At 39.0% G+C, this 72,089-nt stretch overlaps 2 protein-coding genes and 3 pseudogenes across 4 annotated transcripts; 2 read left to right on the forward strand and 3 right to left on the reverse strand.

Moving 5' to 3' along the window:
• Window positions 1-8,821: 8,821 nt before the first annotated feature.
• On the reverse strand, window positions 8,822-37,876 carry LOC137259727 (uncharacterized). Of its 3 annotated transcripts, XM_067797328.1 has the most exons (6): window positions 37,714-37,876; window positions 37,099-37,162; window positions 35,613-35,695; window positions 20,772-20,940; window positions 11,893-12,002; window positions 8,822-10,487 (listed from the first exon to the last, which is right to left on the reverse strand). In XM_067797328.1, exons 5-6 carry the CDS (start codon window positions 11,994-11,996, stop codon window positions 9,425-9,427), a joined length of 1,167 nt encoding a protein of 388 aa, XP_067653429.1. In that variant the 5' UTR covers window positions 11,997-12,002; window positions 20,772-20,940; window positions 35,613-35,695; window positions 37,099-37,162; window positions 37,714-37,876; the 3' UTR covers window positions 8,822-9,424. The 3 variants fall into 3 exon arrangements, with proteins under 3 accessions (XP_067653429.1, XP_067653428.1, XP_067653430.1); XM_067797327.1 differs by lacking the exon at window positions 20,772-20,940 and having other exon boundaries at window positions 8,828-10,487; window positions 37,714-37,841; XM_067797329.1 differs by lacking the exon at window positions 37,099-37,162 and having other exon boundaries at window positions 8,828-10,487; window positions 37,714-37,814.
• On the forward strand, window positions 21,552-23,590 carry LOC137260382 (uncharacterized). Its single transcript, XM_067798053.1, has 3 exons — window positions 21,552-21,712; window positions 23,141-23,175; window positions 23,400-23,590. Exons 1-3 carry the CDS (start codon window positions 21,552-21,554, stop codon window positions 23,588-23,590), a joined length of 387 nt encoding a protein of 128 aa, XP_067654154.1.
• LOC137259728 (putative nuclease HARBI1) lies at window positions 28,578-33,550 on the reverse strand (annotated as a pseudogene).
• Window positions 37,877-52,387: 14,511 nt separating the features above from the next.
• Window positions 52,388-54,124, forward strand: LOC137260383 (ATP-dependent DNA helicase RecQ-like; annotated as a pseudogene).
• A 636-nt stretch (window positions 54,125-54,760) lies between these two features.
• LOC137260384 (uncharacterized) lies at window positions 54,761-55,623 on the reverse strand (annotated as a pseudogene).
• Between the last annotated feature and the right edge of the window lie 16,466 nt (window positions 55,624-72,089).

The raw sequence follows: 72,089 nt of genomic DNA on the forward strand, positions 1-72,089 counted from the left end.
ATTTCATAGCAGAGTGATTTTCCATATCCAGTGGGTAACATTGCAATGGTGTGATTTGTAATAACCTTCTCTGTGACCTTACGTTGAAGAATCCTTAGTTGGTTGATTGCTGCACCTAGATTACTGTTGTACTTCGTGAGGGCAAAGGCTGTTGCAGCATCCTGTGATAACGAAAGTACAAACAAGTGATGCATATTTCAGTACCAAATTACTTCCACAATTCAATATGTCCTTTCTTAGCATTCAATTTAACCCAAATATTTTTACAAGCACTGTCAATGTTCAAAAAGACTAAATTGTGATTATATCTTCCAAATTTATACACCTGTTTTTCATAGAGATTACCAGGAAAAAAGAAAATTACTGAAATATACATTTCGTTATATGCCATATCTACATATGTATCCTGTAAATAACTCCCTGAAGCGATGCTAAAGTTGAAGCAATTGTACATTTTCCAGTGCCTACATCTAAGAAAGAACTCGTGAGATTCTGGCAGGCTATTACAGAAAGTTTTGTCAAAATTTCTCAGATGTTGCATCACCACTTACCAACCTTTTGGGGGAAAAGGGTAAAATGTCAGAGGGATAACAGTTGTCTGGATGCATCTGAAAACGTCAAAGCCATGCTGATGAATTCTCCAGTATTACAGGCACCAACTTTTGAGAAAGTATTTAGATTGCAAAAGGATGCAAGTGATGTAGGTGCAGGTGCTGTCCTGATTCAAGAGGATTATTCAGGAATTGAACATCCAGTTTGTTTTTTTTCCTAGAAATTTGACAAGAACCAAGGAAATTATTCTACAACTGAGAAAGAGACATTAGGTCTTTTGTTAGCTTCACAGCATTTTGATGTGTACGTAGATACCACTACTTTGGCAACTGAAGTGTTGACTGAACACATCCCCGAGAGTTTTCGTCATAAAACGAAGAACAAGAACCAGAGACGTGTGAGGTTTGACCTTGCAAGGTTTGATTCTTGAGATCAAACACATTAAAGGCATAGACAATGTTTGTGCTGATGCACTTTCCAGACTGTAAATGCATTATGACTTGATGAGTATTTCACTCACGGAATTAATGTTCATGAACTTGGCTAAAACTGGCTGAAGCTCAACATATTATTTAGCCGAGTGGCGGAGCAGTCCCTGATTAGAATTGGTCTCCATTCGGTTGGTGGACCAAATATATACTGAGTCAAAAAAGAAACTTCACATTCTTTCTTCAGGGCACTATAAAAGAACAAGAGGTGATAAGATGGCTACATTGTTAATATTTCATAGCCGAGATCTGTGTGATGTACTCGAAACACATACAGTACCACAATCACTTCCATTAGGCTACACCTCCGTTCCAACACATGGGTATACAAAATGCCAAGTCACAAGAATAACAAATTTGAATTTTTTTAGTTCAATATTGTGTATGGCCGCCCCGCAGCATTCACCACTGTCTCCTCATCGACTGCCTGATGCTTGTGAATACGTGGTTGGGGATTCTGCGCCATTCCTCTTGAAAGGCAGCACGAAGGTTGACTCCTAAGAGCACGGGATGAGGGTGTCTTCTCCCAAGTGCATCCGAAACGTGCTCTATTGGATTACGGTCAGGGGACCTCCATGGCCAGTCCATGGAGGAAATTCCGTGTCAACATCACGGTCTGCGGCCGAGTTTTATCGTGCTGGAACTGTACTTGGGCCTTGAGTCGCTATGACAGGAATGAGTTCAGGGGTGAACACCTGGTCGCGGTAAGCTGTGAGGTTTCCAACGGATGACCAGAAGTCGGGAACGATTGTTCCCACAGAAAGCAGCTCAAACCATGCAACTTTCAACCCCGAATCTGTCGACTTTCTATACACATCATTGGGCCTACCTTTCACGACGTCATCTCTAGAGTCTATGCTTGCCGTCTTCGAATCTGAGGGTATACCTGGATTCATTGGCAAAGACGACTCGATTCCAGTCTCTCTGGGTACAGCAGACGTTCTCGGTGATGAAACGACGTCAATATTGGCCCACGATACGAACACCGAGAATGGAGATTGGTAGCAGGCAAACGATTTCGAATGGACTGTGAGGACAGTCGACCTCTAAACATCTCAGCCCTGGTTCGTGTAGCCGGCCGAAATCTGTCAGGTAGGTGGCGTAAGACGATTTGACGGTCCTCTGCTCGTGACGTCACACGTGGACGACCCGACCTTGGGCGATCAGAAGTGGTGCCAGTTTGTTCTAGACGACCTCGCAAGTCATACACAGTACGACGGCTGCTTCCCATTGCTCTTGCGACGTCAATAACCGATCTTCTGGCTTGCAACATGCCAACGGCGCGATCACGTTGCTCATTTGCACATAGTTTTTTATCAATTCTTGAGACCAATGCAAACACGTGCAAATGAAGAAAACTTCGATGCGAAGATCACGTGATCGACTTTACGGGTAAAACCTGATTTGGCACTATCGTCATTTGCACGACGAATGGATGGGCTTGTGTGGATTTTGCTAACGTTTTTCTAGAATCGAAAGATAGGGATCCCATTTTGAATACATAGATGTATCACCAGAATTATTCATCGTCTTTAAAAAAAATAAATTTAAAAATAGTTTTGTGAAATTTCTTTTTTTGACTTGGTATACACGCTGGTCCACACCGGGGGATTGACAATCTTTCAGAATTACCCAGCACCCACCACGAGCAGGTGGCTTGTCACGGGTGCCTTTAAATAACAAGTCCCTTGGACATAGTTGGGTATATTTCCCTTCAACAACAACCATGGCCAGATCCATGAAGTTCCAGGTTGGAATAGGTCTTCAGCAATATGATTGTTGTAGTAGGCGACTAATGGGATCGGGTTGTCAGGTGCCCGGACTTGCTTGACATGTCATCGTATCACATGTGTGTAGATCGATGCTTATGCTGTTTATCACTGAATGGTCTGGCAAAACGTGTTGGCTCCGTCAATGTACCATTAGAAATTGGAACCTAAAGTCTAAAGGGTATTGAAACCGTAACATGGTCATTTGTGTCAGGGAGTGTGGGTTGGCACGGATGGTACCTGGCAAATAACGCTGTAAATGATAATATTCCTGCCAAACATTAATATTTCTTATCATGTTATTATTTATTGTACACTTTCTCTGCAGCTGTAATGATCATGACGCTTCTGGGGATTATCTATTTGGTACAGTGTTTGTTATTCCACAGGGACTTCAACAAAAGCAGGACAGGTTATTATATAGCCGAGCTCTTGAACGCCCCAAGACACTGAAACCTCTTTCGGGAGACTTCAATCAATTTAAACACTTGTGGTATCGATGGCAACACCACGAAGCCAGTACCTTCATGTTGCCGGCGAAATGGTTGCCAGCGAATACGTTTATTTACCCATATCAGAATGGGCCCAACACGAGGCCGAAAGGCTTAAAAATGGACAGTTTCCTTCTTTCAGTGTGTTTTACTAAACATTTCCTGAATACATTTTTTCAACCACATATGTTCAACACATGTTGTTATGTTTCGCCCAATCAATACCAAATATCGATCACTAATCCCAAAAAGATAGATTGGGATTATTTACGCCAGGTTATCGACTGATACATAAGCCAGGTGTCTGTCAAAATATAAACACTCGCCAAGTCCTCATCACATGCGTCTGCAGTGCATGTATTTCTACATGAAAACTACCTTGGAATTGTACATTATTACTGATATGCATGACATCAATATGGCAAGCAGAATTTATGAGACTGCAACTTATCGGCGATTTGTCTATGGGAGGTTGAAATCATGAAATAGGAGTTTAGGTGAAAGTATAAAAATGCTGGAGTTATATATAATATATAATAATCAGTAGTTAGTGTAGTGAACTCACTAACATAGATAATTCTGTCTGGTAAGGAACTATGATCCCCCATGAGCTGTAAGTATTCCTTTCTTTAAACGATGAAACTACACCTGTTCTTAACGTTTGACAAGCTATTGGTGGTGTATCCTAAAACCTAATAACTACATCTTAATGGCGTGAGTGAATGAGTTTAGTTTTACGCCACTTGTAGCAATATTTTAGCAGTATCTCGGCAGAACTGGGTTTCACGCGTTGTACTCAAACCGAGTCCTGGGTGTCACCACCGAACACCGTAACTATTAGGCTTACCCACGGCCCCTTATCGTTATGGGAGCATGTTTCTTAGGCTTGACGAAAGACACTTCTGAAAACGATGGAAATATACGGTTTCATAGTAATCACTAATACACTGATACAAAACCACTCATACAAAACAGATAAGTTAGGATTATTTACACCACATTCCACTATCGACCAATACAGAAGTCAGGTGTCAAAGTAGAAGAAGGCGCCAATTCATCACCACATGACCTTCACCTGCAATACAAGCATTACTATATGGAAAAGTACCACGGATTTGAAAATTATTATTGTTATGCATGGACATAAATGTAGTACGCATAATTAGTGAGATTGCGACTTGTCAACTATTTGAGGTTGAAATTATGAAACAGGCAGTTAAGTGAATTATGAATGTGCTGGGGGTATATACAGTAATTAATAGACAGTGCAATGAACTCACTAACATGTATGTATTAGGAACTTTCATGGGCTGTAAACGTCTTATGTAGTGTAGTGTATTCTGAATCCTGGCAGGAAATGATCACACTTTAAAAAGGTGTGAGTGAATGAGTTAAGTCTCACGTCATTTTCAGCCATATTTTAGCAATATTTTTAGCAATATCACCACAGAGAACGGCATCACTCATTGTGCTCATGTCAAACCGAGTCCTAGTCTTCACGATCGAACACTTTACCCACTAGGCTACCCCACCGCTCCTCATCGTTACCTGGACATTGTATGTTTGTTATGTTTGATGAAAGATGCGTGTGACAACACTGGAAATACTGTATCACAAGAAGGGCACAACGTATAACATAAATGTAATCAACAATATTGTTTTAACTTTCAAAAGCCCGACATGTCCGTAAGGGCTTTGATATTGCAACTTAAAGGTTTGTTCATTGTTAATATGAAGTTTTGTATATAATATATAGCAATGTCCGTTTCTCTCCTTGTCATGTGCTATCCTTCCCTCTGTCACGCCCTGTCCTGTCATGTGCTGTCCTTTCCTCTGCGACGCCCTGCCCTGCCATGTGCTGTCCTTCCCTGGCCTGTGTTGTCCTCTTCTCTGTCCTGTCCGCTGCCATGCCATTCTGTTTTTTAAAGTTTGGTTGTCTAATGGCTTGCTCTGCCCTGTCGTTGGCCTTGTCCAGTCCCTGCCCTGCCCTGCCCTGCCCTGCCCTGTCGTGCCCTGTCGTAATGGCATGTTTTGTCCTGTTGTTCGTCCCGGCCCGGTGTGTCCCTGCCCTGCCCCACCCACGATCTCTTGTAATGACCTATCCTGTCTATTGTCCACCCGATTCTATTTGAACCCTTAACTCAATAGATGAGTGTATTATGAAATGACGATCCGCTTGAGTTTGTTCGAGGCATACACTACTAAGGTTTACTATTTATTTGTGGATTTATTATTTTCTAATTGAAGCTGTTTTAGGTTTCGTTAATGTCACAACAAGTATCCATCAAATACACTTGATATCTCGAAAGACATATCCTACAAATATGCCACACTCAGCATATGTCAGTTTATGGAATTCAGTTTCATCACGTCCCTATTATGGTCAATTTCCGTCACTTGAGGAAAGACCAAATTCTGTGGTGGAAATGATACATACAGTTGTAACATGAGGAATATATGAACATAGCTGCAAGTGTGCATATACAATTGACGAGGTTGAGCGAGTGAGTGAGTTAATATTTAACGTCACATCGGCAATACTGCAGCCATATCGTGACGAGAACGATCAGTTATAAACATACAAATGAATTAACAGCACATACATTGAAAAACCTGTCAACGAAGGACACTAGTGAGTGAGTTAATATTTATCGTCACATCGGCAATATTGCAGCCATATCGCGAAGGACGCTAAAGCCAACAAGAATATAACAGAGCATAATGTGAAACTATTGATTACACCTAAAACAATGTATCCATGGAGGACAATACAATATAACAATGAGCTATAGGGTGCCAACTGCTGAAGGTAGATAACCATACTAAGGAGACGAGGTTGATTTACATAGGATAGATTGTGAGTGACTTGAACAGAGAAGGGAGGTGTATAGAGTACTAGTGACTAAAACAACATGTTGGGTGAGTTTATACAATAGATCATTTGATGTATACTGACATGGTTGAATAGAGTAGGTTGATGTATATACTGATTGGCTGTGATTACAATGCACAATAGGGAGCACAGAAGCCAGTGGACGGGGTATGGGTGGATTAGTGGTGACCCTTTATGGCAATGGCAATTCTAAATTCCCCGAAGTCTGAAGTGAAGCTCTTTATTGTTTGGTCCATCCTCTGGCGACAAAATGAAAATACGGCTGAATCAGTGTTGTCTTTGGACAAATACAGAAATGATTTTGCACTTCTTGTTACTCTTGCGTATATGTGTTTCATTAAACGCAATAAGTGCATATTTAGCCAAGTCTTGAAGATACTGAGTGCTTGTGGATGGACCATCTGTCTGTGGTATGAATCGCTTTGAGAGGTACTTCTAAGTTGGTGCAGTAAGAAAGAAAACAAGGAATAACATTGTTATGACATATTTATATGTTTGTGTAGGTTTTAACGCCGTTATCAAGCAAGTTCTTCGCAATTTGTTGAGAAGAGGACGCGATATCTTAAATACACTACCAACAATATATACGGGAACTGATGACAGTGGATGTGAAATTGCTTTGAATGTTCAGTAAGTCACATTTGGGCGTGAATTCAATATCTGGTGTGTCCTCCATGTTGGGCAACACATTGACGACATCGTGATGGCGTATTGTTGATTGATTTCCGGATGGCTGCCCGTGGTGTTGCCCGCCATTCCTCCTGAAGACGCGCACCAAACAGGGCAAGGCTACGGGTATGGGGTCCCTGGCATACACCTTTTGACTACTATAAGTAGTACATGGTACTCATCCTCTTGCGATAGATTACAGAACGGAAACTCGATATCTATTGCATTTAGAGTTTTGGTAAATCGTACCGCTTGGACTTTAAAGTTGTGTGCAGTACACCTAAATGTATTGGCTGCACGCTTAAGTTGTGATGATTTAGTCTTTGAAAAGTAAATTTATATATTAATAGAGGAGTTATTTCGTTGTACCAGTCCTGTTGATAAATGACTTTGCATCTCTGCTTAAATACTTATTCTGCATTGCTTACATTTCGAGCCAGTCATACATTCCCCCCCCCCCCCCCCCCCCCCAAAAAAAAAAAAAAAAAAAAAGACGAAGGAAACCCAATAGCATGTAATTCCTGTATCATCTAATGTTCTAAGCATTTCATAACCACATCGTGAATATCGTGAAATTGGTTGTCTCGTCAATCTTAGCCAACATGATATAACCCGACAGCGGGCGTTAATAAATAGTGGAAAGCGTCCACATTCAGCTGAAATAACCTTGTTCGCGGTTCCGTAACCAACACGTAACAAAAACTTACAGAACTTTGACTGTACCTTTTTCAATGTTCTTATTTATTCTAGTGCCCCATATTTCAGAACCGTACAGCAAAATTGGTTGGATTTTGCAATCAAACAGTTTAAAACTTGTGTGGATCGGTAGTTCTTTGTCTTTACATGTAAATTTCTTTATGACATGAAGGGCTCGTTCAGCTTGCATAGATAATATTATATTTCACAGGCTCTGGAATGTATTTCTACAAGAAAATTTGATATCTAAATATTTATAGTAAGGAACCATTTTTCAATATTGGAAATTTTGCCTACCATTTCTAAAAAAACCCATTATTTTAGTTTGACTCATATTTATCGCAAGGCCTCATTTCAAACAATATTCATTTAAAGTATCTAACTGGAAACATCGTAACAGAATTAGCAAGGATCACGACATCCTCTGCAAATAGCAATGCTGTAGTTGAATGTTCTGCTCAAAATCCTGCTTGGCACTCTGACAGAAGTTCGCGTGTGGACACCCAAGACTTAATGCGATTATCTAATACAATGGTGAATGTTATATTTAGTGTATTCAGTAATGCAATGCCTCTATAATTGTTTGGATCACCTCTTTCGCCCGACTTATGCAGAGATCCTATCAATCCTACATTCAAGGCATGTGGGAAAACAACGCTGTCTAGAACTCGATTAAACAGACTATTCATAAATGGAAGTAATAAAGAAATACGTTCTGTCTGGAAATCTTCCCCGGGTGATTTTTAACATTTTAAACTTTTCATTACACATAATATCTCGTTATTAGTCATACGGTTGCCAAGGTATTCATCAGACATAATACAATCCTCACATTCGTTAAAGATGTGGTTATTAGTTTTGCACATGTTCCCCTAAAGGATTATCATTTTTAGTCGTATCTCAAGCGATTACGTTTTTGAAATAGTTAAACCATTCGTCAACTGCTATATGTTCAGATCTATTTTCCAATACGTTTTCAAAGGTTAACTTTTGTGTGCACGTGCACCACAGTAATGCATCCTGGGGATTCTCATTTATTCTCACTGGAAGTTGCGTTCGGGTGAAACGATATGGTAAGGCACCCTTTCACGTCAATGTTTGCTGCGTTCAGCTTTTTCGTTCCCTTAGTTTTTTCGATACGATGAAGTTTATACATATATAGTAAGTAAAAACTGAATAATAATAAATAAATAAATAATGCAATGGACTATTCTTTACAATTATCAAATTTCTACCTCGAAAATCCAAGATGAACAACGAAAGCACAGATAAGTATTTATTAAGGCTTAACATTTAGAACAGACCAAAAAAACCCCATCAAATATACTTTCTATTCTAACAGTTCTGTAAAAATATAGACAGCGCATTATATATATGAAAATATCACCAATCTTCCATGATTTTGTCTGAATAGGTGTCACTAATGCAGGTCAATATTGCCCGGTTTGAACTGTCAAAATCAACTTATCACATATGAGTAGATTGGTACAACAGAAACAGGACTGTAACTACATCTATAAGGCTTCGGGTCTCAGAAGACATGACATCTAGTACACCTACCCACCAAACGCATGAACAATGAAGGCGAGATAAACTTATTGTATATGGTTTATCGTTCACAGTTACATAACTTTTGAATATATTTCTTAACAAACCGTGGACAGAGCATGTAAATTGAAAATGTACTTTGTGCCTCAAAAGACATCTGTTTTGATGCCAGCACAACAGTCAAGATGCTTCAAAAAGATGAGAAACTTTAAGAAAGCCAAGTATGATATACCACATGGAAATAGCTTCCCACAAACAACACTGGGATGGTGGTTAATTTGTGAAACTAGTTGGAAAGTAACTTCACCTGTAGGTAACTCAAAACACCTTGGATTTTAGTCGAATATATGGAGTGACCATGCCTTTACTGAATTCATACAGTTCTTGATCCAGGTGTGACATCATGGCAGCCCTGACACTGAAGCCACCTTTAGAAACAACGAGAACCGGACAGCGACTGAGAACAGCCTGGTCTAGCAGCGCCATCTCAAAGCCCAAAACTGCATATGGCTTATTTCCCTGTTTGTCAACATGAAGCACTGGTCCATTAGTGTCAATTTCCTTGGCGCCAAAATACTTCCTGGCACTTAATCGTACTTCCATGGAGTCAGTGGCAATGAAAATACGACTTGCGTTTTGGAATTTAGATAGAAAGACCCATAAATGTTTGACTGAGGGTAGAGAATTGATCTGAGGTCCATCATTTGGAATAGTTGGATTTCTCCTCATTCGCACATGAGCACACACTAATTCATCCGGACTTGGTAATTTACTCATAAACATATCGATATGTTCCTCGAAATGAAGAGATGGCTTCATGAGAAGATGCCAAATTGTGTGAAACACTTTGCCACAGTTGGGATTTCTGAACGGTTCTGGAACAAGATGACCATATTGTGGACTCTTTTGAATCAGTGTGATAATGTCCATATTTGTTCTTAAAAATACAACATCACTTGGGTGCTTCAAATTGAAGTCATCATTAGGCAGTTTAGGACCCTGTCCATTGTCAAGCCACTGGAGAAATTCTTTACTTAATCCCTGAAGTTCGGTCTCACGGATGTACCAGTTAACAATATTCGGAACATAGAAGAGCTTTATATCAGAGGGGTGTGTCATTTGGATGCCAAACCGTCGTCCTGTTACATTTGCTAGAAGATATGCAGCTACCATGCCTCGCTGTCTATCTGCCCACCCCCCACACCATATCTGTACGTCACAGAGGTAGATGATGTAACGTATGACATTATTGGGTTGTTGGTATCCGTCTTTGGTGGCCTCCTTGGTGTCTTCATCCTTGAAATGCCTTGAAAAGGATTTATTTATTTCAATGCTTTTCTTGTCTTTGTAGATGTTCTGTGCTTGCTGCCGAACTTGAGTCCTGGAAATGAATAAATGAATGAATGAATGAATAAGTGGGTGAATGGAGTGGGTTACTATCTGTTTCGGACAGTTCAGCCTCTGTTTTATATGCTAGGCCATGTCTGAAATAACTTGATGTTTGGTCACTGATATGGGGTTTATGAACAAGACATCAGGCACAGAATGGGAATTTGGTATCAAGGACAACTGGATTGGATGTTTAATAAATCCAAATAGATGCACTATGTGATTTCCCCTAAATATGCCTAATGATGTACCTACTTTTCAAAATATCAGTCATAGACAATGACGATAAATATCAGAGAATGGGATGCAACATCCAAGTCATCTATATTTACAGGAGACAAGGCATTTAATGTCAGTCAACTGACAGAGGAAATTTGAGCTTGTGCAATGACAATACGAGACTTTTCTTTTCCTGAAATAAACAGGAATTCCATCCACTCTCATGAACTTTTTTCAGTCAGAAAACATTGTGCAGGCCGTCTGAATGCTAACAGTTTTCTGTCTGTTCTACCAACTGAGTGAATAGCTAGAGCTAAAAAGGTTTTCCAAATATAACAGTGTCTTTACCACAGCCAGCAATATTGTTCCTCGAGTATTTAAACGGTACCTTAGCATTTAACGTGTTGTCCTTGCATACAAGACCCACTGAATACGTTTGGGATGAAATGGGGAGATTTATACGACGTCGTGCAATTCCTTCCCAATCCTTCCTATGGCATGGAGTGAGATGTTGTGATTACAGCGACTTGCAAAATTTTCAGATGATACTGATAGTTGTGTAAGTGATTTACCATCAGTTAGGAGACCACAGCTGTCTTGAATAACCATCTGTTACGAATGTGTATTTTATGTATATTTTGGTATTAAGCAAGTAATAATTATCATTGGGTCACAACGTTTAGTGTTTTGAATAATTATTATGATGGGTAATAGATGGTCAGCACTTTTAGGAGCTTGGAAATACTTTGGAGTTATCTGCCCTTGGCTTTCTATTTGTTGACTTCCGGGAGATTGTTCTAGAGCTCTCCACGTGAGTGGCGATGGTCGTATGCGCTCGAACGTTCAGGAAATGACCCTAATATATATATATATATATATAATCTTCCTTGTAGATGAGGTTTCATTTGCTATAATTATTGACAAAATATATGTGTATAATCATTTTAATGATTTTGGCGGCCATCTTGAAACTGGCACCCATTTTGAAAATGCCACAAGGTAGAATTTGCAGAACTTTGTACTTTGAAAATGACATTGATGTTCTGAAGCTTTCCTGAAAAATTCAGCTTTCTTCTATTTTTTCCAATACTAGCTACTGCTTGTGTCTAATGCTCCTGGCCTACTAATTGCGTATACACCGCACACATATCGCACAATGGGACTATACAATAACCTACCTGTAGTGTGACTTCAGAACTCCTGGAAGCAGCAACGACACAAGACTGATGCAGGTAATTGCAAGGAGAGACAGAACCGTGAAGCAGTTGGCTTTAACAAACATGCTTCTCTGAAACCCAAATTTCAGAACCAGTTCTTGTGTGTATGTGTCAAACAAGATCATAGCAGTAATATAGCACTATTGTGTACTGACAGGTATCATTCGCAGTGATTCATTTAGTCGTGTTGATACACATGTTCATTATGTATATGGTGACCTATAACAAGTGCCACATGTTCAAATGCATTTACCCAACAGTCAGTTTTTCTCTTTCACAGTCAGTAGACGCAATAAGTCGGGACTATTCCAGCTATATGGCGGCGGTTTGTAAATAATCGAATCTGGATCAGACAATCCAGTGATCAACAGCATGAGCATCGACTTGCGCAACTGGGAACCGATGACATGTGTCAACCAAGTCAGCGAGCCTGACCACCCGACCCTGTTACTCGCCTCTTACGAGAAGCGTAGTCGCTTTTTACGGCAAGCATGGGTTGCTGAAGGCTTACAACGTATCCTACCCCGGACCTTCAAGGGTCAAAAATCAAATATAGTTTGGAGCGGCCATAAAAGTATCGGATGGTCTGGCATATTGGTGTTCCATGGGTTTCCTTTTTTGTTTCTGTGTGAACCATAGGTTATCGATTTTATTCTTTTGGTTAGGCACCCGTGGCGAGACACCTCCTCGTGGTGGGTGCTGGGTAACTCCAAGAGCTCGCCGACACACCCGTAGTGGACCCGGGGGTACATTTGGTCCATCAACCCGTTTGCCGTGGGTTGCGTCCCTGTGTCGGTGGAGGAGGGGATCCTGGTGGTTGAGGGCAATGGGAGCAGGACCAGTGTTCCTATTGCTCAACACACCACTTCGGCCCTGACTTCACCTAGACGGGTGGTAGAATCGGCCCGATTCTATCCATCGGCTGGTCACGCCAAGCCCTGTGTATGGACTTATGTCATTACACAGCTTTACTTTGGAAAAGAGTTACTTTTGGACTTGGCACATTTGTTTATATCAAATGTTAAAGATTTTCCGATATGATGTTTTGAACTTTGCCTAGAGTCTTATACCCAGAAGGCGGTGGTTCAAGGGCCAATCTGGTGGATGTGTTATTTATAACTCTTCTGCTGGAGTATATCATCCGAGTATCCTTGGTGCTGCAAGATGGAGACCCACTTGTTTTTAGCATTGTCCTTGTGATACTCCGTGGTGGGTGGGAAGCTCGGGTGATGAAAATATGTACATTAAACATGGCTTATGAAACCCCAACTAAGAAAACCAAACGTCCTCTTGAAACTGATCGTATTGATGATGACATCCGACCGTCCAAATCAATTGATTTCTGGCCACGTTTTCTAGTGATTGAAACTATTGACAAGACACCTTTCAAGCTGAACCCTTTTGCAATATCTAAGGGTATTCAGGGTATTGCTCGAGAACTCAAAAACATAAGAAAGTTACGTTCAGGTGCGCTGCTGGTTGAATGCTCTAAAAGACAGCAATCAGCCAACATTATGAGTACCGAATCATTCGTTGGCGTTCCACTTACGGTGTCTGCTCATAAGACCTTAAATACAAGCAAAGGCATCATCAGGGACCGCGATCGACTATTTGCTGAAATGTCAGAAATTGACATCGCATACGAGATGAAAGATCAAGGTGTGCTCTATGTCAAACGCTTTTCGACCCGTAAAAACAATGAAACTGTTCCCGCCAATACTTCTCTCTTCTCCTTTTCGTCTCCGGCAGCTCCAAAATCATTGAAGGCTGGTTACTGTAACATCAAGGTTGACATGTACATTCCCAATCCACTCAGATGTTTTAAATGCCAGAAGTACGGCCATGGTGTAAATACTTGTACATTGTTCGTTGTGTGTGCTCACTGTGGGGAGAAGTCACACACAACGGAAGATTGTACAAGTACCTTTAAAAAGTGCACCAACTGTTCAGGAAACCATTAATCTTTTTCGAAAGAGTGCCCCATTTGGAAAGAACACATTGAAATTAACAAGATCATATTTTCACAAAACATCAGTTTCTCGGATGCCAAAAAACTTGTTAAGAGATCTGAGCTTCCAGACATTTATGCTTCTGTAATCAAAACATCAACTGAATCCAGCCATAAACTATCTACTTTATCCACAAGCTGTCAAACAAATTTGGTCAAATGTGATTCTCCCCAGATGTTATATCCTACCACATCGTCTCAAACTATGGAGTCACTTCCTAGTCAGTCACAAAAGCTTTCAGAGTCTTCTTCTGATCTTAAGCCATCCTCTCAGTCGCGTTCACAATCTAAATCGTCATGTGATACTCAGTCAGCTGTATCAAGCAAAAGTAAACTGAAGCATGAGGCCTAAAAAAAACAAAGTGGAAGAGCCCCGAAAAGGTCGGAAAATAGAATACAGCTACACAACAGATATGGATCTCTGGAGGACATGGACGTATCTGAAAACGTCCATTCTAGGGCACATAGCCTGTCACCCTCCAAAAAGGTGCGGGGTAGATCCCCAATAAATCCTCCCAAAAGATAGTTTCTTCTTTTAATATTATACAGTGGAACTGCAGAGGGCTAAATAATAATTTCAATGATTTACAGCTATTGATCCAGGACTTTATTCCATCAGCAGTCTGTCTGCAGGAGACATATTTAAAGCAGACGGATACTTTTGACCTACGCCATTTCAATGCTTACCATTCTTTTTCACCCCCGGGCGAGAGGGCCACTGGAGGAGCTTCTATCTTATAAACCAGAATATTATTCAGAGCCCTATTATTCTTAATACTGGTCTCCAGGCTGTTGCCCTGCGACATACTTTACACGTTGCACTCACACTATGCTCTTTATATATGTCACCGTCTTCAACACTTCCGAAGACCGAACTTCAAAATTTGTATAACCAACTCCCGAAACCCTGTGTTATGGGAGACGTAAATGACCACAATCCACTCTGGGGTGGTACAACTACTAATGCTAAAGGTAAAATACTACAGGAGTTCTGTTCCGAAAATGATTTATGTATTTTCAATGATGGGTCGAACACATATCTACATCCTGGCACAGGAACATATTCAGCCCTTGATTTATCGGTTTCTGATTCAAGCCTTCTAATTGAATTTGAATGGTCAGTTCATGATGACCTCTGTGGGAGTGACCATTTCCCAACATTACTAAAACCTGTGAATCCATCTGATGTTCCTCCATCATCAAGATGGAACTTCAAAAAGGAACTTCAAAAAGGCTAAGTGGCGTTTATATGAAACTCTGTGTGCTCAGAAACTTAAACCTGAACGTTTTATTGACGTTCCTGATGCTATTAAATGTTTTTGTGATGAAATGAATGTTATTGCTCATGAGTGTATACCAAAGTCCTCTGCAGTTCCACATATTCGCAAACCATGGTTCAATGATCAATGTAAACAAGCTAGAAAGGAACGGAAAAAGGCAGAACACTATTTCCGTCGACACCCCATGGTACATAATTTGAATAAATTTAAGATTGTAAATGCTAAAGCACGGCGTACTTTTAAACAAAGCAAACGCCAATCTTGGCAACGATATGTACGAAACATTAATTCACGTACACCAATGTCTAAAGTCAGGAATATGATCCAAAAAATCAAAGGTAAGGACTCCAAATCCAGTATTCACCACCTTAAAGATGGAAACCAGTTATTAACTAATGAAACCGATATTGCTAATAAACTTGGTGAAACTTTGGCAAAACATTCTTCCTCGTCAAATTATGAACCTAACTTCCAAACATATCAAAAACAGCAAGAACAGAAAACTATTAACTTTAATTCAGATAATGGGGAAGACTATAATGAAACTTTTTCGTTACATGAGCTTCATACTGCTCTTGATCAGGCTCATGATACTGCTTCAGGAGCTGATAACATACATTATCAACTCCTGAAGCACTTGCCAGATACATGCTTAGAGACGTTCTTACATATTTTTGGTAACATTTGGACATCTGGGCAATTTCCTTCGTCGTGGCGTGATGCTATCGTTGTTCCCCTTCCTAAACCTGGATGTGATCCGACTGATCCTTCCAATTATAGGCCAATTTCACTTACTAGCTGCGTTTTCAAGACCATGGAACGCATGATAAATAATCGACTTGTTTGGTACTTGGAAACAAATAACCTTATCACATATATACAATGTGGTTTCCGCAAAAACAGAAGTACAGTCGATCATTTAGTGCGTTTAGAATATTTTGTTAAGAATGCCATAATTAATAAACAACATGCAGTGTCGATCTTTTTCGATCTGGAAAAAGCATATGACACCACTTGGAAACATGGGATTTTAAAAGATTTACATGACTTCGGATTGCGAGGCCGATTGCCTCAATTTATAGCCAACTTTTTAAATAATAGACAATTTCAAGTTCGTGTGGGTTCTACCCTGTCTGACCATTACAGTCAGGATCAGGGTGTACCACAAGGCAGTATTTTGTCTGTTACACTTTTTAGCATCAAGATAAACAGTTTATCAAATGTTTTAAACGATTCAATTGATGGATCACTTTTTGTGGATGATTTTAACATTTCATGTCGTGGTAAAAACATTCATACTATTGAACGGCAAATGCAGCTGTGTCTAAACAAGATAAATAAATGGTGTTTGGAAAACGGCTTCAAATTTTCTAAGTCTAAAACTAACTGTATACATTTCTGCCGTAAATACAAACCACATAAGGACCCTGAACTGTATCAAACGGCACACCTATTAAAGTTGTAAAGGAGGCCAAGTTTCTGGGTCTTATATTTGACTCCCACATGACGTTCTTGCCGCATATTAAATCCCTTAAAGTTAAATGTTTGAAGGCACTCGACTTGTTAAAAGTTGTTTCCAACTCAAAATGGGGAGGCGATCAAACCACCCTACTTCCCTTATACAGATCACTCATTCGCTCCAAACTTGACTATGGTTCCGTTGTATATGGCGGAGCCTGTAAAAGCAGCCTCAAAATGTTAGATTCTATCCATCATCAAGATTATGTCTTGGATCTTTCAGAACTTCTCCCGTTGACAGTCTCTGTGTCGAGGCAGATGAGCCATCTCTCACTCAGCGACGTATGAGATTATCTTTACAACATGCTACAAAACTATGCTCTAACAAATCTAACCCTGCACTTAATTGTGTCTTTAACCCTCTTTATGAGGATTTATATAACAAAAAGTCTTCTCTTATTCCACCTCTAGGGCACAGAATTAAACCATTTCTTTCTTCAGCCGGCATTCAGCTGGAAAACATATCTCCCTCCCGTCTTCTTTCTTCTGCCCCTTGGCAGATAGTTAGACCACAAGTTGACCTAACATTAACTACATTTAAAAAATCAGAAACGAACGAATTATAGTATAAACAAGAATATCATCAATTGAAACATAAATATAGCAGTTATAAATCCCTATTTACAGATGGGTCCAAGGAAGGTGGCGCAGTGGCTTGTGCCACCGTCATTGGATCCAGAACAAAATCTTCTAGATTGCCAGATAATAGTTCTATTTTTACAGCAGAAGCTAACGCCATATTAACAGCTCTTAAATATATTCAAAGACACCCTAAACGTAAACAATTTATAATCTATTCCGACTCTCTTTCTTGTCTTCAGGCGATTAAAAATTTATCATGTAAATATCCACTTTTAATTGACATTATTGAATTGTATAATAATCTTGCTACTAGCCAATACGACATCGTCTGCTGTTGGTTACCCAGCCATGTAGGCATTTCAGGTAACACAATGGCCGATCTTGCTGCTAAGGCAGCATTCAACAAATCTTTGACACCACTTCTTATTCCATACTCTGATTATAAAGCGAGCATTAGAACTTATATCCGTGATCTGATGCAAAAGAAGTGGGACACCCAGGTAGGTATAAATAAATTACATGAAATAAAACCGTATATTGGTTACACCTACTTGGGCTGTCTGTCCAGATTTGAAGAGGTTATTTTAAGACGATGTCGTATTGGCCATACCAGATATACTCATTCATACCTTTTAAGAGGTGAGGATCCTCCATTTTGTATCCCTTGTGATGAGAGAGTCACGGTCAAGCATATCCTGCTTGACTGTGTCGAATTCGCCATCACAAGGGATAAATATTTCAATGTCAAAACTATCAAGGATCTTTTTACCAGAGTTAGTTCTCATTTAATCATCGTTTTTTAAAAAGAAATTGATTTTTTGGTTGAATTATGAGTAATATGTTCTGTAAATAAATGTATTTTAATTATCGGCAGTTTAGATTTGTAACTGGAATTGTTAGTGGCTGTACCCTCAAAGGGGACTGAAGTACTGTAAAATTATTGTCCTCCTGAGAGGGTACGTAAGTCCAAAAACATTCACAGTAAATTTAAACGTTCCACTGTTCTTAATCGTAGCCTATTTGTATGTTTAATTTTTCGCTAGATATGTCTAAATTGCTAACAGCTGAGGGGATGATGTAAATCCAACTAGGGTCCATGCAGGTACCAAAGGTACTGTAAGTCCCCATGGTCCCTAGTATGGTGATCTACCTTCAGGTGTTGGCAATCCATAGCCTGTTTTTATATTGTCTTGTCCGAATAGTGCTATTAAATTTAACTTTCCACGCTAGTTTTAATCACATTTGTGATATTCTAGTTGTTTTACTGTCCTTCGCTGACAGGTTTTTATAATGTATATATGATCTTTTTCACTGTTGAATGTTCTCGTCACGAGATGGATGAGATATTGCCGATGTGACGTTAAATATTAACTCACTCACTCACTTTTGGTTAGCTTGTTACAGATACCTGTGGTGAGGCAGACTTTGATCGCGTTTTCACAATCATCTGTCACCATGGCTATTTCACAGCAGGTCACAAGCTTATTTAATAGTTGCGAATGAGAATACATACATTGAAGACTGCGGTATTTATCCACAGTTATATCGAATATCGATAATATACATTAGCCAAAATCGAGATAGCTTTCTGACATAATCGTGTTCCACTAGTTTAGTATATGTATTATTTTATTTACATGCGCCTTGAAACCTCAAAAAGAACGACTCGTTTTAGTGTGTACACCCCCGCTAGATGGGTCACGTGACACACTACACGGGTTGTACGAATGACATTGACCTTGAATGGAATGTGGCTGCCAAGTGGCTGATTGCTTCGAAATTTTAGATTTGGTGTACACGATTATGACTATAAACAGGGTAATACAATTGTTCCCATATATTTATATTTTTTTATATATTTTGCTTGCATCAATAAATATGTTGGAATAAGTTGTGCATTTCACTCGCTGTTTAACAACCTCAACCCTGAAATTCGATCATATTTATCATAAACTAAGCCATCCCGAGTTATCTCCCTGCATGACCGCTCAGGAAACGTTCCGCATCTAATTTTACAGAAGGTTGAATGTTGTGTACAGATTGCGAAATTAAAAGATCTCAAGGGTGATCAGTTCGTCACACGCGTTTTAAAAGGGTGCACGGGACTGTAAGACCCTTGAAAAATCCCTTATTCCTGAGGTGCCGTCGAAAGTAATACTGAATTTACAAGGGTCTTACAGCCCCGTACACCCTTTGAAAATACCATTTAACTAATGATATATAATGATATTTATAGTATGTGTTTTATTATATTAACGTTATGTTTTACAGGGTTCAGCATTCATTATGATTATTTATATTTGTGTAAATGTGTGAACAGTAGCAAAAGTAAGAATTTATAGTGTGACCATTTTTCACTCGACAGTATGGAATCATTATGATAATGAGAACGGTTGTATGATTGACTATACTTAAAACACAAACACTTTTAAAAATCACTACTGTTAATCTGCTTTTGAGTACTGATTACTGGTAACCATTACAGAAACAGGCGTATGGTACAAAGTAAACGATTAACCACTCTGAGATCTTTTTAAATAAACACTGAGACACTCTAGATCTGATATGTTTAGGGTTAGAACTACTGCAACAACATGTAATGAATTTCTAGTTATCTATTTTCCATTTTAGGCCCTTTTGGCTTTCCAATGTTCCCTTTGTCTTCCGTCCCTTCTAACCAGTTCCCATACCTTGTTTGAGGATTGCATCCGTCAATATCCACCAAAAGGAACGACCTACACTTTACAAGCAAACTATTCCACCTCACGTGACTTGTAAAAAAACAAACAATCTACATAAACACATATTGGATTTTTATTTTATTTTTTTATTTTGTTTAGGTTGGGTTGGGTTGGGTTTCAATACTAAAAATTCTAGTCCAGAAGAATACCCATTCTGACAGTACATTTCTCGCTGATCACGACGGCAGTGTCAACATTATAATGCATGAGTCATGTCTGAAGATTCAACAGCGGCAAGACTTGACACCATTTTGAAAAGATTCGTTAGTCAACGAGATTTGAAGCTGGCCAAAAGCCATCGCATCTGAGAGACGAATTCATCCAGCAGGCCAAAGGGCTGAAGTAGCTGAATACTGATACAGAATATGCATGGTCTCGAGAAGGGAACAGAATTCAGTTTAATGTGAACTCTGAAGTTTTAGATGACTCATTTAAAGCAACGATGATGATGTTACTGAGTATATTGAAGCTAAACTAGAGAAGAGGAATAAAATGATTAAAATTGCCGATTCATTGGAAGGGGGCTGGGGGACAGTAAAACAACTGTTTCTAAAGAGTTGGCTGAATATGGTGACGATGATAAGAAAATTGTGAAAGTAGAACTTAAGGCAGCCAAGAAACTTAAATCCAAACAAAATCGGAGGTCTCCGTACGGCGCTCGAGCATCTATCCGTACACCGAGTGGTACTACGCCCTTGCCGTACACCCTACCTTTGCCTATTGCTGTGCACAGTGTTCCAGTCGTGCAGCCTTTTCATGTCAAATGTTCCCGACAGGGTTCGTTCATGTCACCACTGCGAGGAGTTCTCGCACTTCGTCAGAGAGTGCCCCAACCACACAGTGCCACGTCAGGAGCCAGCATCACATCCACCAGTGTCTCCTAGACAGGAGGATACAGACTTGTCAGTTAAGTGTCATCTTGAAGTAGACTAAGACAATGATATTACAGATCCTGATATTGCTCTCACTCATGATTATTATAATCATGAACAGGGCTGCGTTTCACAAAATCCTCCTAAATTTAGGAGGTCGACCTTCTTTACGACCCTCTTCCGACCTCCTTTACGACCGTTTCACAAAGACGTCGTATCCATGTCGTACCACGGGGTCCTAAATCCATGTCGTACATCGTTTAAGAGGTACTTTGTTAAAGCAACGCTTAAAGCGAGACCGACTGGGCACCTGCATATCGTGTTATTTCCGAAAGTATTTCGAAATGTAAATACAACTAGAATACCAATCCAAATGTTGTGTTTTTGATTGAAAGTACATGCGACCTTATCGATAAAATAACAATCAATAAATTATTTTGAATTTTCCCATTAAATCCCCTGGAAACTATAAGATAAATATATAATAAAAATATGACGGATTCGAACTGGCGATATCTGCGAGAGAGAAAAATAGTATCGCTGTTAATTACGAGTTACTTCCCTTGGTATCACTCGCAGACGATATGTTTTTCTGGTCATCGCTTCTAACCTTCTAAATATGGACTCCAAGAAGAAAACGAAAACAACAAACTTCTCGTCAACAGAATTAGATGTCTTGATTTCTGGCATAGAGGCCAATACTGTCATCATCAATTCAACACTGACCAACACAGTGACAAATAACCTGAAGAAAAAAAGCTGGACGGACATAACAAACAAGTAAGACATTTTACTTTGAAGCGTTACTAAAATATCAAGCACTAATTGCCAATTAATATTACAATGTAGTATACATAGCCAGTCCCAATGTCCGAGACGGGTGAGTTTTGACGGGTTAAAAACATGCTAGTCCGTCCTCATGCCGTATCATTTCGTTCTTAAGTCTTAAAATGGCGTTTTATGTATTTTTGAAGGACAGGAAAGATTGGTAAAAGATTTGACCAGCCAGTCCTGTGGATAGACTAGCTTTTCTACATCTTTCCTACACTTTTGATGACTTACTGTGCACCGATATTAAATTTCACATAGCAAAAAATGAAAGTATATAGATATCAATTCTGTGTACTAAATTATTAAATTTCACAGAGTAAACTCCGTCAGCAAGACCGTCAGAAACGAGGAATAAATGCGGAAAAAATGGACCGACTTAAAGGGGGGAAACAAAAAAGGCAGAGGCAGAGAGGAGGGTCAGCATGAAAAAACAGGCGGAGGTGGAGGCCCACCACCAGAGGAGGTGTCTTCTATTGAAAATAGGGTATGTAAGTATAAAGGTTTGCAAACTATATGCAGTGAAAGATCTAAGTGATATATTTCTTTGAAAAATAATATGAAAATACTAGTAAGTATATATTTAGAAAAGCAAATATGAAACGCCCTGCAAAGAAATATGAAAGAAACACAAGACAAAAATGAGTATGTCAAATTGTAAAAGCGGTTCTTATCTCTTGACATTTATTGATGGACAGTATAGGAGAGATCTCTAAAAATCTATAGGGATATCTGACTTATGTTAGTTGGTGAGTGAAACTTTATAGTTGCAATGTCTTCATTTGAAGGAAGCACCATTGTTGAACCTGCCCTAGCCTGTGAGGCAGAGCCAGCACCAGGCATGAAGTAAAGGCAGTGATGGTAATGAACAGCAAAACTGATGATAAAATAATATGCAACATTCATACATTTATTGGCCACAGTAAATTAAAAGGTGAAGTGAGTCACATAGTATGCTGACATAGTATTTTGTTCGAAGTATAGACTTTATAATGTATTCTGCTGTTAATTATTTCTAAATTTGAAACTTAAGGCACATGAATTCAGATAGGTAGAGTGCAATGTCATTGTGAAATTTCAATTTCCGTATTGACGACTTCTTCACCCCTTATTCACCACTGTCACCTGAAATCAAGGGAGAGATGAAGGTGTCGGGTAACAAATTACGTTTTCACTTAATATATAATATTTATGGTGACAAGTTATACTACTCAGTTCTACTGATTTTTAAAGAGACAGTTATCAAACTGTTCATTTGGTTGGTATTATTATATATATATATTATGCATAAGGTTACAAGTCATCTCTATAAAGACAATATCATGTGGTTCATGATAATTAATCTCCACCTTCAGAGTAACTTGCATGTCCATTTTGTAGTGACTGGGAAAGCAAGAGGATCAAAGAAGAGACCAGTAACTGTGATTGAAGGTAAGTATACTTCTAGTTAAAATTGGATTGACTGTCAATGAATCAGTTATTTTTGTCATACATTGACATGAATATGATACAATTTCGGCCATAGTCAGCAAAGATGATTATCAGTATATTTAGTCTATATGTAGAGGATGTAATACTAAAACTGGATAATTAACATTGGTTCTTAATATGAAATAAATATTAAATTCCTTTTCTTCAGAATCCACAAATGAAATCTACAAAACTCTCTCACAAAATGAAGGAAAAAAGATAAAAATATTGGAGGACATCCTTGGTCAGTTGCGCCTGTTGACATCAATTCTGAGAGAATGCCTCAATCTGGAAAAAGTAAAAATTGAGTACAAACAATCAAAAGATTATTCCCTCTCTCCAATAATCAAATTTGATTGAAGGAATTTCTGTCACATATACAAGTACACTTCTTAGTATTGTTTGCATATGTTATCTATGACAGACCCTGTTTTTCATCAAATGTAATCATACTATTACTTAATTCATAGGTAATAAATCTTAATACTCCAGGTAACTTTCCATTTGATTTTTCTGTTTACATTGGCACATGAATTAAAATTTTAACCCTGCAGTAATGAGTGATAAGATACAATGAAATGCTGACACTTACTGTAATATAGAGAAGCAGACATAATAAACTCCTCACTGATTTCTGTAAATATGTATTTCATTATTTGTATTATCACTTGCATCCTTGCTTGAGCACTATCTTCAGACTACATAGTTCTTGCACAGTAATTCTTGTGGAAGATTCTAAAAATTGTAATGATTATCTTGCATAGGCAAACTGATTATTGTGTTGTTGTTCATTATAATTTCATTAAGTGCTAATAAACTCTGTAATACAGAATCAAGTGTTTTAAAATGTGTGACAGTTAAAAAGGTATACAAATAGAAGTTAATTGGACCAGACCTCATTGTCATAATTTACAGAGAATCGACTACTAGCATATTACTTACTAGCGAATCGAGATTCGATAAGGTGTCTCCTGACTGCTTGGCTATCTTGTGTAGAACCCTGATTGTCTTCTTCTCTATCTCCCTCACTTTCACCCTCCCCTGGGGGTAGTGGCTCTGTGGGCTGGGGCAACTTCAGATTGATAGGGAGGTTCTGTAGCTGGAAACTGGCAGATATCACATTAATGCATCGCTCATCCTGGAAGAGTAAGCAGCCACTGGACCTGTGAAGGCACCTGGAACAAACAAGCACAGAAGATTTATAACATATTCAGTATCAAAACAGCTGCAGTCCATAAACATTTTACAGATACTGCTATGTATTGTTATTATGCTCCTAAATCATCAGATATATACATTACAGTGGTCATGAAATTAATCAAGGCAACTAGGCATAGATGATGCTTGTGACAAGAACTGAATGATTATGCAAGCACAGTGTACAAGGAGATTTCTTCTTGTGCAAATGATAAACTGGCAAATAGCCAAAAAAAGTCATGATAAGATACTTTATTTTCTTTGCCATTAGAGCTCTCCGAAACTGAACATATTCAATACTACATATTACACAAATTACATTTCAATGCAAACCAGTACAACAATGTATTTGCCAACAGACAACTCAATTGCTTTTAATTGTTAATTGTTTCCTTGTAAAATCATGCACCTGAATCTTGATTTGCAGACTCCAAAGGCTCTCTCTATAACATTTCGGGTCCGCAGTGAGCTCTGTTGTTGTATTAGGAGAGGACAGTGGGGTGAGCAGATATGACTTACAGGCATACCTGTAAAACATGTAGATATCATATTTCAAAATATACAAGAATTAACGAGACCACCATTTGTGAAAGCCCAAAGACACAACACATAATATTATGCATACAATACCAGCAAAATCCAACTAAGAAAACAGACTTGGAAATATGATGATTTTGAACAGATAGATAACAAATGATGCATTTATTTTGATTTTACGTCTTGACAAAATCTAGAATTAATTCATACCAACCCTGAGTCACCACAGGATGACAGTGTTGGTGAATCTGTAAATAACACATATTTTTAACATGCTGATACATAAAAATGAATAAGTCAATGAATGTATCAATTTATTGATTTTCAAATGTTCTATGCAACATTTGCACCACTGATAAAATATTGATATGCATGCAGACCATAGCAAGTCTATGTCATGACAGCCCCAAATGTTTTCTTTTCATGTCAGGACGTTAATGCCTAACAACAACTGTGAAAAGTTATCTTCTGTCATAATTTCATTGCAGTGTCAACACTTGAAAATAGTTTTGTGATCGATTTTCTTAAACACGAATTCATGTAAAATTATTACAATATACGTAATTATTGTCGCTTCGAAACAACCAAGCTGGAAAACTTAAAGGTGAAGGTCACAACGAAGTAAACATACCTCAGTTTGGCGTCACACACTGCTTGGACATTGATGCAATGATATCCCTTTCGGCTAATATACGACACTTCATCCTTCTTTGGGGCCTGTATGGGGATAAGTGTGCCATCAACACATCCTATTACACGCGGAAAGCAACATATGTCATGAAATTCTTCCATGACCGAACGAGTGTCGGTGGGGAACTGAATCAAGTCCAGAGACTCGGCCAGAGCACCAGTGGTGTTGCGGAGTATTCTCTACACACTGGCTCGGGAAACGCCATGAAGATCACCGATTTCACTGAGAAAAGCCCCTTTTGCCAAATACCTCAATGTACACATCACGTTCAGGGAGATCGGAATAGCCTACGACGTTGTGTGGGTTTGTTAAGGTGGGGTTCTAAATTTCTGCACATTTCGAAAATGACATGCCTTGGAAATCTATATCGGGACATCAGGTCAACATCATCCAGAGTGTCGAGCACGTTCGACCTGCCTCTAAATATTCTAGGTCTTCTTTGTTTACGGGTTTTAATCACTTGCAGTAGCATAATCGCTGACGCCATCTTTGTAGTGTTTACGACCGCCTAAAGAATTTACGACAGGTCAACCGGGGTCCTAAATTTTGGGCTGTTTACGACACAGTGTAAATATACGTGGTCTTTGTGAAACAGGGTAAAAATTTAAGAGGTGGTCTACGACCTGCTTTCCGAGGTCGGACCGGTAAGAGGGCTTTGTGAAACGGGCCCCACGAGTCTGCGGAAATCATTGTGAAGGGTCTAGTATTGCTTTCTGGTAGTAGTATATGTTATAGACATTATAGACAAAGGATACAAAATTCCTTTTATTTCCAGACCACCAAGGATGGACCTACGAAACAACATTTCAGTCAGGCTATTTCAGAGTGGCATAAAACACATGATTGTTGAGTGTGATGCTCCACCCTATACAGTAAACCCACCTTCTTTGTCTACTCAGTCTTCGGGGAAAAGCGTCTACTCTTAGATCTGTCTTGAGTGAACAAATATGTTAGGTCAGTTAAGTATGTAGACTGGAAATATGTGCTTGGAAACATTAACCTAATGATTGGCTGATATTAGTGATAAAGTTCGATATATACACATAAGCATTAATTCAGCACCACTCATTTTTATGCTAGAAGATTGTGTTTAACAGAACACACTGGTCATTCATGATATAGAAACCAAACACATGGTTATAATTGCGTTAACCGATGTGTGAATCCATCACCTACCAAAAAATGCTGCTTCTTTCGGCTATAATTTATTTACGGTCATATGGTTCCCCAGATGGTTCCATAAATGCTCAATTGGGTTGGGGTCAGGGTTTCTTGCAGGCCAAGGTAATCGGTTAACTGCGTTGTTCTGCAAGTATGCGATAGCAGCTCTGGAACGATGGGGCCTGGCATTATCGTCCACAAATACAGGCCGACTGGCGAAGCGGTTATCAAAATGCGGGACACAGCAGCTCCCAGTACTTCCTGTTGGCCATTGAGTGTCCCTTGAATGGTGATACGATTCAGCTAACAGTCATAGGAGATACACCCCTACACCATTACAGAGCTACCGCCAGAGGGTTCAGCTGCATGGGTCATCCACTGTTTGACAAGCCTCATTACTCCTCCAAACTCGCCAACGACCATCAGTAACACGAAGAAGAAAACGGCTTTCATCGGGCCAACGGATCCTGCGCTATGTCCCACAAAACGTCGTGCCTTGTGTTTATCAGTGAGTAAGGGACGTCTGATTGGACGACGTGCACGGAGTCTACAGACTGCCAACAACTGAAGGTAGATCACCACACTATAGGGACTATGGGGGCTTGCATTACTTTTGCTACCTACATGGACCCTAACTGGATTTACACCATCCCTTCAGCTATTGGCGTTTCTGTGGAGAATTAGCCATACATTGAAATGACAATAATACTACGATTAAAAACCTGGAAAACTTCAATTTACATCAAATGTTTCGGGACTTACGTACCCTCTCAATACGTTTACAATATGACAATACCTTCACAGTACTTTAACCCCCTTTGAGGGTACAGCCACTAACAAATTGAGTTACTAATTTAAACTTCCAAGTATAAAATATTTATTTATTTACGCATCTATTTACAAATCGGTTAACAGATCTAATTCTTTCTAAAATCCTATGATTAAATGAGAACTAGTATTGTTGAAAAGATCCTTCAATGTTCTTGATTTGAAATAGTTGCATGCTTGACTGTGATTCTTTCATCACAAGAGTTACAAAACGGAGGATCCTCACCTTTTAGTATATATTCGTGCGTCTATCTTGTGTGTCCAATGCGACATCAAATCTGGACTGACAACCCAAGCAGGTATCACAGCAAAAATAACTTCGTTTCCGTTTTAGCGGAAACCTGATGGATACTAGGTAATGTAGGTTTCCTTCTCAGGAAACGCACAATGAGAGTTTCCGCATAGTTTCCACAACTGAAAGTAACAAGTATTGGTTTCTGTCATGTTTCCGTCAACTGAAACTGTAGTTGGGAGTTTCCACTTAGTTTCAGTTCACTGAAACCTTTACAGCCAGAATAAGTAAGTTTATGGTATTGCGGAAACCTTGTGGATCCTGGATAATGTAGGTTTCCGCTAGGTTTCTGTACAGGGGATATGACAGTGACAATGAGAGTCCCGCTTAGTTGTGTTATCTGTTATATTTATTACACATTTATTTGAAGAAAAAAACAAACTCTGGAAATGTTATGATTCAACTGTTTCATTTCTAAGAATAGTTCACATTTTAATGCAACAGGGCAACTGCAGTAATACACAATTCTGAGGCATTCTGAAACAGAATTCTATCCACACAAGCATTGCTCAGTTGGTAGGCACACTGAATGAAGACGATCGACTTTGCAGCGAGACACTGCACAAAGTGCTTTGTTCTTCTGTAGATGTTTGTTGGTGTATGCGAGTCCTGGTTGATATCTAGCAAAACATCTGAATCCGAATCAATCAGGCTCTCGGTCACACTTTGTGGCGGTGTTAGCTCGCAAACCATGAATGCGCTGCTAATGTCTTGGTCAGTGTCTGGAAAAGAAAAGGACATTCAATTTGAATCATCAACTCAACTGAGAAAAAAAATCACTGAAGAGAGTTTGTAAAATCTAATACTTCCAAAGAAACATAATTCACAGCAATATATATGATAACGTAGACAATATGTATTTAAAAACATCAAATACATATTACAACTTTCTCACTTTCAGTTACAGTTACATGTATGATACATACATTAAATATATTAAACATGGATAGCACAAGGCTGTGGAAAGTTTTCTGGCAACAGAAACTCTGCGGAAACTATGTCAGTCAGTTTGTAACTGAAACTCTGCGGAAACCTAATGGAATTTTGGTAACTGAAACTCTGCGGAGTCCCTAATGGAATTTTGGTAACTGAAACTCAGCGGAAACAACTAGAGTATCACAAAAAGAATTAAAACTAGCGTGAAAAGTTAAAACTAATATCACTGTGCAGACAATACAATATAAAAACAGGCTATAGATCACCAGCAACTGAAGGTAGATCACCAGCAACTGAAGGTAGATCACCAGCAACTGAAGGTGGATCACCATACTATGATATTCATGTCTATATTGCAATTCATTAGCTTCTGATTTTTTGTCAGTGTAATGTCAACTTGTGGCCTCGCCAACTCCTAGGAGGAGAAAAAAGTAAACCGGAAGGAGTTATAGTTTCAAGCTCAGTCCCACCAGCAGAAAGTAAAGGTTTCACTCTGATACCAAGAGGCGGAACAAGAGAAGACTTCCTGATATACAAATCCTCTTACCAGGGAATAAACACACAGTGATATGCAGGTTAATCAAGTTTAGATTGCACGAGTCATCGATATAGATGGAGAACGGTAGCTTGATCTCCTCCCCATTTACTCGCCAGCAGCTGAGGGGATGATGTAAATCCAGCTAGGGTTTATGCAGGTAGCAAAGGTACTGTAAGTCCCCATGGTCCCTAGTATGGTGATCTACCTTCTGTTGTTGGCGATTTATAACCTGTTTTATATTGTATTATGTAAATAGTGATATTAGTTTTAACTCTTCATGCTTGTTTTAATTGAAATAGTGATATTCTAGTTGTTGTACTGTCCTTCGTTGACAGATGTTTACAATACGCATATACATTTAAATATGCATATTTCATTTAAGTGTTCCCGTCACGATATGGCTGAGATATTGCCGACGTGACGTAAAATATGAACTCACTCACTCACTCACTCCTCCCCATTTAGAATTCGAAACCACTGTCAACAAGTCGTGTGCTTTCAGGCATTTAGTTTTAAGGAATTTATATGTGGTAAAAACGTTAAGTGTGAATCAAAGGTTAGACCCTAGAACTTGGCTTTCTTCTTAACTTTATAAATCTAGATATAGTACATTATTACATTACCACATAATGATTAGCCTTAGCTTATGGTAGGCGATGCCTATATATTGTTATATACTGTTATAGCCGTAACCAGTGTCAGGGGTTTACTCCAGTAAGCTGAGTATTTAGAAGTTCCTGCCAAATGTTTGGCAATATGACAATTACTAAAACCTTCAGTCTGTTGTGGTGCATTTACGTTTGTATATTTAGAAGAGGTAAGTACCCAATAAGGATATATAAAAATTGTGTTGAAGCACTCAATTCTTTCAACCAATGGGGGTAAAAAATGCCAGTTACTCCTGAACAAATGAAGTTACCCATACATACCATACTTAAGAGTAAATACCCAGTTGTTTTAAAGATTATCTGGAATTTCACATTTGTTCAATGAGCATATATGCACACAAACATTCAAATATTCATTTTTTTTTCATTTCTAAGTATGATACATATGAAAATATCTTGAACATCTTTAACTCAATAACAAATGTGTGTGTGTGTGTGTGTGTGTGTGTGTGTGTGTGTGTGTGTGTGTGTGTGTATACTGTATTTCTGAGCACTAGATTCGACATAATTATTGAGAAATCTACTTTTGAAGGAATAAATAATTACTTTAGTGTATTTTTCAGACTTAGTGAATATCTATGAAACTGCTGCAGCCCCTCATGAATGATGGAGCAACAACCATTGAAGTAGACCTCAACGCAGCTCAGGATATGAACTTCGGCATCACAGATCTGGACCCTACCATGCTTTCGAATTCCTTCTTGGGCGGTGAACCAGCTGTACATGTACAGATGTCTACTGAAGAAGAAATAGTAAAAGAAGAACTTGAAAAACTTAAGGATTCCAGTCAACTAATTAAAGCACAAACTGTAGCAGAAATTGACTATTTAACAAATTCAGAATATTGACCCCACTTTCAGCTTCAGAGAGTAATTAAAATGCAACATCAACAGCAGTGGTGATTTTCTAACTAGTTATTTGTGCATGCTGATTAAGCCAATTATGTTGGCGCAAAATCTGAAATGATGCGCAGCTAAAGTGTACACAGAGCCATGATTCAGAAACCTGTTCAAATGTCACGCAGTATATTTTAGATTACACTTTCTCCATTACGTACAGTTTTTAGTACTTTTCTCGGGTTGATTACCAACCTACAATTAAGTGCCGTCCTATGAAAGTTGAGTTTGAATCCAACATGATACTGGGTACACAACAATAGCACTAGAATCTGTGCTTGACTGAGAAAGTGTAATCCCACACACAGAATGTGTCACATACAAAGTTATTTTTTAACAATAGGGGTAGTAAATGGTCAAAACTGTCGGTAATAATATCTTGCAAATAAGGCAATTGGAACCAAAGTGCACTGAGTATTTTGTCATGTCATCAGAAATAATATAATCCACACCTCTAGACTGATTATTTTCATAGAATGACAATGGTAAGTACAGTAGAATACTTTCATAACGAACATGGATATAACGAACTGACGGCTATAGCGAACTGTTTTATAAGTCCCGAATTAACCTCTGTATATTATCATCTATAAAAGTCGTGCATAACGAATTCTCTATAGCGTAGTAATGGCTATAGCGAACTGATTGCAATCCCCGCGAATCCCAGGTAACACTAATTAAGGGTGTGAATAACGAACTGAGCGAACGCAATCAGTATCACTGCCAGTTAGCGATGCTCACTTTGAAATCCGCGGGAGGCCCGTGTCGAAACTGACGACATCGTAAAGGCTGTTTCCCACCAGCGCGACGGAATAGCCCGAGTTTATTCGGAATGCGATGATGACGACACGAACACATTGTAGCTCTGGGCCATATGGTCTCTGATACTGAAACCACCATTGCTGGAAGCTGTTACTGTTGTTGGTCTGGACCCTGTACTGTCAAATCATCTAAAATATTAATTACTGTATCTTGCTTCAAAATTCCTATTTTATGGAAAATTGCACACGAGACAATATATTTACAGACTGTGGTTGGATTTATTCTCAGTCCGGTAGAGAGGCAAGGAAAGCGTCTTTGTAAAATACCAAAGGGTTGTTCAGTAAGTACACGTGTCCTGCAGACATAATATTTGAATCTCTCCTTGTGTCATCACGTAGCGTCTGCACAGGTATCACGAGTCTCCAAGCAAGAATCCATCATGAACACCTGAAATACATATGTATCTTTATTAGTGTATAAAAATTTGCATATTTGTGACCTAATTCACACAAAGAGATGACAAGACTCGTTAAACAAGATTAGTATTTCAGCTGCGTCAAGGAAATCTTAGACCAATGCTGATACTTTACCGTAATTGATGAAGAATTCAACTTGGGTCACACAACATATTGTATTGTATGCTGTATCCTTCATTATATATTTACTAGTTCAGGTTAAGGGATATGTGCCACAAATGATTTGAGTGGAAGACACTCTTACACCATGTATGCAGTTGAATACATGAATGGGTTGCACACATGATATATGATAGGTGTGTACTTGTAAATAAACATATGTTACTACAAATGTTCAGGATCTTCATCACACTACACTGACCCACATGTGACATTTGATTTATTTCAGTGTGAATTGTCACCATATTTTCGAATGAAATAAATAAATACTTTAACTGACTTGTTGAAATTTTGGACCATAAGTGCATTTTACGCGAAATTAGTATATTTTAAATTTTATTGTCAATATTTCTGTATTGCTATACTCTGAGAACAGTACGATTGTTCTATAAGTATATACACTGTAACAAGTATTCTTGACAACTTTCATACTTGCCATTTTCAAAATTATGACAGAACTTACTCTCCCTGAATATGCGTGCATCATGGCATGATCCAGGCCAGTTGGTGATTCGAAACTTGGGTTCACAACCATCTGAAGAAAATGCATTCTTTGTTTAGAAAAAACCTTCTTTCTTCTTAACAAAATCCAAATGGAACTCTGACGTATGAGTTATTGTGTCAGTTACCTGAACATTTAGAGAGTGAAATCCCTTTCCGTCCCTTACCTTTGAAGATGCAATCCTTATTTGTGTGCCATCAACACATCCGAGCACATCTGGAAATCCTGAATAAGGTAAAGCAAAACTACACAGGCGACCATGGTCTACTACTACTTAGCACGAATACGGTTTTGTTTACTTTTACAGGTGGCATGCGCTAATTTTAGATCAAAATGGCTGCCTCCGTATACTCGGAAACACTTTGTATTTATCGTTATGTTTGTTATGGTGATAGTGTTAATGCTCAGATGTGACTCTTGGACGTAATACTTACCGACGATTGCATGGGAAGCACATTTCACATCAAGTGATCTTTGGCCAGTCGAAAATGCCATGAATCCGGGATGCGAGTCTACACAGTGAATCGGACACACCTCCCGGTTGTTGCCTTAATTGCTTACAGAAAATGACTGGGCAGCTAGGTAGTGAAAAGCACCAGTCGCAACAAACTGAAGGGATATCAGTAGTTCAATGATGGGTGGGAGACTGAGAACGCTGAATGGGATGTGCAAGTTCATCGCCGATTAAATCAACAATGAAAAAAACATGGTAAAACGACGAAATCTGTATGGTTCCAATAGTTGATCGTCGTTGTACAATTCCATGGGGTTGAAACGATCCCTGTCCTTTGACAGTGTAGTCTCTTTATCTTGGAACGAAGCCGACGAACGAGTCGAATCACTTCAGCCATGTTTATTGCCACAAATATTGTGTCAAATCCACTCAGGGACAGTCTTAGGAGTTATGATCACATTTGGTCTCAGACCTCAGAGATTTTCTCAGAGATTGAGCTATGTGATCCCCGATTTAAGTCACAATTTAGTCTTAAGTCTACATTTTGCGAGTTAACACAAAATATGAACTTAAAACACTATTATGGTCCCGGGCCCAGTCTTTTGGCATCTGCAAAAATACTGTTTCGGGTGAATTTTAGTTTGTTGATTTCCATGTGATACTTCCAGACAGGGCATTCTCGAGAAAATGATGAATGGGCACATTTCTTAACGTTACTCTCACAATCGCATTAGTCTTTTCGCCATAGTGAGCGCGAACAACAGACAATGTGCAATTATTAACCCCATGGCCGAACTTTTGACATTTGAAGCATCGATGAGGGTTTGGAATGTACACTTCAACGTTGATGTTAGAGTATCCTGCTTTCAATGATTTTGGAACATTTGGAGAAGAGAAAGAGAACAAATATATGTTTGTGTTTTTACAGTAGCATCATTTCTCTACGGGTTGTAAAACGTTTGACATAAAGCACAACTTGATCCTTCATCTCCGAGACAGTGTCAAGTTCTGACATGTCAGCAAACATTCGATCAAGATCCCTGACAATTTTTTTGCTCATATTAAGTGTTTTCTGAGCTTAGATCGTAACCGGAAAGCCGACAAAAGATTTAGCTCTCATAAGGTTGTTTTCTTGCTGCTTTTTTTGACCCTCAAACAGTACAGCACCGAAACGTAATCGCCTATTGTTCTTAACATCAACAGCGATGCCTTGTATACCTTTATCTACGGGAAAAAGGATTCAACTTCACAGGTGTCTTTCCAATTGTCTCAACGACAAGAAAAACGTGGCCAGTAATCAATTGAGTTGGGCAGTCTGTGGTCAGTTTCAGCGCGAACAGCGTCAAGTTGACGCTTAGCATTTTTTTTTTTGACAGGTTCCGTAAGCCATGTTTAGTTTGTTAGATTTCATCATCTGAGCTCCCACCACAGAGTATCACAAGGACAATGCTAAACACAAGTGGGTCTCAGACTTGCAGCACCAAGGATACTCAGATGATATACTCCAGCGGAAGAATTATATTTAACTAATCCACCATATTGGCCCATGAGCCATCGCCTTCTGGCATAAGACTCTAGGCAAAGTTCATATGATCATATTTCAATATCAGAAAAGTTACAGATCAACAGCAGAGCCAGTACCAAAATTCAAACAATTCCAAATCACATTTGTGCCATGATACGTACACAGTCCATGCACAGGGATTGGCGTGACCAGACGATTGGTTGACCAGGGACATTCCACTTCCCGTCTAGGTGAAGTCAGAGTCAAAGTGGTGTGTTGGGCAATAGGAACACGGTTACATACCATAAACCACCAGCATCCCTTCCTCCACCGACACAGGGCCGCAACCCACGGCAAACGGGTTGGTGGACCAAATGTGCTCCCGGATCCACACAGGGGGTTGGTTGGCGCGCACTTAGCGTTACCCAGCACCCACCACGAGGAGGTGGCTCTTGACACATTATAGAGGCTTAACTCTCACATCCTCCATCCATAAACTAACTTATAATGTCCCCGCTCGGGTCGAACCTGGCCGAACGCGTTAACCACTGGGCTACCCCACCGCCACATGGCGAACTGAAGCTATGGTGGATGTAAACAATAGTTGATGCGTGACTGCCATAGCTAAAGTTAAATATTACACTGTAAATCTCAAACACCAGGTTACATGAAAGCATATCTTCCAGAGACACTTCCGGACAACTCGGGTGAAAAGAGATTAAAAGAGACTGTCAACGCTGATTACTTAAATACTTTGACAGTATACAAACAGTGTACTTACGTGTCGTTCCAGATGAGGATGCCCCGCTGATACCCATGCCAGATGCACTATTTCACTTATCACCAGAAATGCACCAGCTGCGCCTGAAAGAGCATCGCGTAATAAGGCCCATGCTTTAAATAGTTGACAGTTACACCTCGAAACTCGCCGTGACTGGAATCAACCAGTACAATGAGGACTTCACGGTTAATATCATTGTAGTTCAGATGTATAACAGGGGACAACTGAGCGCCATTTTTCGCATCTCCATTAACTTTCTTATTACACAAAATGTAGTAAACTAAATATTGATAACAGTTATAGTGAGGTTCTATGTTTTGGATTAAAATCATTCAAACATTTACAAGGCAACTTTTACATTTACTCGTTGATTGCTACTTAATATGATTTAATGCTACCTTAATAATATATTTGAGTTCACTGATGTAAAATTTCTTTTGACAAATCATGCATTCATATGATACCATCACTAGATCGCATATCTAAAATATTTTGTAAATAGATTGCATACATACAAAATATGCAACAGTGTTGTCTCAAAACAACATAATTGTAAATACTCAGTGTGGCAACCAAACTAATGCATGAGGTAATGGCATTTAACAGTTATGACAGTGACCATGGTAAATATCAAGAGTTAGGCTTTCAGGTGACATTCCCTGGGACTGTGAAGAACTATTTTGTTACTTAGAATCAACGGATCATATTTAGATTATGGACTGTTACATGAAAATAAACCCAAAAAAAACCCATACAGATATCTTTAACGGTTCCCTCGTTTAGTTCATTGTAATAATGAATTCTCGTATATGATTTTGAAGCAATCTGTAAGTACACAGGAGTTCTGTGAATGCTGCAGTCTTCATTATAATAGACCCCCTGTAAAATATACGGTGCGATTGAACCACCCCACCTAGTCGCGCTAAAATGAGGCTAACAGCAGCTTGCTGAGTGCCTTGACAAATTTTCGTCCTGTAAATTTTTGTCTAAATTTTAGTTGATGGATTTTGCAAAAGGACTTGTCCAACTGTGGCGAAGTGTTAACCGACTTCAAATAAATATTTTCTTGCGCATTGATGTACACACAGTGTCTATTTTTTAACACTTTAAAGTGCTATTAATAAAATATTACCGTGTACACGACATAGAAAAAGCAAAAAACATGCAGTATCCAAAGACGTAATCCAAAGTTAACTAATCATTACAAAAGATCAATCTATGGTAGGACATTAGTTTGTTGTATGTTACTTCTACTCGGTACATTGTGGTACAGAGTTTGCTTGGCAGACCGATGTGACACAGTTCACACACATACAGCTATGCTAAAACTAGTTCATTCGCAATCGCATGCTTGTCTCTTAACTTGTCGTGACCGTCGATGAAGTTCAATCATGATTACGCCATAGCTACTCTGAACATACAGTACTGAAAGTGTTGGAAGAAACTGGTTCTAACCGGTTACATAAGAGTGTGTAAATACTCTTACCTGTTACGCAACAGTGTCTATTGTCGGACGAGACAGACGAGTGTTACAGTTGTGTGTCTACACCCTAGGTAAAGATTAAACACAGAACACCTTTACATGTTAACATAAATGAAGTGCTTTGATAACCTTATAAGTATTTAACTGCATTTGTTTCCCATAACCAGAGTGCACAGTTTAGTTCCCAGTTTTGTCAACTGGACATATACCAAATGCCTTGTGTGCAGAAGAAATTGCTTAAAATATCTTTCAGAATCAAGGACATTTTATTAGATTTATATTATTGTTAACTTTAGAATGGCAAGCAACATGGATAAACAGAAGTGTTTGAACACGGTGCGATCGGTTCAACACCTTGAGGAATGGGCTGAAGCTAACAATTGGGAAGATGGCCAAGATGTAGCCTTGAAACGAATTCAGTTGTTGGCGCTAGATTTGCCATCGCAACAACCATCAACAGTTCAACAGAAACAGGTTGAGATTAGATGTACTGAGCATGGTAAGACTACACAGCGACAACCCCTAATAAGACATATCCGGACGGTGCATGAAAATCAACGATTCACTTGTGAGCAATGCAACCACACCTTCACACGACGGGAGAATAGCAACACTCACAGCTGTCGACCAACAGGAGTGGAAAGAAAGTCTACAGATGTCAGCGTGACTCCCAAACGACGATGCTTTCATCCCGTGAACACAGACAACGCCAGTGTGACACTTGTTTTCGGAGACGGGAGCGCTACGAAGAGAGGTTTAGAATTCAGGTCGGCGGCGGGCCGGTGGAGGCTCTCGAGGGGTCGGTCTTCACAACAACTCTCACTCCCAGTGAAGGGAGCAGCGAGGACATTTTGCTATTTCTCGCAGACGAGAAACCAAATATTGAACCATTATTGCATGATTTCTGTTGAAAGTGAAATATATAAAACATGATGAAAATGCATTTTGGCAGAACCTGTCATGAGAAGCACGAAATTTCTCTGAAGTAGAAGAACAGATTGCAGGGGCCTATCAAATTTAACACTATATACCACTATATATTCCAGGCAGAAGGTAGTGGGTGGATACTGGATCACGTTATACAAGTGAACATGGCCGAGTCTACTCCCTTAGCAGCCAGTCACATTCCCCTGCACAGATATCTGAAGGACAATTAAGAATGCCAATTTGAATATTAAGGACGAGGATAATAAATGTTTTCTGTGGTCTATATCCTGTTGACTGGAACCAGAATGCTAACAGATTAAACAAATGTGTTCAGTATGAAAAGGAGTTGAAGTTTGAAGGAATCGACATGCCTATGCCACAAATTTCAAAATTTGAAAAACAAAATGATATTTCAGTGAATGGTTTGGCTGTGAGTGTGATAATGATGGCGTTTTACCTCTCCATGTTAGCACGTGTAACCTCTCAAGAGCAGCATAAATTACTATTGTTAAGTGAAGTGAGTGAGTGAGTTTATTTTTAACGTCACATTGGCAGCCATATCGTGACGACAGCATTCTTGGAAAAAGAATTTATGGATATTGTGAAAAATCAACTGTCGACGAAGGACAGTTGAACAACTAGAATATCACAGTAAGAAATAAAACTAGAGTGGTAAGTTAAAATTAATGTCACTATTTAGACAATACAATATAAAAACAGGCTATAGATCGTCAGCAACTGAAGGTAGATCACCATACGAGAGGCCATGGGGACGTACAGTACTTCTGCTACCTGCGTGGTCCCTAGCTGGATTTCAGCTGCTGGCGATTGAATGAAAGATTGACCACAAATTAAAATGACATATATACTACGGCTTCAAAAAATGGAAGATAAAATTTGACTTCAAATGTTTTGGGACTTACGTACCCTCTCGGGAAGACAATACTTTTACGGTACTTCAACCCCCCTCGAGGATACAGTATACAACTCCATTCCGTTTCTAAATACATCTCTAGAATCATTGGTAGACAATTTGAAATTTTACGGTACTTCAACCCCCTCGAGGATACAGCCACTAACAATCTCAGTTACTAATTTAACTTCCAATCATAAAATACTTATCTATTTACAAATCAGACAACATATCTAATTCTTTCGCAAATGCAATAATTAAATGAGAACTTACGTTACTAAAAAGGTCCTTCACAGCTCTTGATTTGAAATAATTGTCCCCTGTGATGGAATATTCAACGAGAGAACAAAGCACCAACATCACACATTTTATTGTAAACAGTGTCTTCATGGTTTCAGTAGACAATATTTGCTTGATAGAGAGGGATGCTGAGATGTCGATTAACTTTTGAAGTCTACAGAGGCAGCTAAGGCTTCCGTTTTTAATCAATGCTGATTTTGAATCCATTACCAGAAAAGTTAGCAGCTGTCAACCCAATTCAAACGCATCACATACTGCAGTCTATCAACAACATGAGCCTTCAGGATTCTGTTACAAGGTTGTATTTTCAAACCCCAACTATTGCAAACTAGCGGTAGTTTACAGGGGCCCCAATGTTATTCAAAACTTCATTGAATGTTTACTCAGGAAGAGAAGCATATTACACAACTGTTAGATCTGGAAGTACCACTGATAATCACTGATGTCGAAGAACAAGCAATAAAGGATGCCAAGGCATGTCACATTTGTCATACACCTTACGGTCCAAAGTCTGTCAAAATGTGAGATCACTGTCATATATCAGGGAGATTTAGGGGTACTGCCCATGAAAAATGTCATCTTAATTCCAAGTTCAATCGAGTAACAGACAAAGAAACCAAAAAGAACAAATGCTTTCCTCCTGTCATCTTTCACAATCTTAACGGTTATGACGCTCATTTCATCATGGAAAAACTGAATAAATCTATCATGCAAAAACTTAAATGTTTGGCTAACAACATGGGAAAGTACATCTCATTCTCTGTTGGCAATCTGAGGATTATCAACTCCATACAGTTTCTAAATACATCTCTAGAAACATTGGTAGACATTTTGAAAGTTGAAGGTTCCTCCAAATTTCATAATCTAAAACATGAGTTCTTATTGTCTCTTAAGAAAGGGAATATATCCGTATGATTTCATGGATGATGAATGTTCTGAGTGATAGCCCCATTTCAGACAGTGATTATGGTCATGCACAACAGGTATGATCCACCTTTGGTCTCAAGAGAATGGGTGACTATCATGATTTATACATGAGAACGGATATCTCATTGTTGGAAGATGTTTTTGAGAATTTTAGGAATATGACTTTAGAATACTATCACCTAGACCCTTCCCATTATTACACGCTGCCAGGTGTGGGTTGGGATGCTATGCTGAAGATGGGAAATGCACAGCTGGAGCTGCTCACTGACCGAGACATGCATCTCATGATAGAACAAGGACTTAGGAGTGGCATATCCATGATTTCCACAAAATATGCAGAGGCTAAGAATGACTCCAGATGACAGTGACAGGTTAAGCAAACAGAGCATCCCCCAGGATTCTTAAAGTGGATATATTTTGGAGGTTGATATGGACTATCCACACGAGTTGCACGACAGTCATAATGACTATCCCCTAGCCCCAGAGTCACTGACAGTAACAACAGAAATGCTTTCTCCTCATTTCCTAGAGTTAAGAGAGAAACCCTGTATTGAGGGTAAACCTGTTAGAAAGTTAGTCCCAATTCTGTATGATAAACAAAAATATACTGTACACTACAGGAACCTGCAGTCAGTTCTATTTGAATCAGGGACTAAACCTGACCAAAATACATCGAGTAATTCAATTCCAACAGTCCCCATGGTTACGACCTTACGTTCTTTTTCATACCGAGAAACGAAAACACGCAAAGAATGAGGCAGAGAAGGCTTTGTGCAAGTTATGTAACAATTCGTGTTGAATCTGGGGAAGCATGTAAATGTTGAATTGTTTACATCATCTAAAAGACTCAGAAAGCTTTGTGCTAAATCTACTTTTTAAGCTTTTAAAATTTTTAATCCTGATCTGGCAGCTGTACGCCTGAAACGAGCAAGCCTGTTCCTAAATCAGCCTCTGTATGCAGGCTTTCCAATACTGAATCTCTCAAAGATAGTGATGTATGATTTTCACTATAATTTTATCCGTAAACACTATGCAGAAAAGGCCCACTTGTGTTTTACTGACAGACTGATTGTGTTATCAAATTGAGACGGAAGACCTGTAAGCATTTCGATGTGTTTGACACCAGCAACTACAAGCCCTCCCACCCCATATATTCTGTTCAAAATGCCAGTTTGGGGCAAGTTCAAAGACGAAGTTGGAGGCTGTTTTCTTGAAGAGTTTGTTGGTTTGTGACCAAAAATGTACTCTCTTATGTATGATGGAAAAGAAAAGCAGACTGCCAAGGGAGTATCCAAAGCCGTGATAAAGAAGCAACTTAGACATTTAATGTACAAACAATGTCTCTTTGATGAGGTACAACATAGACACAGTATTCAGAGAAAAAACACCAGCTGTACAACGTAGCTCTGAACAATATTAGTCTGAGCTGCTTGCATGACAAAAGACATGTTTTGTGGCATAAAGTTCATACATTAGCTCATGGCCATTATAAGATCAATTCAGTTTCATTAATGTGAATTTGTTCAAGCCAGTTCACACCTTTCCTGTTAGAAGAGAATGCTGACACGCATAGTGCTTGCAGTGAACTTGAGAATGTCTACAGGGACCCAGTTTTTGTTATAACAGCAGACGCCAAGTGAAAGTATTCCCCAGGATTCTAAACTGACATAAAATATTAGTTCCATCCATAACTAGCACATATATAGTCATTTAAAAGCCTTTTATTCTGGCATCTGTTCATTGTGGATCTTGCCATCACATGAGGCAACTAAAAGTGTGTTTTGAGAGCAATTAGTAATGCGTTTCTCGAGTATTACTTATACGGGGCATCTCGCATCACCAATATGGTTTATGGTTTGTGGTTTGGGATGCGATGAAACCCGTGAGTGTTAGCTGGAACATGCTAACAATGAGTGATATGACAATGATTCTCAATAAAGCATTGCACTCTTCACAAGAAGAAAAACTCAACTAGTTCATACTATTTACACACTGCATTACAAACACACACATATACATGTTGATCGTTACATACCTCAAATTAAACTGCATACAGATTAATGCATTAGGAGTCACATTCTGCTACATAATATGAACATTATGATCAGCTCGTAAGAAAACAAAGTGTATAGTTCATCATCTGATTGTTCATCATCTGATTGTTCATCCACAGACTTGTCATCAAAATCTGCACTTTCAGCTTGGCCCAAGTCCGTATGAGAGAGAATATCTTACACGACAGGTTTCATCCACTGTATGAATGTAGAAACCATGCCCTTGGTGTTCATGTCAGGGTCCAGGGCTCTTTCTTTCTCCAAAACAGACTTGAAGAGGGGACCATAGCCGAAATAGCTGGCATAACTGATGGTTATCGCAAGTCTGTCAAGAAACGTAATTTCCCAGCATTTTTGAAGTTGTTTCTCAATAAATCGTTCACTCTTTCCTTTATCCTCAAAGTCCCCCTTTTCCTTTCGGATGTCCTCCTTAGAGACCTTCAAAGTTTCTTCCCACATGTATTCAGTGCCTTTCACTTCTCTCTCTTGATCAACTTTAGTACCTGTCTGTACTGGACGCAGGGTATTATCATCAGCTGCATCCACCTTAGCTTGCTTCTGCAGAGGCTCCCAACCATTTTCCGGGCATCAGGTCCTCACATGACGTTAAAGGTCATGGTTGTTTTCAAATACAATACCGCATTCATCACAGGAAGGCATGTTTTCGTCCGAGTGCACAGTAGTCCCAACCAGATTGGAGATGTTATCTCTCAGTGTGGCTGGAGTCAAATGATAAGGTGGCTCAGGCTGCTCCTCTTTATAGATGTGCCCGCTGTCTCAAAGTGTCTTGATTTTGGTGGTGGTGCTTTTGCTATCTCTGGGACCGGAGTTAAGTCTGCTTTTGTAACATTAGGTTGCAATCTATCAGATTCAAGGCTTGTAGGTTTTAGGTCGATAGTCAGATTACCATAAGGGTTTTGAACAGCTGTCTCATACACTGACATAAACCTATCAGCATTGTTGGGGTAGACGCTCTGGCAAACAAATGGACCTGAAGTCTATCCACTGGAGAATTAAAAATGTCAAATAGCGAGAATTCAGAGCACTGTCAAGTCTTGGAGACAGATTCTGTAACAGCAGGAAGAAAATGACATTCTTGTTATGAGAAGTTCAGGTAAATAGCTGCGAGATGCGTTTGTCATCCTTGGCTTCAGACATCGTCATCCAACACAATCATGTTGTTGTTTTTGACATTCAAGTAGGTATCGTCAAGTGCATTCTAAGGAATTCCTTTCGCAAACGCCACATAGGGTAACTGTTCACAGATCACCTAGTACAGGAGCTACCATTGAGTATAGCACCAGAAAATGTGACTAGGTGTTGGCTGTATACATCCGTGCATGAGAAGACTGTATACAAACATCGATTTGCCACTGCCAGGACCCACAACAACTGCTTTAGATGGTAAACTTGAAATGTTAAGGCATTAAGTGTGAATGCAGCAGCTGCTGCAAATATTGAGTGAGTGAGTGACTTTAGTTTTACGCCGCACTCAGCAATATTCCAGCTATATGGCGGCGGTCTGTAAACAATCAAGTCTGGACCAGACAATCCAGTGACCAACAACATGAGCATCGATCTGCGCAATTGGGAACCGATGACATGTTCAACCAAGTCAGCGAGCCTGACCACCCGATCATGTTAGTCGCCTCTTACGACAAGCTGAATCGCCTTTTTGCAAATATTGCTGCTGATGGGACTATTGCTACTGATAAATGAGAATATTGCTGCTGATGGGTATATTGCTGCTGATTGGATCTGAATATTGCTGCTGCTGATGATGACGATGGAAATATTGCTGCTACTGCTGAGGGGAATATTGCTGCTGCTTCTGCTGATGATGGGAATACTGTTGCTGCTTGCCATACGCCTTGTAGTTGTTTCGCCTATGTCTGACTAAGATATAGGTCTTGGAACAGAGAGAACAACCATGCATGTTGTCATGTGAACAGTTTGATTCCAACTGTGATCATGTAATAAAATGGATGCTCTTTATACCAACCAAAAAGACTGTAGATCTGCCTCGGGGATCCAGTTGTTGAATTTCTTGGGATAACCTATCCACCCAAGACTTCATTCTGACCTTTTCTCTTTCTCGTCTTCAAGAGTTTCTCAATACGCCACTAGGTGTTTGTAGGCTTGTCTACTTTTTGCAGTTCATTTGTATAGAACGTACCCGTGATGGGGTCACCAACCATATCCTTGACTTTGTAGACTGGTATCCCATCTCAGTAATATACAGCTTATATATAACGAATACCCCCTCTATCCACTTCTCATGATAACAGGTAGAGTAGTTCTAGTAGACATCTTTGTCATGGCCTTATGACAGAATCAGGTGTTTTCCTTTGAAGGGGCTTCACACGTGTACATACACTGATGGCAATTAGCAGGTATTTGACTCCACCATTGTCAGGGACTACGTTGGATACATCGGCTAGATCTGAGTCCAAACGTGAATGCAAACCTCTTGACACCACACTGTTGGGTTTGAACTTGTAACTTAAAGACGTTGTCGAGAAAGAGCATCTTGTGACGCTACCCAGGTAGCATGGCAGCATTGGCCCAATGCTGGTATTAGTGCCGCGAGTTACGCTTGTGCCGGCAACGGGCCTCACAGCAATGGCACAGCACTGGTCACAGACGGGGGAGCCACTGTCTCTCAGCCACCAGCTGGCACCAGCAGATTCCCGGCACTGACCCATGCGTTCTAAATTTAACCACTTTATCAGATCATCTGCCTGGAGCTACTTTTGGTTGTGAAACTTGAAGATTAACTTACAAATATATCAAAAACCTCTTGTTCAGATTCACATAATCAGTGCAGTGTTTTGGCGAATGATAAACGTTTATGGTCTAATAATAATTTAATAGCAACTACCAACAATGGAAACATTTCAAACAGCCATTTGCTGAAGACTATCAACTGAAGAATTTCTTCTTAGAGTAGTATCTTACACCATTGTTCACTCGTGCACTTGTCCGAGGACTTACAGATTTCAAGTCCCTTTTCCACGTGATGTACCAGGATCATTTAAAAAAAGGTATAGTGTACCATATTTTCACAGTTTTAAATTATATGTAAACATGTTACTAAAGGATAAATGGGTTGTTTGGAAATGGTTGTAATTTGACATGTAAGTGCCACCGAGTTAAACGTGGTCGCCATCTCCATTTACTGCAGCATTTCATATCAGTACCATACTTGTCACTGTTTTCTGTAATCAGAAATACATATAATTTTCGATCAGCACCTCATTTGATAACAATTGCAAACTTGACTGACTGTGTTTGTTGAAATTTCAAATTATATTATGAAAAGAAAGTGTTTGGAACATACAAACTTAATAGAGTGAAATTTTCATTTTTAAGATTAAATATTAATCAAAATTGAAAGGAGTCCCAGAGGTAAGGCAATCTAAAATTGTCGAACTTGTGACTTTACATATGACAATACACAATAATATACGTTAATATATTAAAATGTTTAATGCGAGAATTATTAATACAGCAGCTTTGTTTACTTTTACGTCCAAATTCAATTTCCAATTCAGGAGCAGCACGGAAGAATCCATCGTGCACGAGGGCGTCTGATTGCGAACTGGAAAGCCACATACAACTGTGGTTTCGGAATGCTCCAGACAGGGACGGTGGGAGGAGGCAAAGGACCCTCCTCGCCAAGCAGAAAAAGAGCGTTGCTGCTGCTGCAACTGTGACAAACGTACAGTAAACAACTCTATCATCAAAAACTGTCCCACAGGAGATGTCGCTTGTGTGAGATCGTTTTCTGGATTTTGTACAGTGCCCTGTCAATGATACCACATCATGAACTTGATGACGTCACAATGCTATGGCATCACTGCACTGCAAGTCTAATGGTAATACAGTTTACAGAGTTGTACATTTTTCACTGAAAACTAATGAAGCGTGATTTTTGATGATGCATAGAATCTCATGAAAGAGAGAGTGAGTGAGTGAGTTTAGTTTTACGCCGCACTCAGCAATATTCCAGCTATATGGCGGCGAAATAAAGTTAAGAAGATACATTTAATTATTTTGTTTTTTGTTTTCATCCGCATATATTCAACTATTTACGACATACACACATTTCAGCACATTGAATTGCATATCTTAAGACAATTTGTAGACATTTGTTAAAGTTCTATATTTTGTAAGACATATAATGATATGTGAAAACATGTTCCGTTTCTTAAACTTCTAATTTTTCAAACATTCTTGTTTAGAAAGCTTAGAATTTAACTTACAGTTGGTAACTACTTTAGCAAAAGTGTTTTTACAGTATCTGTACAAATTCTGATTGTCACAATCACAAGAGATGGATTTTAGAGGAAAGCATGATATGATTTCTTGTCCTTAGTCAATGAAGAAGAATCATATATGAAGATTCAAAAGCCAGGATGATATGATTGGCAAAAGGAAGGCACAGTATTGGGCCAATACTGGCCAATGTTGGGCCAACGTTGATAATCAGCATTGGCCCAATGCTGAAAGCCAGCAGTGGCACAATTTTCTTTTACAGCAGTGGCCCAGTGCTACCATGGTACCTGGGTAGCCATTTCTTGATGCAGTGCAAACATATATTAAATTTTCCCTCCTTTTTGACAATGTGATATACTTTAGATGGGGCTATAAAGGAGGCAGGATGCTTAGGATCAATGTAAATGCTGGACAAATAGTCTTTCCATCATTCTGTGGGCATATGGTTACAGGAGGAATGCCATTAAAGAAAACAGGGCCTAGCTTTTATATGTGTAGGCAGTGTACACACAACAATTATCTCGACTCGTTCTGTATGGTCTACCTTTCATTTCACTGTAAAATCTCACCTAACACGTGCTATCTATGATGTTAGCAACATGAGGTTGTAATACTTGAATGTCATATAACCCAATACCTGAATGTCATATAACCCCCATCTGCTTTCGACATCTACTTTGAAATGAAATACACGGGGCTTACTGACTTACTGTTCTGGTTTTCCCCAGTCAAACACAACTGTATGTTAAAAGTGCACACGTCTATTTTTAGCGTGATGCCCATACCAATGAAAGCAGAACCGTGAACGAAACAAATATCAAAGCAATGGGAAGGAGTGATAATGCAGTTTACATGTACAGAGATGACAATAAATTAACATTGTTTTGCTGTAAACATGCCTTACAATAAACTCATCCTACCGGACGATTCACACCATATGCGAATGCAGAGTATATTCATTTTAACGCGTCGTGGCGAGATGGTTTAATTTCACCAATGTATTTCATAGGGGTCTGCGTTATAGCGAAGACTGCAGCGTTCACAGAACTCCCGTACGCTTCGTGTTCGCTATGTGAGCTACTTTTCCTCCTCACTGTAACCATAGTCCGAGGCTAAATGTTAGAATGGTCCCTATCTTCTAGGATCTCTCTGCAGCAGCAAAAGCGTTAGCCAGTAATTAATATGACACCACCCACCCTCCATAAATTCTTGCGTAAATTGAGCTTGCCTTAGAATGTATCAGGTTACTAAAAAACAACCTAGGTAGCATGGCAGCATTGGCCCAATGCTGCCATTAGTGCCGCGAGTTACGCTTGTGCCGGCAACGGGCCTCACGGCATTGGCACAGCACTGACCCAGCGCCGGGGAGCCACTGCCTCTCTGCCACCAGCTGGTACCAGCAGATTCCCAGCACTGACCCATGTGTTCTAAATTTGACCTCTTTATCAGTTCATCTGCCCGGAGATACGTTTATTTGTGAAACTTGAAGGTTAACTTACAAATATTTTATTTTGGTGGGTTTTTTATGTTATTGGAGAATTGGTTAATATATTCTGTGGTCTACACATTCTGAGGCGTTGGACTTCATATGTTCCAATAAGCATGGTGATACACCTTCAGTTGTAGGTGATCAATAGCCTGTTTTGTATCATGTATTGTCCAAATAGTGCTATCAGTTTTACCTTTCCTCGCTAGTTTTGTTTGTAACTGTGATATTCCAGTTGTATCTACAACTGAAAGCCATTCCTACATAACGTTAATATGACCATTGTTGTACTATTGCGTTCAACGAAATCTGCAGGCTTCAGTGTTCGTCATCTCTAATGACCTATACTCATAACATAGCAAGGACATCGTTCTTATTAAGTTGTATACGATAGCAAAAGCAAAATATGAAACGTTTTATTCTTTTATCAAGAGATGGAATGCGACATGACCGCTTGTTGTATGGATCTTCATAATAGAGGATTACCGCATAATAGGTAGTGAGTGAGTGAGTTAATATTTAACGTCACCTCGGCAGTATTGCAGCCATATCGTGACGTGAACAGTTAACAATGAACAGGACGATATGTATATTATAAAAACCTGTCAACGAAGGACAGTAAAACAACTAGATTACCACAATTTGAAATAAAACTAGCGTGGAACGTAAATACTAATATCACTATTTAGACGATGCAATATAAAAACAGGCTATAGATTGCCAACAACCAAAGGTAGATCACCACACTAGGGACCATGGGGACTTACAGTACCTTTGCTACCTACATGGACCCTAGTTGGATTTACACCATCCCCTCAGCTGTTGGCGATTGTACGAAATGCTAGCCACGATTAAAAGACAGGAATACTACTACAATCTGAGTATGGAATAAGAAGTGGTGTCACAAATTTGTTGAATGCTGCCTTGGCAGCAAAATCGGCCATCGTGTTAGCTGAAATTCCCACATGGCTGGGTAACCAACAAAAGACGATGTCGTATTGGCCAGCATCCTCGATATATACCCTGGATGCATCTACGGCTCAGCCCGATAAATGTATTACCTCCCTTGGCTGGCCTTTTATCCAATTAGGTGCCTACGCTGGGAATTTGAGCGAACCAATCACAACTCACTTTCGCTTTTTAAATTCTCTAACCGAATAAACTTGGCAACAAACCATGCATGTTCTGCTTGACTGTGTTGAATTCTCCATCACAAGGGATAGATATTTCAATGTCAGAACCATCAAGGATCTTTTTACCACTGTTGCTTCTCATTTAGTTATTGGTTTTTTAAAAGAAATTGATTTTTTGGCTGAATTTTGAGTAATATGTTCTGTAAATAGATGCATTTTAAATCATTGGTAGCTTAGATTAGTAATTTGTATTGTTAGTGGCTGTACCCTCAAAGGGGGTTGAAGTATTGTAAAATTATAGTCCTCCTGAGAGGGTACGTAAGTCCCAAAACAGTTGATGTAAATTTAAGTCTACCAGGTTTTTAATCGTAGTATTCTTGTCATTTTAAATTTGGCTAGCATTTCGTCCACTCGCCAGCAGCTGAAGGGATGGTGTAAATCCAACTAGGGTCCATGCAGGTAGCAAAGGCACTGTAAGTCCCCATGGTCCCTAGTAAGGTGATCTACCTTCTGTTGTTGGCGATCTATAGCCTGTGTGTTATAATGTATTGTCTTCTTTAATTACAATGTTTTAGTTTTTCATGCTGGTTTTATATTCATGTCTGTGATATTCTAGTGTTTTTACTGTCCTTTGTTGACAGGTTTTTATATTACACATATATTCCATTTCAGTGTTAAGTTTCCGTCACGATATGGCTGAAATATTGCCGATGTGACGTTAAATGTTAACTCACTCACTCACTTAAGCTTGTGTGGATCGTTTGTGTCTCTTACATAACGGTGATATATAAAATGTGGCGGTATGACATCTAAAACCACAATCATGCAAGTCTTTCAAAAGTGCCATACTTCCAGGTAGTGTCACAAGCAATTTTAATATCGAAGAAAATGGATACCGCGTAGTTTAGTTACCACAATATTCTTAAATAAGTCTTAGTAAACGATCAATAGTACTACAATGTTTCCGAAAAACACATGGAATATTCGTAATATTTGATAGGTATCCAGATACCACATTAATCAATTATTTACCTTTCATGCCGTGGTTTTAGTGACACAGCTGATGAATGATATGGATCTGTAATTTGAATGAGCTTTATAACCCGCGGAAATGTTTTGGTATTGATTGACAATACAATAGCATGATGCACGATGTTGAAAGATTTCCAGTTGAGAAATATGTCCATACGTGCCATGAATCAGGCAAATGCTTTAAGAGGTGATAGTGAATATTAGCAGCACCTGTTGCTCTATCACAAGCTTAATCATGGGAATTTCAAAACGTGATGTTTTGAAATTCTTTATCTGTCACTATAAGCACCTTTTATATAAAAGCTTGTACTGTATCTCCAGGCGGTAGAAAACTAGTATGCGCCTAAACGCAAAAACAAAAAACATGTAGTGCAATCCAGCACCATGTGCCTTCGCTAAAAAACACAGCTGCATGATCCCCACCACCCCGTACGGGCACCGCTTTCGGTTGTTGAAAGGATTGGACGCGCTTGTCAGCCGCTCCGCTGTAAGGGCCTTTGTTGGGTTTACATTTTGTTATTCATTACTACGTTTGGTTCATACTTCAGTAATATTATAAAGGTAAGTGTTTGTAGGTTACCTAGGGTCAAATATTGGCTTATTTTGCCATATTTGTGTGTTTGTTGTGTCGCGTTTACTTCCCATACCATGTGGCCTCAATATTCGCGCAATGTGTCTGCCTGAAATTTTTGTTTGGTATTAGTCACCGATTTATTTGGGTATGGAGAGCGATGGGGATGGGGGATGGTGATATTCATTCTTCTGATGATGATCACCAGACGTAAAATTCAATCTAATTCTTGGACAGCATAAACTGGAAGTAGTGTCAGTTTTCATGTTTCTTGGTGTCTATTTTGATCAAAGACTAACATGGTCTTACCACATCACACATTTGTACAACACATGTAACAAGATCACCACTCTGTTAAGGTGTATATCCGAAACGAAGTGTGGTTCTGATAAGTCAGCTATGTTATTGCTATACAAGGCCCTCATCTTGTCAAGACTTGATTATGGCTGGGAATGTGTACTGGGCGTATGCTATAACACCAGTCTCAGCGCTTCAAGTTGAGTGTTCTGAAATGCCCCTTCACCTTCGGAGACAAGTATCTGTGAAATATTTTATAAAAATTAAAGCCAAAAACAAACACCATGCAGTCACTGAGATTGTTAACTGATTGTGTGGAATATATTATGTGTGACTGGACTCGTGGCAAATTACCCTTTGGTTTGAATATACAGAGATTGGTTGATCAACATGTTAAATACTTAGACTATCCTTGAAATCTGGTCATAACATTCGTCGTCGTAAAAGGCGTGATGAGGTTATTCTTTCACGACTTAGATTTCGACACTGTGGGCGGAATGCTTACAGGAGTATTACAGACAAAATGGTCTCTTCTAAATGTGGCCATTGCAATTTGCAGACGCCTGAAAATATCGAACATTATCTAATTACATGCCCTGGGCACAATAACATCTCAGAAATGCTCTACTCGAGGTTGATGATGTATTTTCATTAGAAACAGTTTTGGGCCCCCAATATCATGTATGGGTCTTTGCAACGGGCAGTTTTAGATATTGTCTCGTCTACTGGATAGTATGATCTTGCTTAGATATACGTCTATGGGTTTTAAACATTTTAACACTCTGCCATCTGAACCTACTGTTTTTTTTCTTAATGAAAAATATCTCATCTTTTAGAAATGGAAGTGGTTAATTAAGGTTTTTAATCCGTAACACTAAGCAAAAGGTTATTAGATATGCTTATTTATCTATCTCAAGTAACATTGATACCGTTGCCGGTTTTTTTAATTTTAATTAGACGATTCCCTTGGAATTACAATGAAGTCAATGTGTTGGGCGCAAACAGGCCTTTTACAGGCGAAAAACTGTAAAACCAACCAGCCGGCTAGAGGTATACACCGACATTTAGTGTTCCAAGCCTGGTGTATGCGGTTACCGTGTATACCTTGGTAGTGAACACGACGTTTCCGCTGACTGAACGATTTTTTTCTGAAAACTGATTTAATTCTATTGAATTTGAAGCAAACATTTGAAGTGACAGTAAATGTTCTGAAATACTGAAGTTTTACCTTTCACTTAAATGAAGAAGCAAATTGTAAATATGCTGAATATATAATATCACATATAATACTTCACGAAATGATTTCTATGATACTGAACTAGATATATACTAACGTAATTTCAGAATAAAGTATTCAGGAGATTCGGGAGCATAATGCAAATGAACCAAGTAGCAACCATTGGCAAAATAGTTACAAAGTTTAGGCCTGAGAAATAATCACTAATGAAAATGGCAGAATACTAATTGATAAGGCAGAATTTATTTTACCATTATATATAGGATAATGTCCTAGAAACTCTGCATTCCTTAAAAATAATGGAGTCCAGGCATATTGTTTTTAAGGAAAAGAGAGTTTCAAACACATAAACCTGCTTAAATTAAACTCATCTACTCATAGAATGATGTTACGTATATTGGTGTAAACTTGTGAAATACAATGAAATTGTGTATTTATAAATGTCCCATTTATTTCTTAATACGGGTGAGAAGACGACTAGAGATGAACCATTCAGAAAGTGGTTTTCCAAATTCGGAGAGTGGGTGAGTGAGTTTAGTTTTACGCCGCACTCAGCAATATTCCAGCTATATGGCGGCGGTCTGTAAATAACCGAGTCTGGACCAGACAATCCAGTGATCAGCAACATGAGCATCGTTCTGCGCAATTGGGAACCGATGACATGTGCCAACCAAGTCAGCGAGCTTGACCACCCGATCCGGTTAGTCGCCTCTTCCGACAAGCTGAGTCGCCTTTTATGGCAAGCATGGGTTGCTGAAGGCCTATTCTACCCCAGGACAAAATAGGAAAACTTCGATCGTTGTGTCCTCAAGCAAACATCACAGCTGTCACGGCTACTGCTGGTCCAACACAGAGGAGATCAAGAATGAAGCAGCTTTCTTTCAAAATGGGTAACTGTCACAAATTTTGGATTCACCGAACAGTGAAAATATCAAGATCTCGTCAAAAATACAGCCTAACAAATCTGATGCTTCAGAAAACTTTGGATGGCTTATCGACTTGCTTCAAAAACATAAACAAAGGTCCTCACGATTTGTCACATTTTGTAGGACAATTGCTGATTGTTCAATAGTGTACTTTGCTTTTGCTCAAGTCCTTGGAAGGCAGACAGGTCTGTTTGACACGTTTCAAAGCAAGACAAGAGATGCTGTCAAGCAAGACATTCGTTCTAAAATGACGCAAGAAAGTAGTCTGTGTGTTTTCATTTGCACGAATGCAGCTGGAATGGGTGTGAACTTGCACAATACCAATAATGTTATTCACTATGGGCTGCCATTTGAGCTGGATACTTTTGTTCAGCAAATCTGACGAGCAGGGCGTGATGGAACACCAGCTCGTGAACTTGCTCTCTAGAAAGCCCATAAAGGCCAGCTGAAAAGGGTAGAGAGTGAACTTCTTAAAGTTGTCAAAGGGACAACTTGTCGACACAAACTAATTTTTCTGTCCCACTGCAGCAAGCACGAGGTCATCACGCCGAAGCATCGATGTCTGTGCTCACACTTGTGATTGTGGTCTTCCAGAATGTCCAGATAGCCATGTGATGGTGGACTATGCATTTGACACACAACATGATGAAAACATACATTTTTGAAGTGAATGCTGATGAGAGGGAGTTTACTTAGACATAGACTGAACTCTTACATGTTCCAAATTGTTTTCAACGCACAATAGTTGACTCACGTATTGTATTTGTAATCAATGAGGATGTCATCAGCGCAACTGTGGACAAATCTCGACAACTGCTGACCATCGATGGCGTCATGAAGAAACTTCCTGTATGGTCCTACAACTGTGCAAAAGAAATCGGCAAAATACTGCACGAGGTGTTTGGTGATATGGGCATTTCAAGTGAAAGTTCAAGTGATTCAGACTGACCACCCATTGGACTCAATTGTTAAATAGAATACTTGTTTGCAGTTTTATTACTGTCCCTGTGTGTAAACCATAGTACATGACTGAGTGGATCTGGATCATACTTTAAAATGTGTATGAAGGAAGTGATGTGAATCCTTTTGCCATTGAAACTTCTAAAAATCAACGTGATGCAACTGCTTTATCTGTTTATAATGTGAGTATAAACAACGTGGGTAAAGTGAATATTTCAAGAATGCATATTTTTCATGTCATCACAGTAATATCACAATTGTTTTTTACACACTTGTTATGGTACATATCTACATTCAACAATGACACAAATGGTGAAAGTAAAAGAAGGATGACAAACTCTTTCCTGTTTATTTTCCCTGATACATGAACTGCCATCCTCCCTGGATATAGTGTCAACTTTTCAGGAGGCATTGTTACATAGGCATGAAAAACTCAATTACATCACAAAATACAACATATCCGCCTTCCACTTTGAGGCGGGGTAGAAATACAACACAATCCCTCATCCTTTGACATTTTCACACACTTATCATTATGCCTGTAAGAACTCGGGCCAAACTGGAAACCGAAAACTCACTTATATTTCTCAAAACAACTACTTCCAAAGGAGTGAGAAGAATCACTCATGTCATTTCCATTGAAAGTCTGTTTTTCTGGTCTGTTATCCATTTATGTATGCTCAAGACATTAACTCTGGCAAAGAGATCCTGAAAATTGGGAAATCCAGCATGTGACCTTCCAGGTTTGTATGAGAAAATGTCAACCATTTGTAGTTGCTGCACTATCAGAGGTATGTCAGCACCTTTGGTTTGCTTGGATCTTGAACGTTTCTTCTTCCGAGCCCCTGTCTCATCTTCGAGATTGGTGCGAATTTCATCCTGGATTTGTGTAGTTAGTGCTGCAGTTCTGACTGTCGCATAAGATGCGTTAGCTCTTTGTACACGTATCTTCTTCTTGACTTTCTGTACAAGAACTTCCACCAAATTGGGAATATTGTTACCTATGCCCCCACAATTCCACTTGTATTCCTCAGCCAATCTTGGGCTTAACAGTGAGAAATAATATGCCATATACCGGAACAGCCATATCTTGTACTTTGTGTGATGTGCAAAGTCTGATACCAGCATTGAAACGTGGCATTCTGCATCAGTCTGTCTCCATCTCCCATCTTGTAGGCATCCTGTGAGTCACGTAGAAGACGAGCAACCTTCATAAAAGATGACCTATATGAAGCAACATGATCAATTTTGGACTTACTAGTCTGATCACTTCTGGCAAAGAAAACATTGTCATGTTGCTTTTCCAGATGTTTCCGGAATGGTCGAAGGATCTTGTACACTTTGTGGCAATAACGACATGTGTATTTCTTTGTTGCAGATTTAAACATCTCATTTAAATCCCTCTTTTCGTCATCCAAAGCTTGAGCTTGAGCATTAAATTCTCCAACATCTCCAAAATACATAGCATTAACTTTCAAAATCAACATTCTTTCTCCTTTCTAATAATCCTGATAAATCAATGAATCTAACACCAAGCATCATGCAATACTATAAACACTCATTGAGGTTTAGGAACAAGGTTTGATGTCGAAAACATGCGTATATGACTCGGTGTAAAGTGAATATATGCATGGAAAACAAACAGTGTGTTGCTTCTGATGCAATAAAATCACTAATCAAAGCCACACAGGTAATAAATGTACCTAAATTGATTTCTGATTTCAAACTGATTTGAAAGCACACATGCATATGGTAGCTAATTTAAATTCAGACTTAGAGGCATATACCTGAAACAAAAAGATATCATTGATTGACAATCGATTACCTTTGTTACTTGTTTGACCCACCAATTCTTTTCTGAATCCCCACAAAAATGGGGACAGTCAACGTGACACACAAATATGAATGACGAGGGGGAAGAATGTTAGAAACCAATATTTTGGCAAAACATGCTGTTCAGTAATTTAGAACTATCAGATGAATCATGGCAGAAACAACGATACATGCACTGGCTTGGTTTGAACAGGGATGTGTTATGATAAAGAACACTTCAAATATAATGTGAGCTAAATAACATCTTGCTAAAAATGTGTCTAACATACAGATCATGCACTATATAAGGTTTGCTATTAAAGTTTGTGTTACTTACCATCACCAACTTTGACATAAGTTTCTAGAATTTCTTCAGCTATTCGGTGGATGAACTTGTATCGGTCCTCCTTGAACAGTGCATCAAACAGTGTTTGCTATCTCTGAGGTTCAGATCCAGTATGCTCCATGTTTAGCAAATGCATGGCAGCTCCAACAATAAATCCATCCAGACAGTCATCAACAAATGTCAAATGACTCCTGCTAAATAATAAATAACTTCATAACCAAGTCCAGTTTTATTAACTACTTCTTGAGCACTACCTTGTAAATCTCTAAAACTAACTCATTTTGAATCTAACTGGAACAGTGAATCCTTTGTAAAGCTAAAGGAACTTAAAAATCTAAAATGTTTGCAAGTAAACAAGATCTCAAAACAAAGCAACAAACACAAACTTCATCTGCTCCAAGAACATCAGCTCAGCCTCGCATTATGAACGATTTGTTGACATTTGTGGATGAGTGGGCTTGTTGGTATTGGTAGACCTTCCGTGGACATTTGATACCATCGATCATGAACACTCATCAGGACCCGTGAAGGTCCCGGGGTAGTTTAGGCCTTCAGCAACCCATGCTTGCCACAAAAGACGACTATCCTTGTCGTAAGAGGTGACTAACGGGATCGAGTGGTCAGGTTCGCTGACTTGGTTGACACGTCATCGGTTCCCAATTGCGCAAGTCGATGCTCATGTTGTTGATTACTGGATTGTCTGGTCCAGACCTCGATTATATACAGACCGCTACCATATAGCTGGAATATTGCAGAGTGCGGCGTAAAACTAAACTCACTCACACACTCACTCAGCTTCACTGCGGGTGTCGATATGTTTTGAAGGAACAGTACTGAAATGGTGTATGTCATACTTTTCTGGACGAGTCCAGTCAGTTAGTATCGGTAACTCAAATTCTGAAACTGCCGACTTACAGTGTGACATTCTCCCGGGATCTTCACTGGGGTCCACCCTATTCACACTGAATACTTTTGATCTGGGAAATTATATTTCAACTCCTAGTGTAAATCATAATATGTATGTAGAGGATACATACTTACTCAAACATTTCCTCTAAAATACATGAACTAGAAGTGTGCAAACATTGTTTTTACCTTAATGTGTCTAATCACAAGATTGAACCCTTGCAATTCAATCTCCATCTCATAGGTCTTTAATTCTTGTTCTTCGTTTTATCAAGGGATGGTGATCAGTAAACTTCATTTGGCAAAGTAGTGGTACCTAGGTATACTTCAAAATGCTACGAGCAAAAGACTTCATGAGTAATTTCTTTGATGTTAGTCAAATTTCTTTGCAAAATAAACTGGATGTTCAATTCCTGAATCATCCTCTTGAATCGGGACAGCACCTGCACCTCCGTCACTTGCATCAGTTTGCAACTTAAATGCTTTCTTGACTATGGCTTTGACTTTTTCAAATGTAGTCTGACAACTGCTTGAAGAGGAGGTAATAAAATCTATAAATGAATTGAAATGGAATAAGGCAGCGGGGCATGACGGTATCCCTCCCTCATTTTACAAATGTACTTTTACTTCTTTAGTGTCATATTTGAAAGATTTATTTAATGTAGTTCTTGACAGTGGTAAATTCCCATCGGTATGGAATATAAGCATGATTGTCCCTTTATTCAAGCCTGGAAGTGTATCAGAACCATGCAACTATCGTGGAATATCTCTTCTAAATATTTCTGGAAAATTATTTGCTAATATATTAGAAAAGCGTTTACGTGCCTGGGTTGACCTAAACGAACTACTTGACGAGGCTCAAGCTGGTTTTAGATCCAATTATAGTACAACTGATAATTTATTTATATTACAGTCATTATGTACAAAATACCTCTGCAGACCTAAAGGGAGATTCTATTGCGCTTTCATCGACTTTGATTTTGTTGACCGTAAGAAATTGCTATTTATGTTACATACCAAAGGATGCCATGGCAAAATGTATAATATTTTAAGAAGCATGTATGACTCTGTTGCAGCCTGTGTTAGAACTAATTCTGGCAACACTGAATCGTTTAATACTTCCGCTGGTGTGCGACAAGGCTGTGCACTAAGCCCCGTACTTTTCATATTCTTTATTAATGAACTTGTAGATGATATGTATAAATCATGTTATAATGGAATATTTGTTACTCCCCAAATCAAAGATTTACTTTTGCTTCTCTTTGCAGATGATATTGTTACGTTTTCATTTATGGTAAACGGACTGCAGAGACAGATAAATATTCTTCAAACATTTTGTGACACATGGGGACTAGAGTTGAATATGGAAAAATCTAATATAGTTGTCTTTAGAAATGGGGGCATAGTGGCACATTCTGAAAAATGGTTATTCCGGGGCAAAAGTATGAATGTTGTTTCATATTATAAATATTTGGGTCTTTTATTTTCTAGCCGATTAAATTGGTCCATGGCATCTAAAACTCTTGCAGCACAAGCTAAGAAGGCATTATTTCCCATTTTCAAACTCTTTAAGCCTAATAAATTTATTTCATTTGACTCAGCTTGCTTACTTTTTGACACTAAAATAGCACCAATATTGTTATATGGATCTGAAATTTGGGGAGTAAACTATTTCGAAGCCATTGAAAATGTGCATGCATCAAATTTTAAAAGATTTCTTACTGTAGGTAAATTTGCTACCAACAAAGCCGTACTTGGCGATACAGGACGCTATAACATGCATATTGAGAGTCAAATGAGAGTAATCAGATACTGGATTAAACTTATCAGAATGCCCGAATACCGCTACCCGTATCAAAGCTATCAATTATTATTATCCCTAGACAAACGTGGAAAGTATTCTTGGGCTTCGGGTGTGCGAAATGTGTTATTTTCAAGTGGATTTTCTTATGTTTGGTTTAAGCAAGATGTTGGTGATATAAAAATGTTTCTGTCAGCATTTAAACAACGAATAAAAGATATATACATTCAGAATTGGCACGCATCAGTAAATTCATGGAGTTTTCTAAGTCACTATTCACAATGTAAATCGATGTTTGGACCTGAAAAATATATTAGGGTCCTTAATGATAAGTCCCTTTTAAGAAATTTTTGTAAATTTAGAATCTCTCTACATGCCTTAAAAATACAACGTTATAGAAAAGATAAAAATACACTAGAAGATTTATCATGTTCTTATTGTTCTTCTGGTAAAACTGAAGACGAACGTCACCTACTATTAGATTGTGAGGCATTCTCTGCCGGCCGAAGGAAGTATTTAAAATGCTTTAATGATTCCCCACAAACGATATATAAAATACTTAAATCTAAAAACGATGACACTATTAAATCAGCTGCCAGTTTTATTAAACATTTGATGTCCATCCTTAAATTACATGTAAAACCATAATTTCGTGTCACGTGACCAATATTTGTTAAAAAGAAAAATTAACTGTACTATGGGCCACTGGGCCTTCACTACTGAATAAAACCTGTCTGTCTGTCTGCCTGTCTGTCTGACAACTGCTATCCCACTGAAAGTTGACCTTTTTCTCAAAGAGGTTGGTACATTTCTCCGTGCAATTTGACAAAATAGCCTGCCATACCCAAGAATCGCATGAGTTCTCTCTTAGATTGAGGTACTGGAATATGTTCAATTGCTTCCACTTTAGCATGAACTTGGTTGTACCTACAACATGCACTAAAAATTCAACTTGTGCCTTCCCGAATTCACACTTGGTTAGATTCACAGTCAACTTTGTCCCAGTCAAGCTTTCAAAGAAAGCTTTCATGGCAGCTCAGCAGCGCCATCTACCTCCACTCTTCGGCACAAGAACACATGGTGAACTGCACGGACTGTCACTGCGTTCAGTAATGTCATGGCATTGCCGGTGATGTAAAGAACATTAGAAAATTACGTTCTGGTGCTCTGTTGATCGAGTGCGCCAAAAGACAACAGTCAACGAACCTTTTGAATACTGATACTTTCGTTGGCACTCCGGTTACTCCGGTGATCGAGATCGCTTGCTGGCAGACATGTCTGAACTTGATATCGCTTCCGAAATGAAAGACCAGGGTGTATTATATGTCAAACGTTTCACAACCCGTAAAAACAACACAACTATTCAAACCAATACCTATCTGTTTTCATTCTCATCACCTACTGCTCCAACACCACTTAAAGCTGGATACCGTAATATCAGTGTGGAAAAGTACATTCCGAATCCCCTTCGGTGTTTCAAATGCCAAAATTTCGGCCACGGTGTCAATACTTGCACATTGTCTGTTGTGTGTGCTCACTGCAGTGAAAAGACAGACACAACAGAAGATTGTAACAGTAACGTCAAAAAATGCCCCAACTGCTTAGGCGACCATTCCTCATTTTCAAAAGAGTGTCCTATTTGGAAAGACCAAATGGAGATAAACAGAATAAAGTTTACTCAAAATATCTCCTTTTCTGAGGCAAAAAACTGGTAAGGAGGTATGATCTTCAAGAAAGTTATGCTACAGTAGCAAAAACATCATCGGAGTCTACGTCTAAAATAACAATATCATCCACAGGCTGCCAAACTACTTTGACTTGGGTAAATTGCGATTCTCCACAGCCTTTGTACCCTGCCATATCATCTCAGACTGAAGTCTCAATCAACAGCTGATAATCCACAAACGGTGAAAAGTAAACCGAAGCCAAAGCCTGATGCTTCAAAACAACAAAGTGGCAGACCTCCTAAAGGGTCACAAAATAAAGTTCAATTGTTTAATAAATATGTGTCTCTTGAAGACATGGACGTTTCTGAAAACGTCCATTCTAGGGCACATAGCTTGTCGCCCTCCAAAAGAGTGCGGGGTAGATCCCCAATAAATCCCCCTAAAAGATAGTTTATTCCAATAATATTGTACAGTGGAACTGCAGAGGATTGAGGACTAATGTACATGAATTACAGCTATTAGTCCAAGATTTTACACCTTCAGCGATATGTCTCCAAGAGACATATTTAAAACAAACAGATACATTTGGCCTTCGTCATTTTAATGCCTATCACTGTTTTTCACCTCCAGCTGATAGGGCCACAGGCGGATCATCCATTCTAGTCAGACAAAACGTTATTCAAAGCCCTGCTCCACTTAATACTAATATGCAGGCTGTTGCTGTGAGAATTACCTTACATGTAGCGTTTACACTATGCTCTCTTTATATTTCACCGTCTTCGGTGTTTGCCAAAACCGATCTTCAAGCTCTATATGATCAACTCCAGAAGCCCTGTATTATAATGGGAGATTTAAATGGACACAACCCACTTTGGGGTAGTGTAACTACAAACGCTAAAGATAAATTGTTGGAGGACTTTTGTTCTGACAAGGATTTATGTATTTATAATGATGGTTCCAACACATATTAACACCCTGGTCCAGGGACCTATTCTGCTCTTGACTTGTCATTGACAATTTCCGAACTACTAAATGAATTCGAATGGTCAGTCCACGATGACCTCTGTGGAAGTGACCATTTTCCTACTGTATTAAAAGCTGTAACTCCATCCGATGTTCCTCCATCATCAAGACGAAATTTTAAAAAGGCTAACTGGGCTTTATATGAAATACTGTGTGCTGAAAAACTTAAACCTGAACGTTTTATTGACGTTCCTGATGCTAATAAATGCTTTTCAGATGAACTGAATTCCATAGTTGGTGTGCGTATACCAAAGTCCTCTGTAGTTCCACACTTAAGAAAACCATGGTTCAACGATGACTGCAAACAAGCTAGGAAGGCAAGGAAAAAAGCTGAACATTATTTCCGTCGCCATCCTAAGGTGCATAATTTAAATAAATTTAAAATTTTAAATGCTAACGCACGGCGTACTTTTAAACAGAACAAACGCCAATCTTGGCAAAATTATGCATCCAAAATAAATTCTCGGACACCCATGTCCAAGGTATGGAACATGGTCCAGAAAATCAAAGGTAAAGGTACTAAATCTACTGTCCATCATCTTAAACATGGAGATCAATTGCTTACTGATAAATCAGGTATTGCGAATAAACTAGGTGAAACCCTTGCTAAACACTCGTCCTCTTCAAATTATGTACCAAAATTCCAGCAATATCAAAAACAAGAAGAAAAGAAAACTATTAATTTCAATTCTGATAATGGGGAAGATAATAATGAAACATTTTCTATTCATGAACTCCATACTGCTCTTGATCAAGCTCATGACACTGCTACTGGAGCTGATAACATACATTATCAACTCCTGAAGCACTTACCAGAATCCTGCCTAGAATCTCGTCTCAATATTTTTGATGATATTTGGACATCGGGTAACTTTCCTCCGTCATGGCGTGACGCCATAGTAGTACCAATACCTAAACCTAGACGTGATCATACTGATCCGTCCAATTATCGTCCGATTTCGTTAACTAGCTGTGTTTGCAAGACCATGGAGCGCATGATAAATAATCGACTTGTTTGGTACTTGGAAACAAATAATCTTATCACAGATATACAGTGTGGTTTCCGTAAAAATAGAAGTACTGTCGATCACTTAGTGCGACTGGAATCATTTGTTAAAAACGCACTAATTAACAAACAACATGCTGTGTCTATATTTTTTGATCTTGAAAAAGCTTATGACACAACCTGGAAACATGGCATTTTGAGGGATTTACATGACTTCGGTTTGCGAGGTCGTCTGCCTGAATTCATTGCTAATTTTTTAAATAACAGGCAATTTCAAGACCGCGTGGGTTCTACCCTGTCTGATCATTATAATCAAGATCAGGGTGTTCCACAAGGCAGTATTTTGTCTGTCACTCTTTTTAGCATCAAGATCAACAGTTTATCAAAAGTTTTAAACGATTTAATCGATGGATATTTATTTGTGGATGATTTTAATATTTCTTGCCGCGGTAAGAATATGCATACTATTGAACGGCAACTGCAGCTGTGTTTAAACAAAACTGGTAAATGGTGTCTTGAAAACGGCTTTGAATTTTCTAAATCCAAAACCAATTGTATACACTTCTATCGTAAATACAAACCCCATAAAGAACCAGAACTATTTCTCAGTGGTACCCCAATCAAAGTCGTCAAGGAGGCCAAGTTCTTGGGACTTATTTTCGACTCACATTTGACCTTTTTGCCGCATATTAAATCCCTTAAAGCCAAATGCCTGAAGGCACTCGATTTATTAAAGGTTGTTTCAAATTCAAAATGGGGAGGGGATCAATCTACCCTTCTTCACTTATATAGATCACTGATCTGATCTAAACTTGATTACGGCTCCATCGTATATGGTGGCGCTTGTCAAAGCAACCTAAAACTACTTGATCTTGTGGACCACCAAGGCCTAAGACTTTGTCTTGGTTCTTTTAGAACCTCTCCTATCGACAGTCTATACGTCGAAGCTGATGAGCCTTCTCTCAACTTACGTCGTATCAAACTATCTTTACAAAACATTACAAAATTAGCTTCTAATGAGTCTAACCCCGCATTTAATTGTATTTTTAATCCTCTCTATGAGGATTTGTATACCAAAACGTCTTCCCTTGTTCCGCCTATTGGGCTCAGAATTAAGCCATTTCTTGCTGCTTCTAGCATTGAGCTGGACCATATAGCTCCTTCCCGTCTTCTTTCTTCTCCTCCTTGGCAGTTGGTTAGGCCACAAGTTGACCTAACATTAACATCACTTAAAAAATCAGAAACGAATGAATTACAGTATAAACAAGAATATAATCAATTGAAACATAAATATAGCAATTATAAATCCTTATTTACAGATGGGTCCAAGGACGGTGGCGTAGTAGCTTGTGCCACTGTCATTGGATCCAGAACAATATCTTCTAGATTACCAGATAACAGTTCTATTTTTACAGCTGAAGGTAACGCCATATTAACAGCTCTTAAATATATTCAAAGACACCCTAAACGTAAACAATATATAATCTGTTCTGATTCTCTTTCTTGTCTTCAGGCTATTAAAAATTTATCATGTAAACATCCACTTTTAATTGATATTATTGAATTGTATAATAGTCTTGCTACTGGCCAGTACGACATCGTCTTTTGTCGGTTACCAAGCCACGTAGACATTTCTGGCAACACAATGGCCGATCTTGCTGCCAAGGCAGCACTCAACAGATCTGTGACACCACTTCTTATTCCTTACAGTGATTACAAAGCCACCATTAGATCTCATATCCGTGATCTGATGCAGAAGAAGTGGGACACCCAAGTAGGTACAAATAGATTACATGAAATAAAACCGTATGTTGGTTACTCCTACTTGGGTTGTCAGTCCAGATTTGAAGAGGTTATTTTAAGACGATGTCGTATTGGCCATACTAGATATACTCATTCATACCTTTTAAAAGGTGAGGATCCTCCATTTTGTATCCCTTGTGATGAGAGAGTTACAGTCAAGCATATCCTGCTTGACTGTGTTGAATTCTCCATCACACGGGATAAGTATTTTACAGTTAAAACAATTAATGATCTTTTTACCAGCGTTAGGTCTTATTTAATTATTGATTTTTTAAAGGAAATTGATTGTTTGGTTGAATTTTGAAATTGTTGTGTAAATAGATGTATTTTAATTATTGGAAGTTTGGATTCGTAACTTGAATTGTTGGTGGCTGTACCCTCAAAGGGGGTTGAAGTATTGTAAAATTATTGTCCTCCTGAGAGGGTACGTAAGTCCAAAAACATTCACAGTAAATTTAAACTTTCCACTGTTCTTAGTTGTAGTATATCTGCATTTTTAATATTTGGCTAGATATGTCTAAATTGCTAACAGCTGAGGGGATGATGTAAATCCGACTAGGCTCCATGCAGGTAGCAAAGGCACTGTAAGTTCCCATGGTCCCTAGTATGGCGATCTACCTTCAGTTGCTGGCAACCTATAGCCTGATTTTATACTGTATTGTCCGAATAGTGATATTATTTTTAAACTTTCCACACTAGTTTTAATCTCATTTGTGATATTCTAGTTGTTTTACTGTCCTTCGCTCACAGGTTTTTATACGATACATGTATTTCATTTCAGTATTAAAAGTTCCCGTCACGATATGGCTGAGACATTACCGATGTGACTTAAAATATTAACTCACTCACTCACTCACTAGCGGTATTTCATTCCGACGATGGTCGGCACTGCTTCCAGGGGCTTGGTATCCTTGCTGCAGGTGGTATATTGTTCAAACATGAACAGAGAAATGATTTGCAACATGTTTTGCAGTCTGGCCAGCATTCAATCTGCCTAAAGCTTGGTCCCTTTGTTTCCTTGATAATAGGAGCATCTTGCTCCTGTCGCACAGAGAATGATTCGGTGCACGTTCGGTGTCTCTGCACGGATGCACGTGCATTGTGATTTCCCAGAAATACGCACAAAACCCTCGTCCCAACATTACTTTAAATTAGAAACTGCGTTTTGACATGTTTATTGTATCAAATACAGAATCTGAAACCAATTTTCTCGAACATTGGCTACAAAAAAGGTCTAGCTAGCATTTACAAAGTGAAATCGTTAGTAGGGTGACGTTTCTTTTGCGCTTCGGTATAGACACCGAAACGATATGCAACTTGAACATGTGGTTGTGTTCACGGTTTTTATAAAATTACGATGAGAATTTTAGAGAAACAAAATACACAATTCAGTTATCTCAGACGGACGTCATCTGCCAGATAGATTATTTAGTTCGAAGGAAAATATGCTCCCTACTCTCAGCAGTTCGGCTATCTAACTGATTTCCAATTAACTCGACAATAACAATCTGTCAAGTAAAATGTATAAAACACATATTAAAATTTCTAGTGATCAGTGGTTATCTCCCCTAACGTCAAAAACGAAATATGAGGATCTTATGTCGGTCTGTTAATATCAGTTAGAATGCACGTTACCTTTGGCGTGAATTATTGTAAATCAACCAATAGTAATTAGAGTACAAGTTACCTTTGGAGTGAATTAAGATCTTGGACGAGTATCGATGCAAGGAAGATGCTGGTGATTACAAGGCCAAAGAAAACAACAAACCCCCTTGCATTGTGAAACATGTTGCTCTGAAACACTCAGAACCAGAAATGAATATTATCGTTATTTGGTGTCACGGATAGACAGGTGTGTGTAACTGTGTAGCCTTGGGTACATTGAACGATAATGTAATTATATATGCAGGTGATAAGACTTGCACAGCTGCTTCACTTCTTGCTTATTATCACAAGATATTATACGTGCATTCCCTTCTTTTGCCAAGTTGCCTCGTGTCTAGTTTATTATGTTAACGACATATTCATTTTTTAGAACGTGGGTAATAAATAGGACAAAAAATCGTTCCTCTTTCATATCAAGTTTATGGCCCACGTGAAATTGCTTTGCTTTGTCACGAGCTTTAATGAAAAAAAATGAAAATATCGTTAAAATATAGCCTCATTTTACTTTTCTATATAGAACCGCCCACGAGGATGAATACATCACACCGGTTAGTGAAATGTCAACCACTTAACTCCAGACAAATGTAAGCTGCCTGAAGGCAGTGTAGTTCCTGGTTTTCATGGAGTAAACCATTTCAGTAAGTTTATTTTACAACTTCATATATTCAAGCGACATAATTATTTCAATATTCCTCAAAAGTGCACCGAAATTCTATCCCTTCTGTAAGCAATCCCGATGTAAACCATCGTAACCTCAACCAAAGAAATTGCAAGCTGGCACCGGTCAGGGCCTTTAATTGTCCATGCTATCACTGAATGCCAGTTAACACCTCACTGCGTCTACGGATCTAACGAGTATACATGTACACAGGTCAGTGACCTTTCACAACATGAGCCATCTGATCAGCGTTTGAAATATCTGCCCTCCCCGGAGGCCCAGCGCCGTTTGTTATTGTATCGGGCCGGCAGTTTCAAATATAAAAGGCCCTTGAGCCTCTGTGTAAATTATCTTATGGAAGTTTTCTGTTTATTTTTCTTCATTAACGGTAGGGAATCATCCATGATCCATCATGTTACGATAACTTACAGTTTCACGTGCTGGTATTTGAGAGCTTTGCACATATAAATGTCAACACCAGTCTACAGAAATACATGAAAACGTCTCCCTGCGCCATTCGCTTCGCAAACTTTGCGTGACACTAAGTACGGTGTAGTCTATTTTGTTTTGATTGGCTTGAAATTAAAAGAACCCTGGGCCTGCAGATTTCATTCAGGGTCTGTAGAATTTAAAGCCTGCCCTGATGGCCAACTGGCAAATTCTAGCATTTTAAACACTGATTCTCATCTGCCTAATTACTCGCCAATCTCTGTAATAAGCTGTGTCTGTAACACCATGAAACGAATGGTAAACAACATATTAACAGATATCTTGAAACCTGTAATCTTCTAACATATTTAATGTGGTTTCGGGAGAAATCGAAGTTCCACTGGTTGTCTGGTTTTGTTAAAAATGCTAATGTAAATAAACACAAAGCAGAATCAATACTCTTCGATCTCGAGAAAGCCTACGGTTACTATCTGGAAGTGCGGCATTTTGAAAGATTAACATGATTTATGTTTGAAGAGCCGTTCACACCTTTTTATATAGCAGTTGTTAACAGACAAATCCGAGTGGGTTCAACACTGTCTGACCTAATCATTGATTAGGGTGTCCGACAAGGCAGTATTTTTGTCTTTGTGCTGTTTAATGTCAGGATCAACAGTTTGTCCAAGCTTTTAACTGATTCAATGGATGGATCACTTTTTTTGGATGACTCTAATTTGTTGTCACGGTATATATATGCATACTATTGCAAATGCGGTTGTGTTTAAACAAAAAGGGAATGATATAAATGGTGTCTTGGAAACGGTCTTAATTTTTCTGAATCCAAAACTAATTGTAAAAATATGATCGGTATAAGGACCCTCGAGGTGTTTCTAAATGGCACCCACAGCAAACTTGTTGGGGAGGTCAGGTTCTTGGGTTTAGTTTTTAACTGACATTTGGCATTTTACCTTGAACGACACATATTAAATTCCTGAAAGTTAAGAACTAAAGGCACTCGGCTTGATAAAAGTCGTTTTCCATTCTAAGTGGGTAGGGAATCAAGGTAATTGGCTAAAGCTTCAAATCATTCGTTATCGAGTTCAATATAACATTTTAAGATCGTTTTTCCTAGTCAGTTATCACGTGTGTCCTCGAGTGTTTATGCATATATAAACATGACGCCTCACTGCCTAACGTTGTGATACGCCCGATGCCGTCGCCATGTTATGCATGTTCCAACTCAGCACACGACATCAATCACCCAGCTGTCAACGTCAAACCCGCGTTGTCCGACGTAACGTTTTTTGCCAGTCTTCTGGCGTCAGCGTTGATCAACGGTATGGTTGAAGGGCGCAGATTCTTGCAGAAAGTAGTCTTCTTGATACAGGCTGTTCACTGATACCACGATCTAGCGCAGTTGATGACGTCTATGATCTCACGTCCGCAGATAACGTTCATCCTTAGGGGTCGTGACCTTTAGTCTGCCAATTCCCAAGCATTGTACGTTCAAAGTCAGTGTAAACATACCAGGATTTTTAAATGTAGTATTCTTGTTATTTTAATTTTGGTTAAGAGTTCCTACAATCGCCATCAGCTGAAGGGATGTTGTAAATCCAGCTAGGGTCCATGCAGGTAGCAAAGGTACTGTAAGTCCCCTTGGTCCCTAGTGTGGTGATCTACCTTCAGTTGTTGGCGATCTGCAGCCTATTTTTATATTGTGTTATTCCCTATCGGTAAATATTTTAGAATTCATTACTAGTTTTACTTGTATATGTGTGATATTCTAGTCATTTTACTGTCCTTTGTTGACAGGATTATATAATCAGTCTTTCATTATTGTTAATCTATAAATTGTTTTAGTCACGATATGGCTGAAATATTGCCAAAGTGACTTCAAATTTTAACTCACTCACTCCCAATCAATGTAAGTTCGTTCCTGTTATTCGAAAGCGTTCCATTAATCTACTGATGGTCTTACGGTCATTGTAACGTGAGGTACGTAAGTCCCAAAACATTTGAAGTCCAGTTTAGTCTTCCATTTTTTAGCCGTAGTATTTCTGTCATTTTAATTTGTGGCTAATCTTGCATACAATCACCAGCAGCTGAGGGGACGGTGTAAATCCAGCTAGGGACTATGCAGGTAGCAGAAGCACTGTAAGTCCCCATGGCCTCTAGTATGGTGATCTACCTTCTCTGGTTGGTGATCTATAGCCTGTTTTTACATTGTACTGTCCGAATAGTGATATTGGTTTTAACTTTTCATGCTAGTTTTAATTCTTATTGTGATACTCTAGCTGTTTTACTGTCCTTCGTTGACAGGTTTTTACCATATGCATAAATTTCTTTTTTTCCAAGAATGTTCTCGTCACGATATGGCTGCAATATTGCCGATGTGACGTTAAATATTAACTCACTCACTCATTGTAACGTGAGGGTGAAAACCGCCTATGATGATCATGTCCATTCTGTTTCTGGCACCCATGAAGAGCCACCTCCTCGTGGTGGGTGCTGGGTAACGCTAAGTGCTCTTCTCCCGTGTGGACCCGGGACAGAATGTGTCCACAGCACCCCATTGCTTGTCGTAAGAGGCGACTAAATTGGGCAACCTGTTTGCCATGGGTTGCGTCCCGTGTCGGTGGAGGACGGGATCCTGGTGGTTGAGGGCAGCTGGGCTTTTAACTGCGTTCCATTTGCCCAACACACCACTTCGGCCCTTACTTCACCTAGACGGGTGGTTGAATTGGCCCGATTCAACCAATCGGCTGGTCATGCCAAGCCCTGTGCATGAACTATATATATATATATATATATATATATATATATATATATATATATATGTCATTGCACAATTTTGATTTGGATATTTAATTTTGGTCTTGGCCAAATTAATCATCGACTTTCCTGGTTTTGAAATGTATCTTTATGTTCTGAATTTTGCCTAGAGTCTTATGCCCATGGGTCAATCCGGTGGATTAATTATTTATAATTCTTCTACTGGAGTATATCATCCGGGTATCCTTGGTGCTGTAAGCTGGAGGCCCGCTTGCTCTAGCATTGTCCTTGTGATACTCCGTGGTGGGTGGGGAGCTCGGATGATGAACCATATTATACTAACTATGGCGTATGAAACCCCAACAAAAAAAAACAAACGTCCACTTGATATTGACCCTGTTGATGTTGACCATAGACCGGCTGTATCGATTGAGTATTGGCCGCGTTTCGTTGTCATTGAGACTCCTGACAAGACACCTTTAAAGTTGAACCCCTTTGCAGTATCGAAGGGTATTCAAGGTATTGCTGGGGATGTGAAAAATATAAGACGTTTACGTTCGGGTGCTTTGCTAGTTGAGTGCGGGAAAAAGCAGCAAGCAACCAACTTGATGAACATGACATCTTTCGTGGGTATGCCGGTCACGGTCTCTGCTCACAAGACCTTAAACACTAGTAAAGGTATCATCAGAGATCGAGATCGATTGTTTGCTAATATGTCCGAAATTGACATAGGATCGGAAATGAAAGATCAAGGTGTGCTGTATGTCAAGCGTTTTTCTACTCGAAGAAACAATGAAACGTTCCAAACAAATACATATCTGTTCACTTTCTCATGCCCAAATGCTCCCAAATCAGTGAAGGCCCTCTATTGTAACATGCAAGTTGACACCTACATCCCCAACCCGCTCAGGTGTTTTAAATGCCAGAAATATGGACACGGTGTAAATACGTGCACATTGTCTGTTGTGTGTGCTCACTGTGGTGAGAAGACACACACAACGGAAGATTGTGACAGGGATTATAAAAAATGCACCAATTGCTTAGGCGACCATTCTTCATTTTCTAAACAGTGTCCAATTTGGAAAGAGCAAACGGAGATCAATAAAATAAAATTTACACAAAATATCCCCTTTTCTGAGGAAAAAACAGGTAAAGAGATCTGAACTTACAGAAAGTTATGCTGCAGTAGCAAAAACATCATCGGGGTCTAGTTCTAAAACAACATCAACCACAGGCTGTCAAACTACCTTGACTTGGGTCAATTGCGACTCTCCACAGCATTTGTGCACTGCTATATCATCACAGACTGAGGAAACACTTCCTAATACCTCAAAGACTTCTTCTGATCACAAATCAGCATCTCAGTCACACTCAAAGTCTCAATCTACAGCTGAGAGTCAACAAACGGTGAAAAGTAAACCGAAGCCAAAGCCTGATGCTTCAAAACAACAAAGTGGCAGAGCTCCTAAAGGATCACAAAATAAAATCCAATTGTACAATAAATATGGGTCTCTTGAAGAAATGGACGTTTCTGAAAACGTCCATTCTAGGGCACATAGCTTGTCGCCCTCCAAAAGAGTGCGGGGTAGATCCCCAATAAATCCCCCTAAAAGATAGTTTATTCCAATAATATTGTACTGTGGAACTGCAGAGGATTGAGGACTAATTTACATGAATTACAGCTATTAGTCCACGATTTTACACCTTCAGCGATATGTCTCCAAGAGACATATTTAAAACAAACAGATACATTTAATTTTCGTCAGTTTAATACATATCATTGTTATGCACCTCCGGGTGATCGGGCCACTGGCGGATCATCCATTCTAGTCAAACAAAACGTTATTCAAAGCCCTATCTCACTCGACGTTTGCTAAAACTGATCTTCAAGCTCTATATGATCAGCTCCCGAAACCCTGTATAATAATGGGAGATTTAAATGGGCACAACCCACTCTGGGGTAGTGTAACTACAAACACTAAAGGGAAATTGTTGGAGGACTTTTGTTCTGACAATGATTTGTGTATTTATAATGATGGTTCCAGCACGTATTTACATCCTGGTA

This window comes from Haliotis asinina, chromosome 13 (genome assembly GCF_037392515.1).
Source record: "Haliotis asinina isolate JCU_RB_2024 chromosome 13, JCU_Hal_asi_v2, whole genome shotgun sequence".
NCBI classification, from domain to species: domain Eukaryota; kingdom Metazoa; phylum Mollusca; class Gastropoda; order Lepetellida; family Haliotidae; genus Haliotis; species Haliotis asinina.

What these genes read in the sequence shown, in the direction of transcription:
- LOC137259727 (XM_067797328.1), bottom strand. Translation starts at nt 11,996, where the DNA reads ATGTTTGTTAAAGCCAACTGCTTCACGGTTCTGTCTCTCCTTGCAATT. An exon ending in GTTCTGAAGTCACACTACAG is followed by an intron (nt 10,488 to 11,892) that starts GTAGGTTATTGT and finishes ATTCATTTCCAG; the next exon opens with GACTCAAGTTCGGCAGCAAG.
- LOC137260382 (XM_067798053.1), top strand. Translation starts at nt 21,552, where the DNA reads ATGGACTCCAAGAAGAAAACGAAAACAACAAACTTCTCGTCAACAGAA. An exon ending in TGGACGGACATAACAAACAA is followed by an intron (nt 21,713 to 23,140) that starts GTAAGACATTTT and finishes TCCATTTTGTAG; the next exon opens with TGACTGGGAAAGCAAGAGGA. An exon ending in GAGGATCAAAGAAGAGACCA is followed by an intron (nt 23,176 to 23,399) that starts GTAACTGTGATT and finishes CCTTTTCTTCAG; the next exon opens with AATCCACAAATGAAATCTAC.